Below are 62629 nucleotides of genomic sequence, written 5' to 3'. Positions count from 1 at the left end.
ATGCAAGAAATTGGGCCTTTTTACGGGCTGGACATTGAAACTAGCCCATTTACAGACCTAAAACTATTGTGTAGAAAGAGTTTTGGATGTGTATTGGGTCAGTGGGCCCAAGAGTACAATAACATTGGACACTGAATAGTTATAAGTAACAATGCAGAGACTTGCTACCATACAACAAGTAGTAATGTAATTTGATATTCCACTCTACTAATGCTTCCACCAAATAAGCCAAAACACATTTGGACAATGTGTTTTTTTAATTTTAAAAAGGGTATATATTGCTGTCTTTCACCATTGATGCACAGTTAAGTATGTTTAAAATAAGTATCAGTCGCATTAATTTACTATAACTAGAATTTCATCCATGGAAGGTGGTTGTTATCGTTTTATGGATCCATGAATATGAAATTCAATATATATATACTATTTTTTAATTTCTTAAATCTACGCAGAAATAATATTCTAGTTTATATAACTAATTAATAAAATAAAATGATTTTTTATTTTTATTTTGCTTCACAGCTAATTGGTTGGTCAATTAGCAAACTACCCAATTAAATTTTTTGTTAGATCTGATAACAATCTGATCATGTCTTGATTGGATCAAACTATCAAACCCATTGAAGCAGGACATAATTGATCAAGTATTGGATTCCATAATCCTCAATCTGTATCTAAAGTTATCAGGTTGGATTATATGGCTCGGATCATTTAGCCTACTATAGAGTATTTAGCCTCTAAAGTCTAATCAGCAAGTTAGACAACAATAAATATATATAACCCATATATGGGAAGCTTTCAGAGGTCCTACAGAAAGCAAAATATATTTTAAAATAGGGATTAGAAGTTTTGGAATGAGTTGAAAACATAAGCCCATTCCCAAACTTTTAACCCATACATTTAAAAAATGGTTGGCTCTCTTAAGGGCCTCCGAACTCCACCTATATACATATGAGGCGTTCAAGGATCATATACAAAATCAAATACTGTGCCAAACATTTTTCAATAAATGGGTTAGAAGTTTCGGAATAAGATGATATTTTGTGAGGATGATCACTATGACGAGGGGATCACCCTTACAAAAAACCAGTCCATTCTGAAACTTATAACCTCATCAAACATGATTTACAAAAATATGACGGTCCACGATTCTTCAATTTGTAAATTAGAGTTGGAAGTTTCAAAATGAGTTGATTTTTGGTGAGGATAATCTCTTCACCATAGAGATTATCCTCACAAAAAATCAGCTCATTACACTACGTGAAAATTAGAAAATTAAAACAGAAAAAATTGACGGCTGAGGCCCACGAATTTTAGAAATTGAATTTTGACGATCTAGGTCAGTCAAAATTCTAGATATTCCTAGATTTGATGGCTTAGAGCTGTCGACAGTTTTAGTTTATCAAATTTTTTTTTTTTTTGACAATGAAAAATTAAACGCCAATTCGACCTTTTTATCCGTTAAATTTGGACTTTTTTCACATTGTGTTATGAAACTTTTAACCCCTTCAAAAGTGGTTTACAAATAATTGATGATCCACAATCTTTAACTTGTAAACTAGGGTTAGAAATTTTAGAATTGACTGGATTTTTGTGAGGATGATTTACTCATCATAGTGATCATTTCATTCCAAAACTTCTAAATCATATATTGAAAAATGTTTGACTCCCTTTAGGGCCTCCAAAGGTCTCATATTGAAGTTTAAAATTTTGTTTTCTAGCAAAGATGCATGCATACTTAGTGCTTGGATGGGTTCGCATAATTTTTTTTTTGGAAAATTAAGACTTGGCCCAACTCTGATGTTTGACTTGCGAGTCAAGTGTATTAATAATCAATTTAAAATTTTCAAATCATATTTAGTCCCTATTTTTTGAAGGATAACATTAGATACATTATAGCTCAAAATTAAAATTGTGAGTAGAAATCTTACTCCTATACCTTGTGAGATACATGACTCAATTAGTAGAGTTTTTGAATCAATTTTTTATCGGTCAATTTGCTCAGGTAGAATGACTAAAATTCTACTTTGATGCTCAAGTCAATCTCTAATTTAAGATAATCATGACTTGTATAATAGAAGATTATATAATTTACTTTCTTTTCTTCTCTCTTTTATTGTACTCAAACCGTCTTCATTAAACCTTCGACACTTCAACCATTTTGTGTCATTCCCCTTATGATGAAAGTAAACAAGGTTGATTGGCCAATGCAATCATCATGCAATTCTGGATATCTGTTAAGTGGTCGATTGGCCACTTTGGGTCGTTCCCATGTCCAAGGGTCACCGATTTGGTGACTCTTGTATGCTTGGATGAATGTTTGAAATTTTGAATATTTACCCATTACAAAAACCATATTAGAAATAACTCAACTAAATTCGATTCATCAAAGTTCATAGTTAACACATTGAATCAATCCACACCAAGTCACTTCAAAATTCCATCAAGTAGAGATTGCCCGGTCCATATTTGAGATACTTGATTGTTTTTTATTTGATTCTAAATCCTATTAGGATCCAAATTTGATCGAATGACAATTGAATTAGTCGAAATGAGATAAAAAAGAAAAATCAAAATAATACAAAAAAATATAAATGAGATACATATATTTAAACAAAATATATAATATAATTTATCACAATTTATCGGATTGGGGGTCTATCATTATCAAACTAGGACATGGTTGACCCAGAACCAATCCTATGGGTTATCAAATCGAATCATAATCAAAACCCAAAACCCAAATCCTAGATCCAGATCCAAAAATATTGGACTGGATTTTAGATCTGATCCGATCCAGTGACAGCCTTTGCATCGAGTTCTGAATTTCTGCATGGATGGAAGGATACAATACGAAAAAAAAATTCGCTTAAAAAGTTATTGGAGAAATAATTATGAGAGAGAGAAGTTTAAAATTGTGAAAAGCTGACTGACTTTTCAAGAAAAGATTAATTAGAACATCCTTAGTAGGACCCAAACGACAAAATTGTTCCCAATCTATGATTCCAAAAGAAATTAAAATAGTAAAGTCTAACGTGCACCGTGAGGCAGAAGTGCATATTAGCCGAAATATAAGGGATAGAAAATAATATGGAATGTTTGGAAAGAAAATGTCAAACAAAGAGGTGTAGTATACATACGTGTTTTGTTGAAGAACAATATAGTAATTAAGGAAGCATTTTTTTTTTCCTACTCTCTTCTTCTGATTATCTTGGGAGATTAAAATTATTAAATTTTCTTGCAGACAAAATATAATATATTGTTACATATAAACAATAACAACATCATGATTCATGAGAGACAACAATGTTCAATGAAATTAATCTAAATTATTCCACAATAAATTCTCTCTCTCTCTCTCTCTCTCTCTCTCTCTCACACACACGCACACACACACACACACGCACAGACATAAAAAGACAATAAACACTCCATGGTAATGGGGGGTAAGAATTACCAACATAATACTCAGGTTGTGATAGAAATACTGAAAGTTTAATAACCCATGCATTAATCATGAATTCATAGAGAGTTACATTTTTTGCCAAGCAATTTATACAGAGAATTACATTAGTTTAAAAGTAGAAGAAAATCACAATCAGTCTAACTAATAAGAGAAAATTTTACTTCATACTGACCTTAAAAACAAACCTTTCTTATAAATCAACTTGCCATTATTCGATTGTGAGGAGATGTAGTAATAATCAATGTTTTGTTTTGATCAAGAAAGAAGTCAAGACAGTCTCGATCAAAATATTTTGAGATATTCCAAAACTTTTTTAGATATATTCTGAAATATTCAATGGTTTGAGATAAATATTTCATTTCTATCACGACCAAGATCAGGATTTATCAATTGAAATATTCTAAAATGATTTTGGTATTTTAATAATGTCATATAGTACTCTAGGTGTTGGGTTATCCAACCTCAAATCTCCTTTTTGCCACATGACAATCTTTCTGAATCACTCACCCTAGAATATTTGGCCCCTCGTTTTTGGTGGTTTAAGTCATTGGTTTAGCATTTTTCATCAAAAATCAGATTACTGATAATAATAATAAAAAAAAAGTGCAAAATCTTCTCTGAATAATAATAATAAAAAAAAGATAATAATTGAATCCTAAAAGTTGAAGGAAGTCTAATTTTTGATATGGAGGTCCACATCAAAGTGAGTGACGAACATTCTGATTCTGTGGATCTGAAAGTGGGCCTTTGTGGCACTAAAAAAAAGGGAGATTAATAGAGCATAGTTAAAAAATAAAAATTCAACTCGACTTGAATGTCCACCAAGTTGAATCAAATGGAGAACTTGCAAGTCGTCTCGTACGAGCCAAATAAAAATATATTTTTTTTCTCTCCTACAAAAATATTACATAGACGAATAATCCATCGAGCTTCTGACCCGACTTGGTGCATTTTTGAGCTGATTAGACCGAGTTGAAGGGTAATGATTTTCTAATGCAAGTTGATTCCATAGAGTTTTGGAGCCGACTCACCTTGAAAACAATCAAGTTGATTTGAGTCAGCCAACTTTCGAGTTGACTCAATGAATTCTAAAACTATAGTGGTTAAGTACGGGGTCTGAACATATTTTTGTAACCTATCATAGAAGCCAAAAAAGTGGTTTCCTTACTAGAAAGAAAATAGAAATGTACTGCAGATGCTGATGCACACTTCAGAAGCTTTGTTTACCAGATAATCTACAAAACTGCATTTTAAATAAAAAAAGAGAAGAGAATCTTTTTTTATTTCAACACTGCCTTCTAAAAACAGCGAAAACAAGAGAGCAAAAGAGAGGGAAATAAAGATAAAACAGAAGACTAAGTATCCTTAGTTCATCATCACTGTCTTATAAGCAAAACAGCTACTCACAAAAGAAAATTTAAGTAAAAACCCTCCATAGGAGATAAACCCTTAAGGCACAAATCCTACTATAATTAAAACAAACATTACTACTCTAGCAAACTCGCCAAGTTGGGAAGCGTTATGTTCAAATTCTCGTCTCTAGCAGTGTTTCAATCTGAAGAAAAACCTAGACTGTCTTCGGTGTCTCGATATTCTCCAAGAAATATTTTGAGATGGTATGAAACTTTGAACGATTACATACCTAAATGCGCTTGTTTTTTCTTTATTTTGAAAATTCAAACCTCATTGCAAATTCCCGCCTCCGAAGGATCGATGGGGAGTCGTCGACTTCATTTCCGAGTCCAATGAACTGATGTCGATGCCATGAAGTTGTTCTCTATGTGACATCCCACCACTTATACTTCTGACCATACCTCCAACACCTAAAAAGTCTCTTGTTAATCTGTCTGATCCTCCCATACTCACTGTGAGATTTTGATGCAACTTAGCTTCATCAATGTTATTCAAATTCGAGTTATTGTTGCGTTGATGAATCGTGTTATAACCACCGAAACCTGTCTCTCTCCCATGTCCACCACTACTGCTACTACCTCCAAATATAGCAGAACCACCTCCATAAATTGGAGAATTTCCATTTGCAAGAGAATTCATTATTAGGTCTTGGAGATGATTTTCATTTTCAATCTGTGATCTTAGGTTCTCTCCTCCTTCTCCACCAAAATTAGACCTGAAATTAGCAGAAATTTGTGGCCTATCTTGTCTTGTATTGCTTGAAGAAGAGCTACCAAAGCCTCTTAGTAAGGAAGTACTGTTTCCACTTGTAGTTGAACCCATTTGAGCAGCTTTTTGAAGTAAAGCAGTTGCAGACATTTGAGGGATAGAATTGTCATTTTGCATGGATGCATTGTAGAGAGAAGGCACATTTGAACCCATGTGATGATCGCCCATTATATTACCTGAAAATAAGTTCGCTTCACCTCCACAGGAATTCCCACTGTTGAATTGATCTTGAATTAACAAACTAGAAGATGAGATATGATTGTTGTTGTTATTATTAGCATTACTGCTATGGTTGATGCTACTAGTGGTGCTGCTATTGGGAAAGAAGCCAAGGTTGAAGAGATTGGCAGCGGCTGCAGCCGCGGGTGATGAAGAGTTGTTGCCATGGTTTTGGAGATCGGGAAGTTGCATCAATCCATGGAAGGGCTTTGTTTGTAATAATCCATGATGGGATTGAGATTCTTCATGGAAGTCTTGGTTCGAGCCCGGGAGGAAGAAGGGAGATGATGTCATGGCATGGGGAGGACGAAACGATGGAGCAGATTGAGGGATTAAATGATCGAATTGAGTCCCTCCAGCACCACCAAGTCGTAATAGATCACTTGATGGATGGTTCTGATCTTGTAGTGAGGAAATTTGAGAACCCACTTGAGATAGGTTTAATCCCATGTTGTTAGTTCCATATATATGACTTCCCATGGTGTTTAGGCCTGTTGGAATCCTTGCACTCTCTTGAGCCAATGCATCACAGAAAGCTCGATGAGTGATGAAGCTATCGCGCCTGTATGAATTGAAAAAGAAATTCATGAGACCACTTTTGTAGCTAGAATGTAAAATGGAACAATTTTTTTTAAAAAAAAATTAAGATTTACTACACTATTAACAAGGGAAGTAGTGGGAGAAACTTATGTTCATGTATAGTTTAGGCAATTAGTTCAATTAAGAATAAAATTGTCACACTAATTAGAAAATGTTGAAGTAAGAACGAATGAGTGAATTATATTATCATGGAGAAACCCAATTAGGGTTACAGTTCAACAGGAAAGGCAAGGGATCAGATGGAAAGAATGTGGGTACTAGAATTGAAAATCAATCAATTAAGCAAGGCTAAAAAAAAAAAAAAAACTTGAATTCAAGATACAAAAATGAATTAATCATGATTGTTGAGGAAGAAGGTTAGGGCTACAGTTCAATAAAAGGGGGGGGGGGGGGGGGGAAGAAGATGGAAAGATTCTGGGTCATTAGCATTGAAATCCATTTTTAGAAATGATTTAATCAAATTAAGCAATTCAAGAACTTCATTACAAAACCTTGAATTCAAGATACAGAAATAGAAAGAATGAAAATTAAAGGAACTCACTTGACTTTCCTAAGAAGAAGGAAGAGACCTAAAGAGGAGAGATGAAAGGATTTTTCTTAAACTTGAAAACTATCAATCATCAATAAATTACTTCCATTTTTTGATGACTGCATTTAGACTTAAAGAGGAGAGATGAAAGAATTTTTCCTAAACTTGAAAATGATCAATAAATTATTTCCCATTTTGAGGACTGAAACTTCAATAAATGCATGAAAAAACTTTCATTATTAATGAAAAAGCCATAAATCAAGAAGCCCAATTCTAGTACTACCATGTTCTTCAATTAATGCAAAACCCATGAAGTTTCTGTTTTCCAATCCAAGAATTTTGCCAAAATCATGAAAATCACCAACAAAAATACTCCACCTAATTAATGCACCAACCCAGTGGAATATTTTAGTTTCTTTCTAATGCAAGAACCAAGTCTGATCAACTTAAGAGTTTGACAATGAGACCATCTTTGGAACTTGTTATTCAATGTGTGTGTGAGAGAGAGAGAAGCATCTTTGTGTGTCTTCTCCACAGAGTACCTGCAAGAGCACAGGTCTGATCACATCTAGCCAACCCACAAGAGAACAAACCTGCTAACACCCACCACCTTTCGTTACATTGGCATGGCAACACGTGAGAGAGAGAGAGAGAGAGAGAGAGAGAGAGAAGGAGAAAAAAAGGGCGGTGGTTCCGAGGTGAAAGATGAAACAGTTTTTTTTGAAACTTCTATGTGGCCATCACAGTTTCACGGATTCTTCACGTGTGAGCAGTCCTTCTGCCACTTTCTTACACGTAGTGGTTAGTGTAATAGACTTGCAGTAACTAGTAGAACAACCTCCAAAGCAAAAAACAAAAACAAGAGATTGAGACATGGAGAGAAAAAAAGAAAACTTAGATTCCAAATGAATTTCATATCTTCTTAGATCACAGACTCTTCTTGCCACTCTAGGCCTCCAAACTTCATCACTTTAAAAAAAAAAAAAAAAATTAATTATAAAAAGTTACTAGGTAGTAGTATAAATTTCCATCAATTATGCCATAAATCAAAAGAAAGTCAATTGGGATGGCTTGGATGCCTTCAACGAGATTGATTATAGTTCCAATAAGAATGTCAAAGTTGAAAATTCTAAAAAAACAAAGAAAAAGATTTCCCTTGAAAAAACATGCATGGATTGAGGTAGTGAAAATGGATATAATTAAACACTTTCAATAGCCGAAGTGACTGGATGATGATGAATGATTAACTAATTTATGGATTAATTGATGGTTAATGGGTTTTATTTTTGAGGTTACCTTGAGAAGAGGGTTCCACAGTCACATCTGTACTCTCTCGTACCACAAGTCTTAGAATGGGCTTTCCAATCAGACTGAACTGCATATCTCTTGGAACACTTATCACACTTCCATTTCTTCTCCCCATGTTTTCTGCAAAAGTGTTTCTTAATGCCAGTGAGGTCTCCAAGAGCCCTTGAAGGTTCATGGTGGACGCATGTGGGCTCTGGACACAAATACACTCTCCTCTTCACCTCTTTTGTTGTCTTCTGCTTTAGCTTCCAAGGGAGGTTATGTCCTCTTCTGTGAAGCTGTAGGTTTTGCTCCCTTTGGAATCCTTTGTTGCACACCTCACATATGAACCTGTTTGTAGCCATTAGTGTCTTGGGAGATAGTGCAATTACCTCCGCGTCTGGATCTGTTTGTAAAAGAAGCCAAAAACAGGAACAAAAAAATAATGGAAAAAAAAAAAATAATTAGAAGAAAAATATTTAAGAAATACTCATTTCATCAATATTCCTATCAATGAAGTTAAAACATTAGGGTTTTTATTTAGGAGATTTTTATAGAGAGAACAAGAATATATGACCCCGAATTTCATTTTCAAAATTAAAGAACAGAAACAAAAATGAGAAAATTAGAAATAGTTCCCATTGAAAATCATTTAAATTTCAAAATTAGGGTTCTTTAATTAGGGAATCATAGAGAGAACTACAGAAATTTTATTTTACAAATTAAAGAGTAAGAACAAATATTTATTGATTAATTAATTTGGTTCCCATGAAAATATTTATGTAGATATAATTAATAGCTACTTGCATGGTGTTCCTGGGAGATTCCTCTTCTTCTTCTGAGGAGCTGTGGTTGGAGCTGTTGATGAAGTTGGTGTAGATGATGATTGCTGTTGTTTCATCTGGTTTTGATCTTCTTCTCTGATTCCAAAGAACGGAGATGACGATGAAGCGGCTGCCATTCTCAACAACTCCTTCACCTTCTTGTTCTTCTTCCTTCACTTTCTTCTCAACCACTACACTTAATCTAAAAACAAATTAAGCAAAACTTTCACAAAACCACATGAAATGATCTCAAGCTCCTCTCTAGTTCTATTCCTTCTCAATACTTTCTCTAGGGAGAAAAAAGTGCAATTTTAGTTTGTGGGTATTGATCTTCCTCAACTATAGTCTTCTAGAAAACCTCCAAAACAAAAACTACAAACCAAGAAGGAAAAAAAAATGAAAACAACAGTGGACTCAAAACATGAAGAGGAGAAGACAAACAATCCAAAGACCTCTTTCTCTTCTATCTCACTTGATATTGTTAAAGACAAGAAGATTGAAGAGCTCTTGTTATTATCTTTCTATGATTTGGTTGTCATACATGCATACATAGATAGATAGATACATAGAGAGACATAAATACACACTTTTCTTCTCCTCAGAGTTTTCCTGATTTTCCTCTCAAGTCTTTCTTATCTGAAATAAAAATACAAAAAAAGAATATTAATTAGAGGGAGAAGAAGGGGTGTGATGTTGGTGTTGATGCCCTTCTCACGAAGACTACTGTGTCGTTTTGTGGCCATGGATTGGGGCCACCGACCTGTAGGCCTTACCCTCTTCCCATCTCCTTCTCTAATATCGTATCTTCTTACTTCACTTCAAGACAAACCTCCCTTCATCACCATGCTACCCACACTGTTAAAAAAAACCTATATAAAGAATAACATTCTAGTTTTTTTTTTTTTTTTAAACAAAAAGTGAATACATTTTTTTGTTTGTTTATTTGTTTTTAATTTTACCATCTATGGACTAAGATTAAAAAAAATTGAGTGAATTTTGTATAGCCATTCTACTGCCACACCAACCTTTATTAAGTGCACCCAACATTTACACTAATTCTTTGTTAGTATAAAATGAATTGGGGGTGTGTGGGGGATTTTTCAGATCTCCCACTCCTCGAGATCTATATCATAATTAATGCGACTCTCCGATCTTCTTCTTTAATAATTATTTGATTTTCGATCGTCTTCTCTAGTGAATGTTTATTTTCTGAATAGTTTTCTTTGTTCACCTTTACTTGAAAAGACATCGATGTTGTGCTGGTAAAAAAGCCCCCGACGATCAAGTTAGTACTTCATAAAAATTACAGAGTAGAAAAAAATAAGAATACTAGAGTTAAGTGTGGCTTGTGTCATTGGTTTGAGTGAGAAGTTTCCCTATTTATAAAGTTAGTTCTTTAATGGGGTAGTAAATTCAGTTGTAACCACTCACCCATGTTGTCTAGAATTTATGGTAATGAAGACCCACTGTTCATTGTTCTTGTAACTTACATGAGGAGTAGACTTAAATATATAACTACTCCAACTTGATGACTATTTTGTTTCTCAAGTTGACTTAGTTGAGTTTTGTGTTTGCAACTCTTTTGGGCACCATGTGTATTTCTCCTTGGTGGTAGGACAAGTTGTAATGAACTTTTCTACTTGGATAGCTTTATGGTGACTAGTGAAAATACTTTGATATGTTGCTACTCGGGTAACTTTACAAAATTCCTTTAATACATCAATCTCTTTAAAGGAATTTCAAAAAGTAAGAGTAATAGTAGTAGTATCAGCTACTGAGTAACAATAAGAGAAGGAAAATAAACAATAGTATAATCTATTGAGGAGGGGGAGAAGAAGAAGCAATAACATAAGTTATTGAGCAGGAGCAGGAGGAGGAGGAGAAGAAGAAGTATCAGCAATAATAATTGATGTTGTTGACATAAATTGTTCATATCACTTAATGTTTGATAGAAAGCTTAGAAGATGTAAAATGGGATCAGCTTATTGGGGAGGCTGAACCTCATTCGAATGAAATAGCAAAGGGTCGACTCCTTAAGGAGGCCAAACCTTATTTGGATGAAACTAACAATGTGTCGACTCCTTGAGGAGATTGAGCCTCTTTTGGATGAAATAGAGGGGTCAGTTAAGGTGGTCGAACCATTTTGAGGAAGCAAGATAAGGGGTATTGGTTAAAGAAGCCGATCCACATACATCTTCGAATTAAGTTTACAGGTTGGATCGGATTAGAAGGGATCCGATTACCTTGATCTGGTAATTTTGCCAATCCCTAGTAAAAATATATTTTTAGCTCTTATAGGGTGCTCTTAGTAAAAGTTGGTGTGGTAGTAGAATATTTTTAAAGGACTGAAATCAAGTGACAATCCTTATTTGACAATTTAATTGACAACCTTTTGTCTTATATGGGTTAGAAATTTCGGAATGAACTGATTTTTTGTAAGGATAATCTCTATGGTAAGAATTGTCACTTGATTTTAAAAAAATCTCTAAAAGTCTAATCGCATCCAAACTTATTTACTAACCTTAGAATAATACCTAAATATAACTTTCTAAAACAAATAGGACTGTAAATATCCTAAAATTCGACCAAAAAATGTAAATATAGGAAGTGAGTTTTTTTTTATCACCAAAATGACTTTTTTTCATCTTGATCCCCGAGAAGTCATCCACTGTTTGAATTAATTTCATGTCTTTTCACCTTGATTCCAACTTATTTCAATCTTGAAAACTCAACATATATGCTCTGTGTATTGTTCTAGATCTAGTTTGTAGATGATAAAGGATGAGCAGGGGATGGTAACAACAAACAATTGAAGATGATGAAGAAGTTGTTTGTGATGTATTCCTTATTTTTTCTCTTTTTAATTTGTTTTCTCCTTTTTTCTGTATCTCACAATCTGATCCTTGCTCCTTTTTCTTCTATGCTTTTGGGGATAAAAGTGAAGAAATGGGGTGCGATAATTAAAAAAAGAAGAATTAAGATTCGATAAGGAAGCCCTATTCCTCTAGAATAGGAATAATGTCTACATGGCACACTATAACTAGAGTTTAAAACACATTGGACTCCTAAACAAGTTGTTCTCTATATTTCACGCAGCCGAATGTATTTTAAATTCCAATTACAATGTGTCACGTAGACACCTTATATTGCTATATGATGTAGGTATCATATATAGCATAAGGGTACACAAAGGCAGTGGAGAGGATTGATAGAAAGAAGACTAAAAGAAAAGGTAAACATATACCCTAACTTCTAAGGTCATAACTTTGCAATCATAGCTTGGAATCATTACTATTATATATCAATGTGTAGGTATCAATGAGCAATACATGTTACTAAAGTCTCAAAATTCAATCATTTAGGGGGTTAAATCGAGTATTTTCAGTATAAGGGTACACAAAGGCAGTGGACGAGATTGATCAAAAGAAGACTAAAGGAAAAGGTAAACATATACCCTAACTTCAGAGGATCATAACTTTGCGATCATAACTCAGAATCATTACTATTATATATCCATGCGTAGGTATCAATGAGGAATACATGTTACTAAAGTCTCAAAATTCAATCATTTAGGGGGTTAAATTGAGTATTTTTAGTAAAAGATTCCTTTTTAGGAAATTTCCATTTTAGTGTTTTTGGTGAGTTTTTGGATTTTTTTAGTGTCTTTATTAGTAATTTTAAGCATATATATTAGAAGTAATTTTACCACTTTGAAAAAAATTCTATTTCGGGTAGATATGAGATTTTGGGTCTCTATTTATAGACAAATGCTATGGTTTAGAAAACATTTTTTATTAGTAAAATTATTGTTCTTAGTTAATTTACTCTTTGTTTTCAAATTACTTGGTATTCCATGCGAATCAATAAGTTTTTGATATCCAATTATTCGATATTCTTTTGAGAATTAACAAATCAATTGGAATATTATTGTTCACCTTACTTCACTATAGGAACAAGATACCATTCTGGACTGTGATTAAAAAAGAATAGTTCTAGGTACTCCAAGGTCATTTATTTATTTATTGGATTAATTTGTCATAAATAAAAGTTTGTGTGACAATACAAGTTCTCATTTTTTATTTGACTCTTTTTTCCACATGGAGCTATGGACTCATCCACAACCATAGGGCCTACCAACTCATATTTGAACTCTTCTTGATATAACTACATGCCAAGACTATATTGATTAGTGATTTCTAACCATTTGATTTAAGCAATTTTCAGGGGCTGATTTAGAGTGGGCGCTGTGGGGTCACTTGCCCCCACAAGAGTTATTAAATTCTATGGACTAATGTGCTATTGAAACAGATTTTAGCGGTAGATAAAGAAATCTACCACTATTGCCCCCACAATTTTATTTTTCCACTCTTAGTTGCCCTCACAACTATTTTTTTCACTCTTAATTGTCGACACAAATTTTTTTCTTCTCTTGGTTGCCCCCACATGAGCAAAATCCTGACTTTGCCCCTAGTAATTTTCATGAGGATTTGTATGACTTAGCTTTTGGACTATTGTATTTTTGTATCATAAGTGATTTGTATGCCTCACCCGTTGAAAATGCTCCAATCCAATGTATACTACAACTTACTACTTAGGGTAATTCTTCGTGCAGGTCCCACCAAATAGAGGTTGAGACGCCATTTGTTTGTTGGGCCTTTGTTTGCTAGTGGTGCACTATGACTTTTAAGTTTCCGTTAATTTGCTTCATTTTCAATGGAAAATAAATTCAATCTTAATCTTCAAAAGCATTTTTCTTCCCTCGCCGCATCTCCCTCCCTTTGTTGAGTCTTTGCTCCAATAATTGGGCTAAGCAGTCCCTCATTTTACTTTGGCGCGGGCACTCTTTCACTAAAATGAACCCCCCCCCCCCCCGGGGTTTTGACAACCACTCCCCAAACTCTCTTGATGTGACTATGCATAGAATCATATATATTTTCTTCGGGATACACAAGTGTACAATCACGTCAGGAGAGTATTTCTTTTGAAAGGGGGGGGGGGGGGGGAGTTAGAAAATCACGACTCCTTTCACTATGGTGTGGGGTTCGATTCCATCGGCTCAAACATGATTTGAAGGGTACCTAGCTAACCAAGAATTAAGATAATTTCTAATTCTTGGTGTAGGCCCCCACCAACTAGATTATGATAAATCCGATACCCAACTCTCGGAGTACAGGATCACCATTTTGTTCTTGGGTTTGTGAGTAATGGATGATGCCTGTACATTATGAACAGTAGCTATCTGTATCGTCACTAGTCAGTCATTTTAATTTCTTGGAATCTTTTCTTTTTCTCTGTGAAATGGGGATCTTGATAGTGACCTCGGCATCTCAAATATTTTACAACAGGACTGCAAATCTTGTACTACAAGGAGTTGATTAGCTAAATACATCAGTTCCCCTTCGTGTACCACATAGCAAAATGTGGGGTCCAGTTAGAAATAAATATTATTATCTCACTCTTTTCACTAGGTGTGCACTTGATCCAACTTGTCGTGCAAAAGAAATTTGGAGTATGATAGCTATCCAACTCCCCAGAGTACAAGATCAAGGCTTTCTTAAAGCGGTCTACGTTTTTACAATGGAGGTGACTAGTGGCGTCCGTACGTCATTCGTTATCCTATATCTGTGTCTGGACATATATATATAGATATATATATTTACGACACGTGGGGTTGCCTATTACATGTCAAGGAAATAAGGCAAAACGGTTCAAATCGTTGCGCACGTACACAGACAATGTCAGCAACTTTTTCAACAATCACACTCATCCAACGGTTCTCATTGTGTCTCTCTCTATATAGGCCCTTTTGTTGTACAATGGTCCTCAAATATATAATAACTAAGGTTCATTACAGATTTATTTTCTAGACATTCAAATTTTTGGGGAATCTCTAGGAATATCTTCTCCCAATCAAACGGCTTCAAATATCATCAAGGCTGGTATTTTACCTTTGTTGTGGTGAAAAATAATTTTAAATAGGTTATTTGTTTTATTTTTAATGTTTTTAAGAGTCAGATTATATCCTTAAAAGAAAGTACAAACGGGTATCTGTGATTTTAGAATTACTAGTTGGGACACTTTTAAATATATTTATCAAGAAGGGGATATACATGTTTTGGTATTTACTTGATTTTACCAAAATGGTATTTATTATATGTTGTTTTAGTGAATTCAAATTAATACTTAAGTTTATTAATACAATTGTCTTGAGTGTCTTACAAATGGTCTTTTATTTAAGGATTGACTAGTTGCACATCACTCATTATCAATTGCACTTCATCACTTAAAAATTCCCTTTTGCATTCCATTTAGATGATTACACTCCAAAATTAATTAAAAAATGTTGCATTCTGTTTTTTTTTTTTTCAATTTGTTTTTCATCCTCAATCATATTTGTAGAAGTTTTTGTTGGTTCAGTAATTTTTGCAAGGAATGCTTAACCATTTCTAAATCACATTTACAAAGTTGCACGTTTCAAAATATTTTGTTAGAAACACTTTGATTCCAAAGAGAACATGAGAGAAATCAATCATATAAGGAAATAGAGCACGAGTAAAGAATACAAAACTGCAAGATTATGAATAAATTTTAAATCCTTAAAGATTACATATTAAAGTGCAATCAATAGGTTATAAAAATATATAAAAAAAATATGGACTCTTTTTTTAAATTGGTGTACAACCAGCAATTAGTGGTGTGCAACTAGTCGATCCCTTTATTTAAGGTTCATAAAAAAGGATGCAAAGTAAAATTACGATAGTGATTCTACAAGAAGTAAATTTTTTGGTAAAAATAAAAAAAACACTAAAATAGATATATGCCTTTTTTGGTAAATATTTTAAAATTATATCTCGATATGGTAATTAGGTTTACAAATTATGGTCATTATAAGGTACATCAATCAATGCTTCATGATTACCTTATCTCACACGAATCTTTTACTTGTAACTATTTGATATCCTTATAAAAAATTGATAGTATGCATCAAATTATTTCTATTGTCAAATTCGATTTAGATGTATGGATCCTCCAAATATTCCCAATTATGTAGAATTTTCTATTTTTGAAATGGAATGTTTATGAAATCCCCGTGAATAGATCAAACCTTATTCTATGGTATTTATGTACTCTCTTCCTTATTCTTAAACCACCTCTCGAGAGGGCTTAGTTGATTTATGATTTATGATTTATGTTTCTTTTATTTCATTTTGGTATTTCAACAAAATGCTAGCCACACTCTCATGCTTAAAGTCATCTCCTTACGTGCTCTACAAATCTACATACGCAATTGTGTGTATGTGTGTACATATCATGACTCCTAGTATTTCACCTTTGTACTATTTAATGAATCCTATATCAGTTTAATTACTTTCTTTCATATCTTTTGTTGCTATTTGAATCCGTGTTATTTTTTTTTCTTCTATATATATTTTAAAATTTTGGAGTCCTTGAGGTATGCAAAAGTACTTTTTCCCCCCTTAGGTGTTTTGTTATTAGTCATAGGTAAAGATAACAATAAAAAAATAAAATAAAATACAAATCAAGATCACACTAGAAAAAAAAAATAATCAAGATTTCCATGGTTTGGCAATAATGCCTACATCCATGAACAAATAAAATAAACCTTCTCGACTCTGAGATCAAAGAAGTCCAAGCTCTAAAATCCCTTTACACCACTCTCCCCCATCTCTCTCAAACCCTAGAAGAAAAATACCTAATTGATGTAAAACTATCCCAACATTATTATATTTATACCATTACAACATAGAAACTTATCCTAACTGTTAGATTAAGACCCTATTTAACAGTTGGAATAAAAGAAAAAACTACTTTAGCTATTTAATAAAAGTACTCAAATATACTTATTTATGTTATCTTCTTTCACTTTTTTACCACTCACTTTGTCAAAAAAAAGTAAATTTGACACCAAGGTCCATTGAATTTGCTTGGATTTAGCCAAATTTGATGGCTCGTCTATCTCAGCATCTTATCTTTGTTAATTACTCTCATTTTACAAACATTATTTCTTAACAACCCAACATTCACCTCCCTAGAGACAGATGGAGTATTACTTCTTATTATTATCTTCTAAAATTAATAAATTTTGTATGATTGGTAGACATCGATCATGTCAACACTCCAAAAGCAATTTTATACTTAATGTACTTTCTTTATATGTAATTAAACCTAAATAAAAGAAATGGTCTCTTAAATATGTTGCTTGTTCTTTAGTTTAACCAGCGTTTCTTTCTAGGTGTCTTGATTAGAATTGCATTGCTTATATTTTTTATTTTTTTGGCCGTACCATTATATCTTAAATCCCTTAAGTTTTAGGATTGGGATCTGATGACTCATGACAAAACATGAAATCCTGATCGACAAAACAAGAATTCCAATGGTCTAGTAAAATAAATTGGAATTCTCTGATAAACTATGATTATTGTTGTCTTGTTTTAGCTATAATTACTTTCGAAAGTAACATTTTTATGAAAATAAATGAAAGTAATTTAGAAAAAAAAAAAGGACAGAGAATTTTAAATTGAATAATGCTAAAGTGACTTCAAGATTGTACCTCATATCGCACATCCTGACCTGAAAATGCGTAGGAACCATAAATGATTTTCATCAAGATAGGACTCAAAAAGCATCTATGACTTTTACACACTTTCACGTTAGGGTGTGCAATATGAGGTACAATCTTGAGGTCACACCATCACGACTCTTCTAAATTTTATCAAGAGAGGTTAAGTTGGTTGAACAAAATTTTAACCTAAGTCATGAAATCAACACTCTTCAAGCCTGACCAACTTAACTAAGTTAACACCTTCCAAATTTCTCCTCTTAATCTACATGAACCTAAGGACCACCTATCTACTGGACCACACATCCACCTGGCTCCCAAAAACATCGTTGTGGCACGTGAATGCAAAGCACAAAATTCCAAATCTGAAAATGTTGAGAAAATGATATTTTTTATCGTTGATCAATGCATTTTAAATATGAAAGTTTCCATTTTAAGAACCTTTGATCAAGAAAAAAAAATTATATTTATTTTTTATTTTTTAAAATCTAATATAAACCTTTTAGCCAATGTGATAGTCTACATGACTCAAATGAGGACCTCCTTCTAGAATCTACATGGTCTTCGGAACTATGTAACATTTTATATATATATATATATATATATATATATGGGTCCCGTTCAGCACCCTAAGCTTTACCACACATTTTAACAAACGTGTTTTGTCTTACATGGGTTAGAAGTTTTGGAATGGGCTGATTTTTGGTGAGGATGATCTCTATGGTGAGGAGATCATCCTCACCAAAAATCAGCTCATTCCAAAACTTCTAACCCCATCAAAAATGGTTTACAAAAAATGGACGGTCCACGATTTTTCAACGTGTAAACATGGGGCTAAACATTTCAGAATGGGCTGATTTTTGGGGGGATGATCTTCTAATCATAGAGATCATCCTCACCAAAAATCAGCCCATTCCAAAACTTCTAACCCATGTAGGACAAAAAACGTTTGTTAAAGTGTGTGGTAAAACTTAGGGTGCTGAACATTTCCCTATATATATATATATATATATGGGTCCCGTTCGCCACCCTTAGTTTTACCACACACTTTAACAAATGCGTTTTGTCTTACATGGGTTAGAAGTTTCGGAATGAGCTGATTTTTGGTGAGGATGATCTCTATGGTGAGGAGATCATCCTCACCAAAAATCAGCTCATTCCAAAACTTCTAACCCCATCAAAATTGATTTACAAAAAATGGACGGTCCACGATTTTTCAACGTGTAAACATGGGGCTAAACATTTCGGAATGGGCTGATTTTTGGGGAGGATGATCTTCTAATCATAGAGATCATCCTCACCAAAAATCAACTCATTCCAAAACTTCTAACCCATGTAGGACAAAAAACGTTTGTTAAAGTGTGTGGTAAAACTTAGGGTGCTGAACATTTCCCTATATATATATATGGGTAGCGTTCAAGGGCAAACTTTTTGGCAAAACATTTTTCAAAACATGGGTTAGAGGTTTTGGAATGGGCTGATTTTTGGTGAGGATGATCTCTACGGTGAATAGATTATCCTCACCAAAAATCAGCCCATTCCAAAACTTCTAACCCATGTTTACCAGCTGAAAAATCGTGGACCGTCCATTTTTTGTAAACTGTTTTTGATGGGGTTAGAAGTTTTGGAATGGGCTGATTTTTGGTGATGATGATCTCCTCACCGTAGAGATCATCCTTGCCAAAAATCAGTCCATTACAAAACCTCTAACTCATGTTTTGAAAAATGTTTTGCCAAAAAGTTTGCTAAAAAGTTGGCCATTGAACGCCCCCCATATATATATATATATATATATATATATGAAAGAGATACTTAAATCAAACAATTAAAATTTACCAATAATAGTAATATTTTTTGTGCAGGTCCACCTAGAGAAAGGTTTACTTGGGTATACTTGGGTAATTTTAACTAACTCCCAGAGTACAGAATCAATACCAGTGCGCGTTGATTTGTTTTGGAATATTTCAGTTTCAGTTAGGCTTTTAATTGCTAGTCCACAGCTTGACGCTACCCGGCGTCCACAAACTGTCTCTAGAAACAACGAAGGCTACCAAAGTTTTCAACAACGACGGCACCTTTTTTGTTTCCCAAAACACCCTCCAATTTTATCTATATATTCCTTCTATATCCATATCAGAATAATTAGTTTTTCTTTAAAGTAGTCAAATTTTGGTCAAAATATTTCTCACCAACCGTATTACTTGAGGGCCATTTTGACGTACCCCTCCATGTAGAGCTGACAAAGGATCTGTTTGGTACCGATGAGTACCACTCCAATATAGTTTTATAATCATGTTGTCGATCCAATATGATTAATGAATATGCGAATAGAATCCGATCCATTTCATTTCATCCTTAATATAAAATCGATCAGAACACGTGCCTTATTTTCAAATTATCAATGTTCAATTATACATATAGGGTTGGGCTCCGTAGACAACATTCTAGACAACACGTTTTATCTTATATGAGCAAAAATTTTTGGAATGGATGATTTTTTGTGAGGATGATTTGTATGGTGAGGAGATCATCCTCACAATACATCAGCCCTTATGGAAATTACTAGTCCCAGCTTATAAGTTGAAGAATCGTGGACTGTTCATTTTTACGGTTAGTTTGTAACCATTTTTCATAAGGTTAGAAGTTTACAATTGACAGATTTTTTGTGAGGATGATCTTCTCACTCACAAAAAATTAGTTCCATTCCAAAACTTTTTTGCCATATAAGACAAAACGTTGTTTATATATATATATAATTTTTTTTTTAAAATCCACTTTCAAGTACAAATATAAAAGGAATCCTAAAAGACTAAAACATGTTATTTATATGTATTTATATAAAATTAAGAATAAAAAAATATTAAAATATGTTCGGATCAAATTTTTTTTCCAGAGCGGATTGGGGTAAATCCGAATTCGATCTGAAAATGCAATTTTCATACTTTTTCAAATTGGACTTATTCAGACATTAAATATATTTTGGATCATTTCCAACCCTATCTCCATGTATACGAATGATATATCATTTGCCCTTGGTCTTCACAAAGAGATTAACCAAAATGACCAAAAGACTCCTATTCCATTGACAAAGCGTTACCATGTATAGTCACTCCAATTTTTTTTTTTCAAAAAATTGCAAAATTCTCAGAAGAAGAGACTAACTGATTAAATTGACAAATCGATGAATTAATTGATGATTTTTCGATTAATCACAAAATATGGTACATTTTATCCCTCACCTTGAATTTTTTATTTTCTTGAGCATTCAAATCTTAGGACAATATTGGAATTTTAGGGACGTTGAAGAAGATGAGGTTTGATTGAGCCCAGAAAAAAAAACAATTTTACATCTTCCAAGATTTGCCAAATTTTTTTTGAAACTTTCTTGAACTAATCGAACTAAAGCCTTACGAATAATTATCGAATCCAAACTTTGTTACTATGACCATAAACAGCTCAACTAGAACTAACCCTAAGGTTCGAGAATGTATTTGATTTCACGAATTGCTCCCCCTCAAAAGAGACTCATATATAAAGATGCAGTCTCGAAAGTTAAAACATGAAATATCCGATGGATTTGTCATGCATCTCTAGGAATATCTTGTTCATTAGTCTTCTCTGGTAATAGGCTGGAACATCCCAAGGGAGCGAGAGATCCTTTTAGGTTCTAACCTATGGGTTATATGCTCCAAGTTTGTTTTCTTTTTTTAATTTTGATGGAGATTATTTAAGTACTTATATTTTAATTCCTAGAATAAACTAACTAAAGTTACTAAACCATAGTAATTAGTATTAAATTTTTGAGTTTAGGGGCTTGTGTAGCATTTATTGAAAATGGGGGGGCATCTTTCAATAATTGGCAAGTAGATAGAGACCTTCATGTGATTAATTATAAATTCTTTGGACACTCTTGAAAACAAAGTCATTATCCCCCAAATCTGGGGCCAATTTTGATCACCCATTTCTAGTTATTTTTAGCCACAAGTCTGGCAGTGGCCAAAGATATAAAATTCCACAAAAGAAAAAAAATGAAACAAAATGTCTTAATGGTAACAGTTCAAGACCTCTTAAGCACGTTAGGGTTCTTCTTATGGGACGTTGAGTGTTGGTTTCTTAGTTAAACAACAAAGAGAACTCTGCTCTATCAATTTCTTAAAATCACCTAAATGTCATAAATTCTAGATTTCTTTTAGAAATTTTTGCTGTAATTGTGAAACCAACCCTTTTGTCTATATTTCTTTTACTTGAAACATATATAGGGTTTTGGGTTTTTCTTTATAAAAAGAAAATCCAATTAATAAACCAAGAAAACAAAAAAAATTTACTCTTATAAGAACAAAATGTGGTTGTTCTATAATAACTTGCACTAATTGTCTTTTGATCCTTAATGAATAAATCATTGTGTTGTATAGCAAAGTACTTGAGGTCTAAGAATTAATACACCACACCAACCCTAATGGGCAAAGATTACATGCTGTAGGGGAAACTGATGGTGAGAGAAATATATAATCTAGGGCAAGTGTTTTGTTCGGATCGTTAGATTTTTAATTATTTCGGATTCTGATTTTGGATTGTCAAAATAAACTTATAGAAACCGGTTTCGATAATCCATATAATGTTGTTTGAATAAATTATTTTGGAAACTAAAATCAGAATCACCTTTTCATGACTATTTTTGCAGTTCTAATGTGAGCTATTACGTACATAAACACAATAACATCACTTTATCGCAAAAATCACAAGAAATGGATTCTAAAATATCAAGAAATGGGTCCTATTTTTATTTTTATTTTTTATTCTGATAATGGGAAAATCTTTTTCGAACCAAGTGTAAGGACATATTCTAGAACCAGGTTATGAGCAAGAATCAGATTCTATAATCCAACCTGAACACCCTTAGATTTATAGGGATGTTCGAGCCAATTTCAAACTTCCTAATCAAATGTAAATGGTAACACCTTACTATACTTTTAAATACTTAACCGCAAAATCGAATTTTCAAATACGAAAATGCTTAAGTAACATTGAAATTTACATCGTTTCACACATTGTTGACATGGATGTGTGTATGGAACCATAGATGCTTTTCATTGAGATAAGAGTGAAAAAGTATCAATGATTATGTGGGCACCTTCACATCCGCAATGTATGAAACGATGTAAATTTCAATATTACTCGAACACAACTCTTCAAAATATTAAATAAAGAGTCATGATAATCTAACACCAGCATGTGACCTACTCAAAATACTCTCTTGACGTGGCATGTGCTAGAGCCATAGACTTTATGCCTTGGGATACACTACTCCACATGCCCATAAATATGTGTAGTTATGTATCCCAATGATGATTCTGGCACTTCCCACATCTGGAGAGTATTCTTAGTATACCGCGTGGGGGTGTTAGATTATCATTACTCTTAAATAAATCCCATATGAAGCCCTCTCCAAGTCCTAGAGATGATATGGGATTCTCTGAGTCTAAAAGTAGAAGTTCATTGGGATCCTTAAAAAAACCTCTAGATACTACTACAATTCTAAGATTGCCTTTAACATACCACCAAGGAGTTGCATGGTAACGGGATCAATCCAAAATGTACTAATGGGAACGTAGAAACCAAAATTGTGCATGTAAACTGAAAAGGTCAATATATCTGTCAAAAAATTCCTAGAAGTCACAAATGGGCCCCATAGGTCAGTTTGGTTCCTTTTACTTTAAACAATAATTTCAAGTCTGATACCTCATAAGGTCTCTAAATTTTAAGGTCATTAATGGGATCTTAAATCATTTCTACACAAAAGATTTGATCCCTTAGACTCTAACATCTAAAGAAGATCAAGTTTAATTACAAGCCCTTCTCTAAAGTTAACGCATCATCAATACAAAAACAACCTCACAAGCGATCTATAGATTCTTGAATCATTTTTCCTCAGAATACTTAATTAGATTCTATCTCCAAAGAAGAAAAACTCTTTAAATTTAGATCGGCAATCTCAAGAAAAATTAGATTTCAGCATCTAGAGAAGACCAAGCTACAAGCCCTTTCTAAGAGAGAAAACATCATTTTCAATCTACCAAATATAAATTTTGGGAGAAATGAAAAACAAAAAGCATGACTACAAGTCTTTTTTTCTAGAGAAAGTAAAATCACTTTTCAACCCATAAAACACAAAGAAAAAGGCATACTGACCTCTAAAGAATAAGTGGTACCAAATTTTCTTGAAAAACAAAGTTACAAATCATTTTCAGCTGATCAAGTGTGAATCGAATGAGAGCGCTCTATATCACCATGTTCATCAATCAAATCATTTGATATTTTGTTTTGTGAATCCCATCAAAAAACTCAAATTTGTTGCCAACAATTGAACTAGACATCAGAGAAAAATAAATCTAATTATTTGATTTTCCTTTTATTTAAAATTTTAAAGTTACCATGGAGTTAAGATTCCCACAAAAAAATTACTTCTTTCTTAAAAATTAATCAGATAAAAAAAAAAAAAAAACAAAACAAAAAGGTTGGTTTCAAGATTAATTAACAAAGACAAAAAGCTAAACCACCAAATTATTTTGAAAGACACTTTTTGGCTAACGAGTCGACATGGAATCTCTAGGTATTATATTTCCATGTCAAATGGTGATGCCTAGACTTTTTCACTTTCAATATTATTGGTGCAAATAATGCTGTATTAGTCAACAATTAGTGCAAATCAAGCTACACTTGTTTTGACTTATGACATTGATAGAAAAATCAAATCAGAATTAAAGATTAAAAAAAATGTTTCTTAAAAATGATATGTGGCTGGACCAAAAATGTATTAAACTGGAACGATGGACCGCATTTAGACCCAGGTTCAATTTGGTTCGACCCATCATTTATTTAAAAAATTAAAAATGTCTAATTTTTTATTAAATTACCTTAATTTATTTTTATAAAAGGATATCATTAAAATAATAATAATAATAATTTGAAGGTTCACTAATGGGACCAATTGGACCGCCAGTTCCGCCGATTTTTAGAAATTAAACTGGTTCTAAATTACAAATTCATTTTTTTTTTTTTTTTCTAATTCAATAATTTTGTGAAGGCATCTGGGTCAATGAAATTTGGACCCACAAATTACCATCAATCGAAATCCGAATTCTATGGGCCCACAATCGAATCTCTCTTTCAAAAGCAACTCCCAAATATTAAAAAACACACTTAAGAAAGACCAATTTCAATAATTGATTCAATCAATAGGTTTTATTCAAGTATTTGATAGATAGCGACTTTGTTCCAACCTTTAGGTTAATGACTCTGACATAAGTCCTAACCAACTTGATATTAATTACATTTAATCCTACACATATATCTACGCAACCATCGCTGTAAATGTCGGTTGTCTGATCATATTCTCATCAAATTTAGGATTTATTTTTTTAGAAAATTAATTTTTTCAGAAAAAAATAGTTGTAAGAAAGTGGATTTTCGAAGAAAATATTAATGTTGGTTGGTTGTAACTAGGAAAATGTTAAAAAGAGAATTGGCTTTTAGATTTTGGTACAAGGGGTAGGGCTATCAATGGATTGGATCAGACCCGATATCCAATCTGATAATTTCTTGTTTGGATTCCGATAAGGATCTCTAATCCGATATCTTATCAGACTGGATCTGGATCAACTATATTCCAATGTCATAAAATGTTAGAAAATACATAAATTATATTATATGTTTGTGTAAATGTATGAAGTTTTGTTAGATTTTTATGTCAAATCAAGTTGGCCCGATCAGGATCCTATTCAATTGTTATTGCATCAGGTTTGGATCCTAATATTAAGATCCGATAAAAATCTGATACAAATGCTTATCGGATCAATTCCAGGTTCGATCCAATCCTTATTGGATTGGTACGAAATAATACCCAATCCGGATTTTTTTCCACCAAAATGGAGAAAGTTATTATTGTTTTAAAATGCTCATTTTTACTTCTGCAAATTGCAATATTCTTGGAAAATCCTTTTCTTTTTTAAGAAAAAAAAAACATTAGAGAAACAGTAGAAAAAAATTATTATCGGATAAGTCATCATATGGGAAAAGTGGTGCAATAGAAGTTTCAGATTGTTTATTTGAGATAACCACGAAAAGTCAAACTGACAAGAAGCTCTTTTTCTTCCTGTCTTGTTTGAGGGACCATCCATAAAACATGAAACTTTGATAAAAAGGATTGAAATGACTTCATTTTCAATATCTTCTCTTATTATTATTATTATTTAAAAATTAATAATTTACCTTTTTCAATAATTCACTAATCCAGCAGAGTTTAATGAAAATCTTGTCTCTTCCTCTTTTCTTCATGCACAATTTATAGATTTCAACCAACATAATTGAGAATTTCATCTTTGGACAAAAAAAAACACGAGCTAAGAGTGGACTATGATCCAACAAGGATACGATTTGACTAATGGGGGTGAGGCAATGGTCTCTTAGAGCACCATATCTCTCTCGCTCAAATCCCCCAAGTACATGCAATACACCACAAATAACACATACAAAATAAGTCGATACAAATCCCTATGGGTGATGATGAGGGGGTTTGAACTCAAGACCTCTCCTTTCTTGGAGGGAGGTCCTGACCACTACACCCAACGAGTTTTCCTTTTGGTATTTTTTGAAAAAAAATAACAATTCCTTACCATGTATTGGGTTGATAAGATAAAATTCTACCCAGATAATATTTACATATTCTCTCTAAATTATATATATCAAAACCTTACGTTCTTCTTTGATAATACAATTTATTATTAAATGATAGAAATATTTCTTATTGTAGATAAAATATAAGAAAGTTATTAAATTTTCAATAGAGGTCGAGAAGAGTAAAATTTTACACTTGCAACATGTAACATGGAAATAATGTAATAACAAACATTGGATTTTGAATATATTATAAAAAATGTTTAGGCCGATTTTTTTTGTCTAGTTCCCATTAGAGAGTGAACCAGAACATTCATGGGGTCAGTGGGCCATTAGATTTATTATGTGAGATTTTGGATGTGGGGTCATTAATATTCTATATCATTGAGGTCATTGTATTATTTCTCAAATTTATTTATAGAGAGGATACCTCTAATTGTAATTTTAGTATTTCTATCAGAAAATAAGGTGTTTTGGTCAAATGAAAGTCATCTGTTGCTATCGTAGGGCCTATTTTGTTACAGTTTTATAGGGGGATAAATATCCCAGTTTGCTACTATTTTGTGGTGGGATAGACGTCTCACTTAACTTTTATAGGTTCCACCCTACTTACTTTATTGTCTTTCCTATTATTTTTGTAGGGGGTAGACATCTCACTCAGGTTTTTTAAGTTTCACCCTACTCACCTTATTGTCTTTCCTCTTCACCCTTTCAATTATATTGTCTTTCATCTCCTCCCCACTCTTTTTTTATTTTAATGATATCCTTCTAATTTGACTACCTTTCCTCATTTATCTTATTTTTAATAATACACTTTTAACTTTATTATCTTTTTTTTTTTTAACTTCATAAATCCACTTTATTATCTTTTCTCATCTCCTCCTTAATAATACGTCAATTTTATTATTTTTCTTTTTTTTTACTCTCTTAACCTGAATTTTTTTAATAATACCCGTTCAACTTTATTATTTTTTCATTTTTAATCAGTTAAACTTAAAGATGATACCCATGTTGTAGGCACATGCGAACTCTAATATATACAAATAAATAAATATATAGACTTGTTGTAATTTATTTGTGTATTTTTATTTTTTAAATAAAATAATATTGTAATTAGTTGGAGATATTGCATTCTATTTTTAATAAATGAAGGGGGTATTTGTCATTAAAAAATATTTGGTAAATTATCAAGGGAGATTTTTGTAAGGAAGTTGAAAAAAATAAGGTTTTGCAAGAGTTTTGTGAAATTTAGGGGCGAGATTATGTGTCTATTGCTGGACTTACATAATGAGAGAGAGAGAGAGAGAGAGAGAGAGGGGAAGGAGACAAGGGGAGGACATGGTCCCCTTCTGGAGCACCCTTTCTCTCGACAAGTAGCAGAAACAACAAGTACGACCCTTACACGAAACTCGAGGTAATAAATTACCAAGTGATTGGATCAGGTGGAGCTGACAACTTAACAAACAGTTGCAACTTACATCATACAGGCAGTGATATTAGTTTCACAATTATAAAATTTGACCGAGTCGACTCGACTCTCAGCCAGACTTACCCAGAGTCACCACCAATTTGACTCGGAAACTTCGATGAATCAATGACTCAGACCCGTGATTTTGAATATTTTGAAAAGAGTCTTATCGGAGTGACCTCCTATCACACATCTTGACATGAAAGTGAATAGGAACCATAAATGCTTTTCATTCATATCTCGAGGAAAAGTATCTATGATTCTCATACACTTTCACGTCAAGGTATATGTTGTAAGATCTGATCTTCAGGTCACTTCAATATTATTCTTTTAAAAATTAATGAAGAAATTTTCAAGAGAAAAAAAAAAAAAAAAACCTTTTTTTTATTATCTTATAATAGAAAAAATCATTGTCCAAGAGAAAATTCACATCTATCATCTTGAGTTGGGAAAGTGAAATCCCAAATTTTTCGAAAATTCAACATGATGGTAGCGGGTGCTTCATTTGCTGAGCAAACGATAACATAAGCAAATATGTATCAAGGAAATTAAATAAAATAGAAAGCACCACAATCAAATACGAACAAATGCATGCCTATCATACTCAAAGAACCTAAACACAAATTCTAAAATAACATGATTATAATTTGAGTCTTGATTTTCTGACGCCCCTCTGACATACATCCCCCTACGCTCTCTGATGTTGCATGGGCTAGAATCATAGATTTTTTTTCTCAATATACACAATTGTACATCCCCATAAATATATGATTCTAACACATACCACGTCAAGGAGCGTATGTTAGAGGGAGGACGTCAAAAATCTTTACTCTAATAATTTTTTATAAAAATGACGTACATAGATTTAAATATGATACAACCAAAGATTTTCAAAAATTATATAATGAACATAAGTAAGAAAAAAAAAAAGTATAAAATTTTATTTTAGGATATTTTATTATTTGATTAATGTTGGAGTGACCTCAGTGGGGGACACACAAGGGACATCTTAACGTGGTGACGCGTGCATGCCATAGATACATTTTCTCGAATTATATATAAAATACATCAACGGATATATGTGCGCCACCACATCAAAATGTCCCTACTAAGGTCACTCTAACACGACTCTTATTTTATTGCTAAACTTTCTACTTGTTTTATCACCAAATCAAAAATATCTTATTAACCGATCAGAAGAGAAAAAGTTCACCATCAAGCCAAGGAAAAGGAGATGAAGAATAATTGTAACCACAGTTCCCACAAATATCCCAATTGAAAAGGAGAGAGAGAGAGAGAGAGAGAGTTAGCTTGGAAAACAGCTTCTGCCCGACATGGATTACAAAGTCAAGGCTTTTGTTACAACTTTTAAAGCCTTTTTTCAACAAAATCTTGACTAAAAGTCTAGAAGGATCTAAGAGAGATATAGTGTGTACCGGCATAAAGGTAGACAAGATTGCTTCAATATGATGTTTGTGTTTAATTATTTTTCTAAAATGTTCTTCCAAATATATAACAAATATGTGAATATTGATTTTAAAATTTAAATTGTGTTATTTCAACTTGTTTACTCAAATAAGGTAAGTAAACTTCATGAACCCACTCCTTTAGCTAAGTGTCATTTTCGGCCCTTTTTTTTTTTTCCAAATATGTCCTTGCAACATTTAAACTCTTTAAAAAAAAACTAATAAAGTACATTGGCTATAATGTCCTTTAGTATTATTAAGAATGACAAGTACTATCAGAGAAAATGCAATATTTATCCCATATTTTATCTTTTACTGAAAATTAAATTAACATTTATTTATTTATTATTATTTTTTTATGAGTAAATTGGATTTGAACCCATAACCTCAAAGTTACTTTACTATATGTGAAACCAACTGAGTTATATATGTGTCAAAGCCCAATTAGCATCTTAATTATTTATAATTTTTTTTTATAAATAATAAATTTGTAAATATCTTTATTTATACAAAGATAATTAAAAAAAAAAAAAAAATCAACAGTTCATTAGCCAAACTATTTTATTACAAATTTGGTCGAATCTGGGCCAACCATTGTTCTAATCAGATTTTTTAAACATTTTTATAAATAAAAATTATCAGGTTGGGCTGGGCTGTGCCTAACTTCCAAGTTTGAATCGGACCTATCCGACCCAACCCAATCGTTGTATGTATCAATTTACTAAGTTGGTTAAAGCCACTTGGATTCCAAACCTAGTCCTGAATGGACCAGGCCACAACCCGGCCCATTGAGATACCTAATTGCATTATTTCTTTAATTAAATTTTATACTTAAAAAAAAATTAAAATATTTATTATGTGTGCTGGGAAAAGGGGAGAAGGGTGTCGTCTTGCAGTTTGTAAAGATTCCTCTCTCCCTATTTCTCTATCGATGATGACGTGGCTGTGGGCCCAAATATGTGATATGTGGGTCCCACCGGACAATGAGGAATCCTTCCCGTTTGCATGAGAACGACATCACAAACGACACCCACTTCTTGCCCGTCCTTTCAAAAATTCTACACAATTATTCCTTCTCTCTATTTTATTATTTTATTATTTTATTATTTTATTCATTTTCAATTACCAAATTTTCATTCTTTATTAAAATAATATTAAAAACATCATATATTACCTAACCCAATATCTATTTTTTTAATATATTATTTACATTCAGTAGGGTATAGGTTAATATTTTTTTTTTTGTCAAATAGGTAAAATTTCATTCAAATTATTCCTATATAATTTTTTTAATATGGATATGGGGACCTCAAATAACGATCGATAAATCATAGCCACTCATCACTTAATCAAAATATTGGATAGTTAATTTTGATCTCGTATCCCCGACATCATGAATTATTTCTCGTCAATCAACTTTATCTCGAGCCATATCTTTAGACAATGCACATGTCTCAAAAATATCAAGAGATAAGAATAATAGTGGATTTTTAAAATTCAAAAATATTTTTGACTTATATAATAGATATTTTTTTAATTATTAATCTCCCTCTTAATAATCGAAAAGAAATGGTTGTCATCAAATTCACCACTTATTTTATTAAGTTAAGATTAGGATTATATATAATTTCTTAAAGATCGAACATTGTTTCTTTCCATAATCTTTGAAGAAAAGGAGCTTGAAATGCTATGTAATTGATATTAAAATATTATAAGATTATATAAAACAACATGTATCGTGATATACTAAATCATCTTCTCTGAAGATTAGAATAGAATATGATAAGATAATTAGCTTTCCTTATATTAGAATTATATTTCTATTTAAGATTATTCTTTATTTTGACTATAAACCCTAATATACGGGTCGTTGTAATTTAATTAAGAGAATAAATCCAATCGCATTCTCCAACAATAGGAGTAATACTTCACTGTAAACACAGTAGAATGGAGGAATAAAATTCATTTAATTGATTCAAAAAATCTTTAAGATGAGTCTTTGTTATCATTGTACTTTCATGAGTTCACCAACCTCAATGGCCCATTTCTTGGACTTATCTCTTTTGATAATTAATGTACATGCCTCCTTAGATTCAAAGAATTTCAAGTTTTCTCCCTTAAATCCTAGACTTTCGTAAAGTTGTGACAAAATTTTACTTTTACTTCTGTATTTTAGTGTATTTTTCCCTATCGACGTACCTCTCAGGTTTTAATGGGATAATTTTATTTTTTAAGTAAAAAATATAAGTGAGACTAACTTCTTTATGACCATCGAAAATAATAATAATGCAACACTAATAAGGAAGCAAAGTGAAAAATTCAACCAATAAAGAGTTCTTTTATAAAAAATAAAATAAAAATTCTCTACTGGGTATTGAACGAGCTTATTTAAAAAAGAGTCGTGATAATATGAGTCTCCCACATCTGTACATCCTCATAAATATGTGCAATTGTGTATCTCAAGAAATAAATATTATGATTCTAGCACATACCACGTCAAGAGAGTACTTTGTGTATGCCATGTGAGTAGTAAGAAAATCATTACTCATTTAACGAATGTTGCAAATTTAACGAAGTGAGTTTTCAGATGTCGAGTTATAAAATTATTTGTTTGTTTTTTTTTTTTTGGGTTGAGATAGCTAGTAAAATTATTTAATTTTAAAATTAAAATTACTTGATTATATATATATTACAAACATGCATGAATCACATTTTCCGAAAAAAAAGGAAAAAAAATATCTTTGGAGAAGATTACAGATCAGGAGCATGTGATTGGCCTGAACGATGCATGTGATAGATGGTGACTGGGGTGGGCATCAGTGGGCCCCACTGGATTCTTCTTAGATGGAAGGATAAAGTGCAGACACCACACCACACCCAATGTATATTACCCACACTTAAGTTGCCATCCACTGATGATCAAATAATAAAAAGACAAATAGAAGAAGGTTTGTTCATAAAATTATAAATTTAAAAAAAAAAAAAAAAGTTAGTAATTTTGGTGAAAGTTTGAGAAACCCTAGGTTATTAATTTTTCAAACAAATGACCAAATTGGCCCCACATCCTTATGTGCTAGTGACACTTATGTTTCCATGCCATCCACTGATGAAATAAAATGACAAATGGAAGGTTTGTTGAGAGAATGAAAATGACCCAATTGCCTTCATCTTCAGCATTTTGGTTTTAACCTAAACATTCTATATCTCCTTTGACCTTTACACCTCATGAGAAATATAGTGTTTTTGGGGAGGTTAAAAAAATTGGATTTTTTAAAGAAGAAAAATCAAGGGTTTTGGTAAGTAAGGTTTAATATATTGTATCGATTGAATGTTTCGGTAACTGAAATACCTGAAACACTATCAACTAAGACATTCGATACAAACCAATACATATCGATACATTCTCGAAACATTCAATGTTTTGTATCGATCTTGGCCAATACCGATACTTATCGATCTATACTTTCTAATATTTTAAACCATGTTGGTAAGAATTATATACCCTAGAAATTTAAAAAGGATTTTGGCAAGAGGTTGAAGAGGAGGGCATTTTGGATATATTCTGTGTTGTATATCTAATTTTTGACAAAATTAAGAGGGTTACCTTAAAATTATCCCAATTTTTTTTTTTTAAATTCTTCTGTTACATGGGTTGCAAAAGGGATGTAATTTTCAAATTATTGTTGGCAATGAGAAAGAGAGAGAATAAAAAGCAGACAAATGAGAAGGGGTCACTGGCTAACTCCCCAATGCAGAACACCACAAAGAAGAGGGAGAGAGAGAGAGATGGCTCCCAACATGGCTGATGTAACAAATATTTTGGTATGGAAGCAAATCATCACCAACATGACATACCAACTAACAGCTTTCTTTGTCTATGAACAACACTTCTATTCCCACACTCATGCATGAAGTTACAGCTCTATAGCTAAATTATAAAATTTGCCAAGGGTGGTAAGGGTTAGAGTGAGGAGGATCCCATCTTATTTAAATAAAATGAGCAGAACAAATGATCGTCCAAGTAGTGATGATCTCTTGACTTCTAAACCTATGTTAATTATTTCATTCAGTTTTATCATCTACAAGTTTATTATTGTACATCTTAATACAATGTATAATAATTTAATACACTAATACCTTAAGTAGATAAAACTTAAATTCATGTAACCCTACCTAATGCCACATTCTTTTGTGTCATCCTACATTTAATGGATCCACACACCACAAATCAGCCTATTTGATAAACTCTAGGCATTCTACTCCAAGTCAATCCCGTTGTGTTGTATGACATGTTGTGTGTACGCATATGCTATCGCATACAAATAATAGCCTAATGATCACAAATGGCATATGCCAAACTTTGGCTCATAGGGAAAAAAATACAGAAAAGTAAGCTTAGCTTATGTTCATAAATCCTGCTAAGTAAAATATATTGGATTCTGCAACATAATTCATTGGGACATTCAACTCTACTCAAGAGTCATCTTCAGTCTAGGCATTTGTTTTCACAGCTTTTGACATTAGGACCTGCCTCTCTCACTCATGATTTGCACTGAAGCATTTATTCTCATTCGTAAGGCTTATTAATCTTTTATTTTTATTTGGATGGGAGAGTGGGGTAATAATATTCCAAGCAACCCAAAACGAATTCCTTCATTTTGTCTCCTATTAGTTTTACTCCTATGAACGATTTCAAAAATAATTATTTATGACATTGCCTTTTTCTAGTCTCACTCCACCTCAACATCTCTGCTTCATTCTATGGGCTTGTTTTTTTAACTTCCCATCATCTAGTTCCACAAAGTATGGTCGACCTAATATTTTCCTTAGCTTACTAGGTACACTTCAATCACATTAACTTGGAATATGTTACTCCTTATCCACATGACACTAATTATAAGAGAAATTTCCTCACAGATCGCAATTTATATATAGAGCCATACATCTTTTTCTTCGGGATACAAAGGAAAAAAAGATCAGCAGTTTGGTTCCCTAACCGCATATGATTTACCATTAGTTTTATATATGATAATTAGAAGGTGGCATGTGTAGACGCACATATAGAATAATGATAAACTAACTTTTAAAAAAAAAAAAAAGAATACTCAACTGATGTAGAATGTGCACAAAATCATAGATTTTTTTTCCCCTTGTGTATCTCAAGGAAAAATATCAATGATCTGTGCACATGCCATGTCATGTCAGTTGAGTAAGTTTTTGAGCCAGTCTATCACAACTCATATAAAAAAGGACTTATTTTTAATTTAAAATATTGATTAAAGGATTTTAATAGATTAGATAATAAAAAATAAAAATAAAAATATATTCTTATAATTATGAAAACTAAGCAACGTCATTTTAAGGTTATGAGTTGCAATATTTGGATATCTAATTAAAATAACCCAAATTATATTAAATCTAAATATAAAAGTGCGGGCACATATGACTCACTCAAATTCATATTTTGGAGTCGGAACTACTTTTATTACACCTCTCATTAGTATAGTAAAACATAGATACGCACCCTCTTTGAGGCATTCCCTTCCAATGCCCATCGATCTTAAATAGTATTTCATCCTTCAAAAGATTCTTCATCAATTTCATTGACAAACTGTACATCTACTCTCCCCCACACCCCCAAAAAAAAAAAAAATTTGGGGCACCAGAGACCTCATTGAATCCATCCCCAAATAATACAAAGGTACGCATTTAAGACCCAACTGCTAGTGCAGACCAATTGTTACTTAAGTTGATGAATCTCACTATTAAACTATTCTCAAACTCATTACAACGAAAACATACATGTTCTTAATAATATTAATTCCATTTTTGTGTTGAGATACGCTATCTAAAATATGTTCAATGCTTAGATAAGTTAAAAATAGGATGTTCAATGCAACATCCTACATTTACAACACATTTTCGTATAATTTCATACATTGTCCTTTACATATATCTTACCCCAAAGGGAAGATAATCTGCAAAGCTTTCTTCGCTTCCGGAAAATCTATCGTAAAACTTTTGGTTCCTTTCTGCAAGAAATAAGTCGTCCTCTTTTTGTTATAGGCTCAAGATCTCACAGATCATTGCATTGATTTTATTGTTTGTAGAATGTCGAACTCGAAGGCCCAAGGATCAGACACCCTTATCAACCTTCTGCCATCAAATATTTTGTAACGACCATCTACGCCAACAAAAGGGCGGATAGTATCTCCCCCATAGTTTTCTCGGACATATTACTTTCATCGTCGACTTCCATGTCAGACTCGAGCACTGCAGCATCCAAAACAAGTTTCCTTTTCGCAATCTCGTAAATATTCTCATCAACTGTGCCCCTTGTCACAAGCCTGAAGAGAAATTACCCTTATCAATGATTGGTTAATTTTGCAACACCGAAGAAAATTTTAAATGAGATTATAATGGATTGCTTTTAAATGAGATTATAATGGATTGAAATTACCCTTATCAATGATTGGTTAATTTTAAAAGATGATTTACCTGTATATGGTGACGGGTTTTGTTTGGCCAATACGATGGCAGCGGTCTTCTGCCTGACGGTCAATCTGTGGATTGAAATCCATGTCATGTATGATTACGGTGTCTGCTCCAGTTAAATTCAAGCCTTGCCCCCCAGCTCTTGTTGATAGTAAGCATGCAAAGATAGAATTGTCATTGTTGAACATGTCCACTATTGTTTGCCTGTCTGTTACCTGAGTACTGGCATTTAGAAAGAGAGATGTTTAGAACCTGAGTATCAGAATTTATAGGAAAAAAAATTGAAAATAGAATATGGTACTCCAAGGAAAGAACTAGATTTGCAAAATTATTAGAATTAGAGAAAAATGCACAACAAACTGTGAGCTTCAAAGTACAAGCACCATGTCCATCGCAACCTCACACCGCTCTTAAAGTTTAATAAGATAATTCTAATGAAAGTCTAGGGAGAAAAAAATCAGGCAACCAAGAAATGCTTCCATGACTTGTGTTGGCACCAACTAATGCAGAGTGCTCCCTTTCTTTTTCTCTTTTCCTGCTCTCTTTGGCCTCTTGTTCTCCTTCAGAACCTTCATCTTCTCTTTCCGTTTGTTATCAACTCGACAAAGTTTTTACTTTTTCGGATAAATAGTCAGCTTTGTAGGGGGTTTGAAGTCTACTGGGAGCTTTAAATTTGCTCCCTATCATCCCCTCCACCATAAGACATACCAGGATAGAGCCAACACATTCTTGATTTTCTCCAATACTAGGCACCACTGTATTGTGGGAACAAGCAGGGCATTGAAGCCTACTTGGCATCAGGGGCTTTGTTCCACAATGGAGTGATCCAATATTTGGTTCCACATGTTTCATCACTTCTCCTTTCATTTCCAAAACTGGTCGTGGAACATCACCTTCTGATTTTCAGAACTCCAAAAAAATGAATCTTGGGCAGCCCACTTCATTAAATTTGGGCTTTTCACAAGCAAAACTAAACCAATGCTTTTCCTTTAGTATTTGCGCTTATCTTTAGTAAAAATCCATTAAGAAGTGATTGAGGAGACCTATCAAAAACAGGTATACAGGGGAAAATACCATGCAAACACCCCCCAAAAACCAAAAACACTTATGAGCAGAGATGCTACATAATTTAGATGATATAACCTCGAAAATGCAAGTATTATTTTCCTTCCATAAGCCGCAACAAATTGCAAAAGAAGTTAACGACCACAAAACTCTCTTGGCACCCAAAAAATAGCAACCCAACATGAACCCTCTCAAACATGCATCTAATAGAGTAAGGAAGCATCCCTCAATACCGACAGAGCAAAAAATACTACAACCACCTTGCTGGCCACCTTACAATGCAAAAGAAGATGATGCACTGACTCACCACTGCAATTACACAGCACATATGATCACAAATGAGGTGCCCTGCTTCATGAGATTTTTAGCTGAGAGGATTTTACGCCAACCACATGAAAAAGGAGACGTTTGATGGAATTTGTGCAAAATTATCAGAATAATGGTGAAAGTCGAAGCCAAAGACAAAAAAAAGAGGCTGAACTAGAACTGAAGACCAAGGACCGTTAGTAGTTGCCTTACACTGGTGAAAGAAGACTCTCACTTGCCTTCTCTATGAATCACAAAACATAACTTTCTATACACTTCAGAATCCTCTCTCTTGGATTCAGAGGTACAGAATTGATGTACCTTCACCACCACAGTGCCCTCTATTTAAGGCCTACAGACCAAGCCAACAACAATAAATTGCTTAAATTGAGAATTGGTACTCTCAACTTTTTTTTTTTTGGCATTTTCTTTTTCATAGGTTCAGGATTTGATAATACCAGTAAGGTTCACGGGGCGAGGAAGACCAAGAAATGCAACTTGCCTTAAACTCTCTACTTTCTCACCACTTCTATAGAAATTTCGTACAACTCCACCCCTGCTCGATTTCCATTTATTTAAGGCATTGATAACAGACCAATGACAAGTGCTACCACTGAGAATGGTATACAAATCTATCACCACTCTATTTCCCTTTATTTAAGACCTGGACATCATACCAACACTAAGGAAGTGCTATCAATAATAAGGGTAAGCTCACTTGATTTTATGTTTTGTCGATCACTTTCCAGAAGTTCATGGAGATGATCTGACCAATAAGGTTCGAGGAGATGTGGAATATATTGAGTGCATTATTGGATATTGTAGATATTCGAACTGACAAATGAGAATAACAACAAAAATTTAGTAGTAGCTGACAACAAAGTTGTCCTCCTTGCACCTAAGAAGACAGTCATGAAGCCCAAATAGACAAAGTAGACCAAATATATATATATATATATACGGATGAAGGGACATATGAAAAAACATATGTAAAACAATGTAACATTAATAAATTTTCAAAATATGATTGAGCTGATTTTTTGTGAGGATGATCTATATGATGGGAAGATCATCCGAAAAAAATAAAAAAATATGTCCAATCTGAAACTTCTAACCCCATTAAAAGTGATTTAGAATGTGGACCGCCGTTTTTCGCCAAGTTTTGCCAATAATTTGTAAATCACTTTTGACGGATTTAGAAGTTTCAGATTGAGCTGATTTTTTGTGAGGATGATCTTCTCATCATAGTGACCATCCTCGCAAAAAATCAGCTCAATCCAAAAACCTCTAACCCATATTTTGAAAAACCATTGTTTTTACATATGTCCCATGAACCACCCCCTATATATATATATATATATATATATATATTGGTGCACCATTGGTCTTACCATTCTACATATTGAACATAAGAATGTTGGTGGCATTTCTCCAATATGACATATTGAGAGGTAGCTCACTAAGAGTGATATCAGCCTCTTCATACCCAAGAATCAAAAAAAGTAGTTGAGTTGGTGACAGATGAGGAGAGGGATAAGAAGATAACAGTGAAGATCAAGGTAGCAAAAGAGAAGAAAATGTAAAAGAGCGTAGACGAAATTCAAAGATGATGGTGGTGGACCCAATAGTTCGAGCAGTGACATTGAAACAAGTGTTTGTTCATATAGATGACCATGGTATAACTTTTTTTCCGAGGTTTTAGGAATTAAAAGAGACCTCTGGATTTATAATAATATTAGTTTAATTAACTACAGTTCGCAGTTGAAAATACAATATCTGTTTTATCCTTTCGCAACTAAAATTGATGTAAACTAGTAAGCAGGAGAAAATAACAAAAATACCTTCCATCGAGGCGCCTGTATGTGAGTCCTATGACATCTAAAGTCCATTCCAGAATATCCAGCATTGAGGTCCACTGGCTAAAAATCAGAACTCGGTGCCCACCTCTCTTTAGCAAAGGAAGAAGTTCAGCCAATGCCTGTAGCATAAGAACAAATTCAAAGTTTTTTTCTCTTCCTCTGATCAATAATTTTTAGAAAATGTTATGAACCATAACAGATATTTTGCACTTATATTTTTTTCCCCTTCGAATTAGTAAAATTTTGTAGTTATGAGTAGACATACCAGACATTTTGCTGAAAGGAAAACATGTTCATCTCGAAGAGTTCCTTTCGCTTCGGTGCCAAGATACATTACCAAAAGCTGCAAACAATAAGGTGGAAATACAATCATACTTACCAATGCTAAATGAGTTTGTTATCACTAAATCGTCTCCAAGTAGTAACTATGGAGGTCTGAAAAGTAGTGAACTCCATCAGCGAGATTGAAGCAATGAATTAGGAGGTAAAAAAATGTTGTGTCAAGCCCTTAGATCCAACCCTTCAATGACCACGTACTTGAAGTATGATTGATTTTAATTCCCATATAAAAGAACATATGCTAATATATACCAAAAGGGGAAAAAAGAATAGAATTAGAATAATTCATTTGGCTCACCTACAAGAGAGACGGGAGCTAAGGTTTCATAACAGTAGAATGAACTTCTTAACTAACAAATATACCATCTTCTATCTAATTATAAAAGTAGGGCTTCTGTCCACACATCTTATTTTAATCAATACATAAGAAATATTTAAATTTATGCCAAAAAAAAAATTCCTAAACATGCAGTTGTTCTCCTTCTTTAAGTCCATTGAGGGATCCTTTTCTCTGTGTCCATTAAAATGGAGACATGGGGTATTGCTTTCTTTCTCTTCGGGACCATCTAGGCAACAAATCGAGGGACAAATAAGAGGGAGACAGTGACTGAGTTCTTTTCCCCTTGTTCCTATTACAAAGATAATGGATCAAGGATCCAACGTCACAAGTAATAGGGTAATTTCTTTGGTTTTCTTACCAAAAGTTCAAGATGAATTGTGAGTTAAATCTTTATTTCCAATGGCTTTAATCCCATTAACTTGCTGAAATAAATTAAAACAGTAAATTAATGGAGGACCTATCAAGCTTAGAAGGATTAGAAGGAAGAAAGAGAGATCCGAAAAAATTCTTCAAGAGGTTAGAGTCAATTTCAATAGAGTTTTCACTTACAAAGTTGTCATCTCCTTTTTTTTTCTCTGATCTCCCCTATTTATAAGCTCACAGGGGGATTACTTATACAGAAAATTACAAGAAAAGGCTCCAAAATGAACCAATTGATTGCTCTATGATCAGATTGGTTGCTCTGGTCAGAGCGATCGCTCCTTGATCAAAGCGACCGCTCTATCCTTAGAGCAATTGGAAAATGTTGTGACCTTGATTTTTCTTCTGATTTCTTCACATCTCCTTGTTTTCTTGCTTGGGCATCCATTGATGACTAAAGGTGTCTTAGGTTAGACACAAACAAGAAAACAATGGATGCACAAGCAAGAAAACAAGGAGATGTGAAGAAATTAGAAGAAAAATCAAGGTCACAACATTTCCCAATTGCTCTAAGGATAAAGTGATCACTCTCTTAGGGCAATTGGAAAATGTTGTGAGCTTGATTTTTCTTCTAATTTCTTCACATCTCCTTGTTTTCTTGCTTGTGCATCCATTGGTGACCAAAGGTGTCTTAGTTTATACACAAACCTAGGTAGGCCAAATGTGTTGTACAACAGCAGGCCTTCTACCATAGTTTTATGATAGTGCACAAGTCTACCATTTGGACAATAACAAGTGTGTGTGTGTGTTGATAACAGCAGGTATCACACATCCCTCATGGAGGGATGTGGGCTAACCCCTATCGTTGCACATCCCGACCCCATGGAAGCTTCCCAACATGCAATGGTAAATCAGGAGGCTGCCCAATTTCGAACTGTGAGCATTTGTATATATATATATAAGAGAAATAAACAAAACGGTGGGTCTCACTCTCTCTGTCTCAAGATTTATTACCCCATAAACAATGTATCTTGAGGATATATTTTACATTTTTCTCTTCTTTCTCTTTCCAAAATACCCCTAACTTTATTCTTTTTTTCTTATACCCTTTTCCAATAGTACCCTTCTAACTTTATGATGTAGGACATCTAAAATCCTAGTTAGAGTTTTAATAGGATTTCTATTTCATAGTTTTATTATGATTTATATTTTTTAGTTAGCAATATTATTCCTCGTTAGTTTCTAAGTTGTTTTAAATTCATTTTTATTATTTAGGCTATAATTTAAAACGCTTAGAAGTATCTAATTTGAATTTTAATAAGATTATAAAGTTAGTATTATGTTATAGATAGGTTAGAAAGGGATGTAGAGGACAAAATTCTATGAACTTACCAAAAAAAAAAAAAATTTTAATTAAATTAAATGGTTTTTTTTACCATTAAATTTTAATTTTAAATTTGGGAGTTCGATAGCTATCAATTTTCAAAACCTTGGATCAAGTCCAAAAATTTTATATTTTTTATTTTAATTTTGAATCTGAGTTTTGCCATGAAATCTATAAATATCAGTTTCTCATTTTGATCTAAAATTATTTTAGATTGTTTTTTGTAATTTTTAAAATTTTGGTGTTTTTTTATAATTAATTAAAATATTAACCCTCTTTTAGTGAAGCAGCGGTCCTGTCGTATTGATCAAGCATTTTGAATACAATCTGAACATTGGGAATGTCGAGCTAAGAAAAGGGGAGGTCATTATTAACAAACAAACCAAAAAAAAAAACAGGACCTTAACAAGAATTACCCGGTGAATAGAGAAATCATTGTAACTCTTAAGTTCTTCAATTACTCTTTCCAAGGTACATTCAAAGCCAAATGCACCTTTTGGATACAAAATTCTAGCAAAACGAACGACATCCTCATCACTGTAAATACGCCTCACCAGTAAAGGATGATTTGCAATCTGACATAAACATAACACATGGAATTAGATCAGAAGATTCCAAGTAAATGACAGATATATTCCATAAAAATCTATCCTCACCTTGCGAAATTGAACGAAATAGTTGGAAATCTGACGCCGTGGAAGAACTCCAACAACACTATTAGAAGTAACCTCTGAAAATTTTGTCATACGAGCTCGAGAAGCTGCACGATACTCCTCAATGGCTTCTTTATAAGCCTCTTCTTGTTGCTTCTCCATGACTACATATTCAACCTGAAGTAACCTTTTCTTAGATCTTCCTGAATACAGTAAAAAAAAATGGCAGAAAGCAATCTCAACTGAAGATTTCAGGAGAATGGTTAGGTCTTTTAAGAAACTTCAATTACTCCAACATTTGAATCCAAATCAGGCAAAATAGCCCATCCAACATACCCGTTGTATCTTCGGGACAAGTTGCTGCATCACATCAGATTTTAAGCGTCTTAAAATAAATGGTCCCAAAATCGACTTTATACGGGCAATCAACTCTCTATCTTCTGAATTCAATAGCTTTTTCAGGTCCACATCTCCAGTTTCAAAGAGATCAGGCATCATGAACTCCAACAATGACCACAACTCCTGCAAAATATTGACAATAAGTATGCATAATAATACAGAGCTTGTAAGTAGAAGACTCATAAAAAATGTTCCGGTAATCCAAAGTTCGATTCATGCTTTCGGGAAAGTCACTTGAGAAACATGAAGGGGCAGGTTTATAAACAGCTTACTTATTTTATTTCATTTCATTTCTTTTACAAGTATAAATTTTAAACAGCTTACTTTAATGAAAAGTTGTGCCAACCAGGGTGACATAAAATTTCTGATAGTAGGAAATTATTACCTCGAACGTAAATGAACAAAGACGTCAATAGTCACATAGCTAAGCACCCTAACTTGATTGTCAGCATCCTTTCTCCACTCTAGCTCTAATTTTTAGTGCAGTGTGACTTTGATGTTGTTCAAGTAGTACTTCATGCAAATAAAAAATATAATGACAGCTCAATGTCACAAGAGAAGTTCATTGTCATGTTTCCATAGTGTTTAATAGAATTTCAGCTTCAGTATCACTATATCCATTACCCATATAGCCTATTACCAAAAGCTTTAGAAGTCCTGCAACATGGATCTGAACTCTCATAGAGCACAGCTGCCACATCATTGCAGCATGGAGAAGTTGTGTGGAAGGTAATTGAGGCAAACCAGTGGAATAAATTGAAGAAACCAAGTTTAGAGTCTAAAGAAACATGAGGAAATGCCCTAGGAGCACAGAAGCAACAAAACAATAGCTATCTTGCTTCCGTGCATTTTGGTAAATAGTATAAAACCTTGGCGAGGCAAATACATGTCACCAAGACCAGAGGCAGAATAACATGTTCAGCAGGACCATTATGGTTTCAACGGTGACCAAAAAGAAACATCGATCAGAAAGCATTGAATGTTACAAAATTGTTTCAGAATGTTTCAAAATGACTCGGAATATTTCATTCGAGACCATCTTGGTTTTTCTCCTAACCGAAAGATTGCCTCAAGCAAGATTTTAAACCTTGATATAGACCACAAGTTTGGTCCACTAATTTTATATCTTCCAACAACATAAGGACTGCATGCAAACTTGTATTCCATGAAAAATCCAAAGTTAGCCTTGGAATTTCTCATTTCCAAATTTGTGTTGTGTCGACATGCTATCAGTCCATCACAGCACAATATTTCTATGCACTTTCCATTTATATGCAAGAATCAGTTTTTCCTAATTTTTTCTAAGAAGAATTAACATCAGCGGTGCAGACCATCTACTCTAGTAATTTGGTTATCTAACGAAACTCTAAGTTTCCTTCATAACCCACAAATTACAAGATAACCACCTGGAAGATTTGTTGTACCAAAATTAATATTAGCAAAGCCATGTCGCATATTGAAATTTTCGGAGATTGAACACCTTGACACTCAGCACCTACGTCATATGTCAAGGTAACACTGGAGATTTCTATGGATGGTGCCAAAAGACATCTCTAGATGATGGATACTGTAGATTTTCCACACAAGCCTTATCATTGCCATGTTGGCTTGGTAAGTAATCATGATGGAGAGCCTGGTGCCATCATACCCCATACATTCAACATATTACTCCTGAACCATAGTGTTGGTGAGAATACTATTTTGCTAATAGGGGAGGGGAGAGGTGAATGAGAGTCAAAGAGTCGGAGGTCACGGGGAAGAGAAATCATTCGCTCAGCATCTTCCAACAAAATGCCTTCATGGACAAGGAGATGCTGCAACAAGAAGGTGCCTGGTGGAGGGTATAGCAATTAACTGATTGTGGCAAGTGCCAGGGCACTTTCTGACTTTTTAGATTACCCGCGTCCTAACACTAACAAATTTCGATTGTAAAGGCACTATTAGATGCAGGACGATGAGGAAAGAAGATGAAATATGGGGATAGGAGAATCTAATTTGGAATTGGGCTAAGGATTTGGACTACAAAAGGGTTACCTTAAAAGTTTGGGGTAAACCCTCGGGGTTTTGTTGCAAGGTTTATTTACAACAATCTGCAATTACGAATTGGGATTTAGGCTTATATGGTAAAGGAATGGGTTAAAGTCTAAGGTTTGTAGGTTAAGGATTAAGAGTTGTGGAAAAAGGGTTTCAACAATTCAAGAAAAAGACACTAAACAAAAATCAAGAAAAAAAAATAAGATTAGAAAAAAGAAAAAGAAAAAGGAAGGGATGGAAGGGTAGAACCTTCAAATCATACCGAAAGGTTTCTTGGAATCACACTAAGAATAATAGAGAACTCACATCAAGAAACTCTATTGAAAGAAACAATTATTTATTCATCAACTTTTTTCATTAAAAAATCCTAATACAATCTATAAATAAAGAAAATCAATCTAAGAATCCTAATAAAACTAAAGTACCACATAAATAACCTAATTTTCGTAACTTTATTTCTCTTAAATTTAATCCCCTTATAAACTTACATAAAAGACATACTAAAGTTACCAAACTACCATCAAATATTATATTAAGATCATGAGCTGATAAAATATGAAAATAAATCCTAAAAACATACATATAAGTCCAAAATAAAAGCCTAAAAAATTTCTACTCTTCAAACTTTGATGTTCCCATCACTATGTCTTCTCACATTGAGTCTGACTATAAATAAATGGCTCAGAGCATGATGAAAGAGATCGATGGATGATGATCTACAAGACCTAAAATGAACTAAAGTGAAAATATAGAGAAATTGTACCAAGCCCTCCTGTATAGAACATCGAATGCTTTGACTCCATCCTCCCTTTCAATTGTAAATTAGGTTAAAAGATGAGATGAGATGAGAGAAAATAGATGGAGAGGAGAGAAGAGAAGAAGAGATTGGGGAAAGGAAAATGTGAGATTAGGGTTAATCAAACCCCTCTCATTATTTATATCAAAACTTGTCATAATTACAAGATACTCGCCATACTACTAAATATTATGTTAGAACTCCTCCAACATAACGTAATACATAATTTAGTTATTTCTACCCTCCCCCTCAAGTGGGTCATAGATATTAATCATGTACTTGCCAAGAGCTGCATCCAGTTTTTTCTTCGGAACCCCTTTAATCAACACATCTGTCAGTTGATCCTCTGACTTCACATATAAAAAGCACATAATTTTATACGCCACTTTCTTTCTAATAAAGTGCTTGTCAATCATAATATACATTGTATGGTCGAGTTGGATAGGGTTAAGGGCTATATTAATGACTGCTTTGCTATCACAGTAAAGTCTCATAGGTTCTGCCTCCTTAACACCAAGTTCACTTAACAGGATTTGAAACTAAAGAATCTTTGTTGTATCCCGAGCCATTGCCTGATATTCTACCTCAGCACTGAATAAAGCAACCACAGTTTGTTTCTTGCCCCTCCAAGTAACTAGATTACCTCCAACAAATGTGCAATTCCCTAAAGTAGGTTGACAATCATCTTTAGCCCCAACCCAATTTGTACCTATGAATGCTTCTATTTTGAAATGACCATGATTACCATATAAAATTCTCTTTCCAAGGACAACCTTCAAGTACCCAAGAACTCTTTCTGCTGCTTCAAAGTGAAAAGTCTTTGGGGTATGCATATACTAACTAATAGCATTGACCACATATTTTATATCTAGTCCAGTCAATTTCACAAACAGGAGACGGCCTACTCGTCTCTGAAACTTCCCAACATCTGTTAACAGTTCACAATCTATGTTATCAAACCTCAAACAAGGATCCATTAGAGTATCTAGGTCTGACACCAAGTTTCTCAATATCATGAAGTAAGTCCAACACATACTTACGTTGGAAAATAATATGCCTTTCTAGAACCGAGCCACTTTAATGCCAAGGAAATATTTTAGATCTCCTACGTCTTTAATCTCAAATTGAGTGGCCAAGAACTTCTTCAACCTTTGTATCTCATAAGGGCAATTTCCAATCACCACAATATCATCAACATATACAATAAGAACTGCAATGAGGTCATTCTCCTTTTCTCACAAAGAGAGTGTGATTTGTCTGAGTATACCCTACTTGCTTCACCACTTTACTGAACCTATTGAACCAAGTCCGAGGAGACTATTTCGACCCATAAATTGATTTTTTCAATCTACATACTCTTCCTTCACTTTCTAGAGTCTGAAATCCTGGAAGAGAATGCATGTGTACTTCTTCTAATTTTCCATTTAAAAAGACATTTTTTACTTACATCTAATTGATGTAAAGGCCAAAATAAATTTATAGCTAGGGATAACAACACGCTAATAATGTTCATCTTGACTACAGGAACGAATGTTTCTGTGTAATCAATCCCCTAAGTTTGAGTATACCCTTTTGCTATAAGTCTTACCTTGCACATTTCCATTGTGCTATCAGCTCTATGCTTTACAGTAAACACTCACTTGTAGCTCACTGGCTCTTTTCCATTTGGCAAAGCTACCATCTCCTATGTATTATTCTTTAATAGAGCATTCATGTCTTCTTGGATTACCTTCTTCCATTCAGGATTTTTAAATACTTCTGCAATACTTAGGAATGAGAACAAAATAAATGGATAAAACAAATACACGATATGCAAGAAATAGTAAATAAGAGATGTGGTTAAAAATTGGGTGCAAAATGCAGGAGCGTGTTCCCTTCCATAAGGCAATAGGTATATCAAGATTAGAAGGATTAATAGGAACAATAGAAGAATTATTACTTGACGCCGAAGAACCCAATTGATTGGTGTGATCGAGAGTCTCTTGTTGGATTGTCTTATGACAACGGAAATAAACTTGCAACTCTTTTTCTTTATCTATTGACTCCCCTCACATAGGTTATTTTCCCTTATCTACCAACTTCTCTGACACAAACTCTAACAACAAAGGATTACATATATTAGTCGGTAGAAGAGCTACATATGGCAACGAAAGAAATGAAGCTGAATTATGATGTTGCCACTCTTCAATACTCATCTCCCCTTGGAGAGCGGCATTCAAAGGAAAAATAATGGAGTAGATTCAAAAAATGAGACATCCCTGAAGACGTATCGTTTTTCAGTGGATGGATCCAAGCACACCTATATCCCTTATGAGTAAACAAGTATCCCAAAAAGACACCTCGAATAGCTTTAGCATCTAACTTAGTACAGTTGGGACCTATAATATGAATGAAACAAAGCAACCAAAGACCTGTAGAGGCAAATGGAACGAAGGATGACCTGAAATTAATAATTGAAGAGGAGACTGAAAGTTGGTGACCCGCGATGACATACGATTTTAACATAGATAGCCATAAGCAATGCATCACCCCAGAACTTCTTAGAGACAGACATAGACAAACCGCAAACCTCGAATAACTTCTATAAGATAGCGATTCTTCCTTTCAGCTACACCATTTTGTTGAAAGGTATAAACACAGGAGCTCTAGGGAACAGTCTCATGCTCTACAAGCTATTGCTTCAATTCTCCTTCAAAGTATTATTAAGCATTGTCCGATCTGAGTTTTTTATAAACTTTTCAAACTGAATTTGAATCATCTTGTAAAATTGTTTTATTTGTCGAGGAACTTCATCTCTGGTACAGATCAAATAAGTCAAAATGTATCTATTGTGCTATAAAGGAAATAAAATATCTATATCCCCCGTCAATTGTAGTAGGAGTTGGTCCTCATACATCAGTGTACACAATAGTAAAAGTAGAAATAGATCTTTTATTACTTGGATAAAAAGAAATTCTACAATGCTTTGCCACCTGACAGACTTCACACTAAAGACTCGAGACAAGCATTAACTTGAATAACAAAGGAAACAGAACTTTTAAAGACTGAAAATATAAATGACCCAGGCGAGCATGCCACAAGAAAATGGACTGATAAAACCGACTAAGATAACTACTCTAACTAACTGACTGAAGAGTTGTGAATGGTGCTGAAGGCGAATCCAAAAAATAAAGACCATTCGCTTCTCAACCCCTACCAATTGTCCTCCCCGAAGACAAGTCCTAAAACTTGCTAGAAATGATTCAGATCTAACAAAGATCAAAAAAAGACAAAAACGACACAAAATAGGTTGGGCAACAAAACTATTGGAGTGTTTTCTTCACCGAATCTTCAAATCTTCACAAAACCAAGTGAGACCTCTTCCAATGTGTAGAGAATTTTCAGATTGACCAGATCCATCAGGCAAACCCTTGTGAAAAACCTTCACGAAATCAAACAAACAGAACTTCGAGAATCTGAAATTTTTCGATTTTTTTTTTTAAACTTTCACAAACTAAAAAGAACTATCTAAAATTCTGCCAAAAATTACCACAAATCATGGCGATTCAAGCCATGTTTTTTCGACCAAAACCTATTGATGTCAGCAGGTGATGCCAGTCGATGACGTCAACAATTGCATTCTTCGATAGAGATGTGAAAAAAAAAAAAAGGGAAATTCCTTCGATGATCAAATGCTTTGATACCAAGTTGTAAATTAAAGATGAGAAGAGAAGAAAGCAAAGAGAAAATAGATGGAGAGGAGATTAGGCAAAGGAAAATGTGAGAATAGGGTTAATCAAACCCTCTCATTATTTATATCAAAACTTGTCATAATTATAAGATACTCTCCATACTACTAAATATTATGTTAGAACTCCTCTAACATAACATAATACATAACTCTCTTTAGTGCATTTGCTCTCCTTATCTCCCCTCCACAACAACATCCAAAATTCCATTGTCCTGGTCTAGAACAAAGGACAAGATCACCTCACCCAAGCTATAGCTGACTCAGCTCACCACCTCACAAAGCCTTCTATGTTTCTCACCATCTCTTCCCTTATTCTTGTTCAATTCCACACTCTATTATAGCTGATAATTTCTTTTGTTTGTAAAATGTGCGTCCACTGCGTAACCGTGACTATGTCTACGACCACACATCTTAGGTCATGTTCATACCAATGCTCAAAATTTTGCAAAAAGCCTTTCCATTGTCAAGCAATTTACAATATGAACGTTTTTTAATCATGGATCAAACATTGTTTCATTAGAAAACAAAAACAAATAATTTTTTGGATTAAAAGTTGAAGTAGTTTACATGTAAATCATTTTGGAGTGGTGTCCCTGTCAGCATAAGACGCTGGTTCGCATTTTGTGCAACAGACTTCAGGTTTTTCCACCTATAACTGTTTTTATCTTTCAAAGCATGAGCTTCATCCATCAACACACAGCTCCAACGCCAGCGCTTCAGCACCTTACGGTCATCTTTCTGCTGCACACTGCAAGAAGAGTATAGCACATTGATAACTAACAAGAAATCAGAACGAAAAATGTTTTAGAGAAACCACGATAATAGAGCAGACCTGTGCCGTTCAAAAAGTGAGTAACAAACTAAAAGCACATTAAATGGAGGTGGAAGGCCAGCTTTGGCTAAAGAGCTCAACTCCTTCGAATAGGCTGCTCGTCCAGCCCCATGATACTGGAGTACAGAAAATGATGGGCACCACTTTCTTAGCTCTCTTTCCCAGTTCTCCAAAAGAGAAGCGGGGCAGACAATTAAATGGGGACCCGGATCATTGTCCAAGTGCTTCAGCAGAGTTAAATATGTGATAGCCTGCGAGACAAGAATCTTGTCACAATCTTAGCCAGAATTCGTGAAATGCTATTTACAATATTCAGACGAGCCAGGGTATGAAGCCCAACATACTTGAATGGTTTTACCAAGACCCATCTCATCTGCCAAGATCGCTGCATGGAATAAAAGGTGAATAAGGAAAAAAAATCGAAGTCATAACTATACTAGAAAGATATAATCAAGGAAGCCATACTTGGCTTTTTAAAGGAATTTTCTTCAGAGTAAACAACCAACTTTTTCAAGATAATGTAACAGAGACCATATATTTGTCAACTGCAGCCAATATTACTAACACCATGTGTCAAGTTTTGCACCCACATCAAACACCATAACAGAATAGAAAATGCAAAAGAATGGAATAAAAAATCCTATTACTTTGGATTATATGCATAAGCAAGAAAATTGTCTACTTGACCACCATTATGATTAAATGTGCATAATAATCTCTTCTTGAAAGCTTTATACTTGCCTGAGGAAACCTGTTAGTCTGCAATGTCTAATAACAGACCACACATCATAACCTGGTTATGAATAGCCAAAAAAGTGTGCTTACATGTAGGGGCGGACCCAAAGAATCTCACCGGGTGGGGGTGGGGCCGTGGGGGAAGGGTTGCACTAGTAGTATGAAAATGAAATTAGAAAAAGTATAAATAATAATATATATTTCTTTATGATAGAAGTCTTAATAATATATTCTCACCATGAAAGATCTAAAGTAAGATTATTTATACACCAAAAGTATTGATGCCAAAGCTCTCAAAGCCCTACATTTTGGATTGAACGCATATATATAATATTAAGTTATAGGTCAATATTTCATTGAATTTCAAACTTTTAGAATGAAAAAAAAAAATCTTGTTATGCCTTTGATTCAATTCTTATTATTCAAGAAAGAGCAAATGAATCAAAACTTGAAAGTCAATAGAGAACTAAAGATTCAAGATTTCCATCATTTGATGATTGAAATTAAGAAAACTATTTTCAAGAAGTAAAATAATGCTACAACTAGCATTTCATAATCAGTATGATATCCACTTTTCAATAACAAAACTTTGAATTTACAATCAGAGCTACAACACAGTCAAAACCACATTGAAATTTCACTAAAGAAAATAATATAAATGGGTGGCGTTCGGAGGCCCTAAAGAGAGCCAAACATTTTTTCAATGTATAGGTTAGAAGTTTCAGAATGAGCTGATTTTTTGTGAGGATGGTCTCTATGATGAGGGGATCATCCTCAACAAAAATCAGCCCATTCCGAAACTTTTAACCCCATCAAAACTGGTTTACAAAAATAGGATGGTCCACGATTCTTCAACTTGTAAACTAGGCTTAGAAGTTTCGGAATGAGCTGATTTTTGGTGAGGATGATCTCTATGGTATCCTCACCAAAAATCAGCTCATTCCAAAACTTCTAACCCCTATTTTGAAAATTGTTTGGCTCTCTTTAAGGCCTCCAAATGCTTATATATATAAAGAAAAAAAAATTAGATTGAAATAAAAGAAATTTGAAATTAAGAGTCAATTCGAATTAAAAAACATTTGTAACAAATCATAAAAAGATGGTTCAAAACAAGCAATCAAGAAGTTAAAAAAACTTGTATGAAGAAGATCTAGAGGGCATGGCTTCCTCTATCTCTCTTTGTAGATTCATCTCCTATTTAGGAAATGAGAAGAAACATATACCATTTTTTTATTTCATGAGAATCAAAACATATTGATCGACAATAATCTCCAACACCACCAAACCCTGACCATTTCACAAATGCAATTAAGAGATAAAGAGTCAAGAGATCGATTTATTTGCCTTGGATTCCTACATCAATCGAATGCAAAGAAAAAAAAGAAGGAAAAGATGAAAATAACTACTTGTAGCGACTGATAGATTTATCTGCCGCTATTTCCTTCTTATATATATATATATATATAGATATATAATATTTTTGAAAAAAATTGTAGGGGTCATGCCCCCCCGTCTACATGTACTTCCGCCTCTGCTTAGATGCCAAAATATGAAATACATAAATTACTATTTTTCTTGGGTCATAGAACATATGTTACTTGGTGGGATGTTTTTATAGTAGGAATTATGGTTGAACTCATTATCAGACACTTGATGAAAATTCATCATCAAAACCTTATCCCAAGAATTTGGTATTAGCTAAAGGAATCGTGTTCTTTCATTCCACTCTGTCCAGAGGTATGTTTCTTGTTATTGAAATTGAAATCATATCTGCTTTTATTATCTCAATTCACATACTTTCGGTACTTCCTCTCGTCATTTTTAGAACCTTCAACTTGAAGGCTTCTTCTAATGGGGTTGTAATCGATCTTTGATGAACATGCCTAAATCATCCTAGTCAACTTTCTCTTAATTAATCGCCAATAGGAGCTATGTTGGAACTATCATATAGATCTGAATTAGAAACATGCTATGTAAATGAGACAATAAAAATAATTGGAATGAACTTATCGATTTGATTGATTGTCTGAGGCACGGAGAAGTTGATATCTTTAAAATCAATTTCACCCCTTGGAATGATATCCACAGTGTAATCAGTCTCAGACGGGTAGTTTACAAGATTCAACAGTCACAAAATCTGTTAATCACGTATTCGGAAATAACAGATCTTCTATGAACCCTATCAAATCAATGAGTGCACGAGTAACAAGAAAATTTGTATAAGAGCAATAATTGAAAAGAAGAGAAAAAAGATCGGAATACAATGTTTTTGTATGTAAAACTTTAGGGCACACCTTTTTTTATTTAGGGAAAAACCTAACGGTAAAAAGAGTAAATAAAATAATCGTTTGTGCCTTAATTGACCCATTTCTGTACGTTGGAGGACCCCAACGGTCCAGTGATCTTTGAGTAAAAATAACCTCAATAAGACCCAACCCAACCTGGCCCAGCACGTGTGTGACATGCACACATGCACGCATTAAGGTTTTTTAATGGGTTGGCCCAGACGCAATGGGCTACAGTCCCATGGTGCCTTGGGCCCCTATGTGCACACGAGGCTTACTCTCTTTCTCACTCACATTCAAGCAAGTAGGAGAGTATGAACTTTTATTAGTTGAGCACAAGTCTTATTTCTATTCGATGTGGGACTAAAGATTTAGAGAGTTGTCTCTACAACTCTCAAGAAAAGCAAATAAAAAAATCTATAACTTTTTCAAAAAACACAAAAAAGGAAAATTGTTTTTTAACTTAGGTTTCACCAAAAATGGAAAAATCCTATACCACCAATACTCAAGAATAAAAGATCTTGAGTTCAAGTCCTGTGCCTCACAAACCCAATAAATAAATAAAAACTTTGAATCCTACCAACATGCGGGGAGAAGATATTTTAATTACTTGTCATATTACTAACAGGATTCCTCATAGGAAATTAGGAAAAACTCCTTATAAGCTATGAAAGGGTTATGCACCTAATCTAGGTTATCGCAAAGTGTGGGGGTGTCTATGTAAGGTAGGACGCCTAGAAACCAAAAAGATGAAAATAGGTCCGAAGACCGTTGATTGTGCATTCTTAGGATATTTAGAAAACAATACTTCATATAGATTCTTAACTTTGAGGTCAAGTGAAAATGATTATGAAGCTAATGTTTTCATTGAAACTAGGGATGCAAAATTTTTTAAAAACATTATTCCAATGAAAGATAAAACATCATTGGATACTAAAGGGAAAAAAATTCTTGTTGAAGACATTAGTGAAAGATTAATAGTTGAATCTTCTTCACAGGATCCCGTTATAGTAGAAGAAATAAAACCTAGAAGAAGAGGGTTAGAAAAGAAACTAACCTAGGAGATGGGTTTTATACTTACTTAGTGGATGATGATCCTTTGACTTGCCAAGGGGCTGTAACTTCTCCTAACGTAGTCTTTTGGAAAAAAGCCATCACTAGTGAACTATTATCAATTATGTTGAACCATACTTGGGAATTGGTAGATTTACCAAAAGGCATCAAACCTAATGGATGCAATTAGGTATTTCGAAAGAAATTGAAAAAAGATGGATTCATAAACAAATTTAAAGCAAGGTTAATAGCTAAAGGCTTTAAACAAAAAGAGTGAGTAGATTTCCTTTATACATATTCTCCAGTCTCTAGAATTGCTACAGTTAGAGTCTTGATTACCCTAGCCTCGATATATAATTTAGTTATCCACCATATGGATGTCAAAACAACATTCTTAAACGGTGATTTAGAGGAACAAATTTTATGGACCAACCAGAAGGGTGTGTGGTTCATGGTCAAGAGAACAAAGTTTGTAGACTTACAAAGTCCTTATATGTACTAAAGCAATCACCAAAGTAATGTCATTAGAAATTTGATTATGTGTTAAAGTCTAGTGGGTATTCTTCAAATACAGTGATAGGTGTATTTATAACAAGTTTAGAGATAAGACTGGTATGATCATTTGTTTATATGTAGACGATATGTTGATCATGGGAACTAGTCTTAAAGTTGTTGAAGATGCTAAAAGGAGTATGCAAGAATCATAGGAAGTTTATTGTATCTGATGAACTATACTCGCCTAGACATAGCTTTTGTTGCGGGGTTTTAAGTGGGTACACAAGTAATCCTAATAGAGATCATTGGACAGCCTTAGTAAGGGTTCTCAGACTTTTGAGTGGAATCATTGATTTGAGCTTACATTTTTATGGAAGTCCAAATGTACAGTGATGCTAATTGGATCTCTGGATCCAATGAAGCAAACTCCACTAGTGGTTATATCTTTACACTAGGTGGAGGAGTTGCCTCTCAGAAATCTTCTAAGCAGACATGAATGACCAAATTAACAATGGAATCAAAATTCATTGTTTTAGAGTTGGCAAGAACTGAAGAAGAGTGGTTAAGAAATTTTTACTAAACATTCATTTATGGGAAAAACCAATACGTTCAGTACATATTCATTGTGATAGCCAGGTAGCTATAGCCAAAGCTAAAAACCATATTTATAATGGTAAGAGTAGACACATTTGTCTATGACACAATATAGTAAAACAACTAATGATGGATGGTGCGATTGTTGTTGACTTTGTGAGGTCAGAAAGCAACCTAACAGATCCTTTAACAAACCCACTAACTAGAGGGTTAATGAGTAATACATCGAGGGGAATGGGACTTAAGCCTATGTAAATAGTTAGTTTGTGATGAAAACCCAGTCTATGTGAATGAAAATCCCAGGAAGTAGATTTAATGGGTAATAACAAGTCACTGAACTAATGGGATGGGCACTAATGAAAAAGAGTTCCAACTCTTTGTCCCTTTCCTATGGTGTTGAGTAGTGATATTCTACGACAATGTATAGATGAGTGAAAACTTTTAATAAATTCCATAACTTATATTTGGGTGGTGTGTAATAATCATAAAACACACTTGATGGAATTACCTATGTGAATGTGGGAATAGAGTTGCTCCCTATGAGTACAATAGGCAAGTACTCTAGCACATTCACGAAAGGAACCAAGATTCGACACATGGCCAAAAAGTGTCAAACCATAAGAACTCGATCAGTTTAAGAAAGGAAGATATGTATGAAATGGTAGTTAACTTACACAAAAAGGAACCTAATTACAACAATTCCCTTTAAATTCTATCTATCTATATTAAGTGTCGATTAAGTCCAAAAGACATCGACATTAGATATCCAGTATTTCACTTTGTACAAGCAACTTTTCTTATTCCGTCTAACTATGAATCTGTAGGGAATTGTTGTAGGATTCATAATTTTCTTTTATTTATTAGGTTTTGAGGGAGGCAAGAGTCGAACTCAAGACCTCATTTTCTTTTATTTATTAGGTTTTGTGAAGGGCAAGACTTGAATTCAAGACCTCCTATTCTTAAGTATGATTCTTGTAAGATTTTTCCATTTTTTGTGAAATCTAAACTAGAAAAGCAATTTTCCTTTCTTGTGTTTGTTGAAAAAGTCAAAGATTCTTTAATTTGCTTCTTTTGAAACTTTGAGATAATTCTCTAAACCTTTAGTCCCACATCAAATAAAAATAAGACTTGTGCTCAACTAATAAAGGTTCCTACTCTCCTACTTACTTGAATGTAAGTGAGAAAAGGAGTGGGTCACGTGCGCGCATGGGGACACAATGCACCATGGGATTGCAGTCCATTGTGTCTGAGGCTAACCTATCAAAAAACCTTAATGCAGACATGTACGCACGCAATAACACACATACTCGTCAGGGCCAAGCTGAGCTAAGTTAGGTCTTATTGAGGTTCTTTTTACTCAAAGACCCATTAGTTCTTATAATATCAACCGTTGATCTATCTAACCGTTAGATTAAGCAGTTTTAAGAGCTAATGGGTTCTGAACCGTTGGGATCCTCCAACAAATAGAAACGGACCAATTAAGATCCAAAAAACTTTTTTATTTACTTTCCTTATCGCTAGGCTTTTCTCTATATAAGTAAGGTATGCCTTAGAGTTTTGCATACACAAGTATTGTATTGTGATCTCCCGTCTCTTCTTTTCAATTTCTACTCTTACACGAATTTTCTTATTACTGATACACCGACTGATTCGATCGAATTCATAAAAGATCTGTTATTTCTGAATACACAGTTAACAGATTTGTGACAATTGAATCTTGTAAACCAACCACCTGAGACCAATTGCATTGTGGATATCATCCCAAGGGGGGCAAAATTAATTTTAAGGACAACGGCTTCTCTATGCCTCAATCACTCAATCAAACTAATAAGTTCATTCCAACTATTTTTATTGTCTCATTTACATAGCATGTTTCTGATTTAGATATATACATTAGTTTCAACAAACTACTCCTACATTTTCTTCATATTTTATTTTATCTTTTATATTCTTCACTTTATCATTTTTTTCGAAGTGATAGTCCGCATATATTTTATTTTGAAATACTCTTCATTTCACACTACTTAAGTGAAAAGACAAAAATGTGCTCATTAAATAAAAGGACAAAATATATGAAATCGAACCAAGAATGAAGCATGTTCAATATTCTCAACCCTGCAAAGGACCAAATCTTGTACACAATACAACCAAATGAATGTTTCATATCTGAACTAACCCTACTCTAATTGTTAGTCTCACACATACTTGGAAACAATGATCCTACATAAATGGTTCAATAGCTTATCTCCAAATCTATGCACCATTTCCAAGCAAACCTTGATTAATAATTATACTATTTTTTTAGTTCTAAACCTCTCAAATTATTTCTGTTACAAAGTCTCCTAATCAACTAAATGATATTTAAAAACTCCATCCTAGTTGAGCCAAAAGAACTTAATACTCCCCACCTATCTTTTTCACACTTTCTGAAATTTAATTAAGACCAAGTTTGCCACCGTTAGGCAAGTACCTGGATGTCTAACATGTTAGCTTCCACTAAAACTCTAGATCACAAGGTCCAAAGATATTTCAATTACTACATTAGTACCCAAGATCTAACCAAGTCTTTCACAGTCACTTTCTTATAGGCCTGAAATTCACTGGATAGTAGAGACATTCCTTTCCTCTTCTTCTAAGATAACGCATAAGCCCTTGAAAATCTTTGGCCAACTTGGATCATCTTTTACTCCCTCTTGAACTCAAGAAATGAACTCTATCCACATCCCTCGTTCACCTCTCAAAATCTTTTACCCCACTATATTCAATTTTTTCTCTCTTTATCCTGAAGCATCTCAGAAAGTACGAGTAGCATGGTCCTCAAATACAGTTTCTATCCCTATCCCTTTCCCTTTCATGACCACACCCCTTGTCGTTTCATTATCACACCCTCCAATTGATGGTGTATTCTTCATTCACAACAATCATTGACACTTTTGTTATTTGATTTTCCAAAGGTGAATTTTTCGTTGAGAATGATCTCTTTTCCATGTAGACCATCCTAACAAAAGTCAACCCATTATGACTTTTATATGCTTATCAAAACAGGATTACAAGTTGAAAAACCTTTGGTCATTGATTTATTGTTTATTTGAACTCAACATTTGATACAATTTCAAAGCTCCAGATGATCTTCATGGTGAGGAGATTGTCATCGCCAAAACTCAGCCCTTGACTCATCTCTATGTAGGCCCAATGAGCATGTCCCTTTTATACCCTTTATGGAAACTTCTAAAAAAAATTCCCAAAAATGAATCCTTAAAAAGAGAACAGTTTTTTAGGAATTTTCAACAAGTATTTAAACAGTAGAATATTATTTAAGACGGAAAATTTTTCTAAGCTTCCATGAAGGACCTTAAAAATGTGTCAACCCATCATCATCCATATATGTATATACATTAATTCCTACATTTTTAGTGGTTTAGTTCAACTTATTAAAAGAAAACTCTCACACATTATGCATCTTAAAGAAATTTCTAATGTTAGCTTGAATAAGTGAAGCATCCTAGGACTTAATTTCACTTCAAAAGTGGGAAAAAATGAAATAGTGGACAGCCAAAAATGGAACCCTTGATGACCAAAAATGAAATACCTCCAGCAATATTCTTCCTATACAAAAGAAGAAGAAAGTTGACACCAACAAGCTGGTAAGGCTTAAGAATCGGCTGAAAATCTGATTCTTCTGTCGCACAAGCGGCATCAATATCATCCTGAAGAAACAGAATTGAACCCCAATGAACAAATCAAAACCAAACAGAACTTAATAAAAACTAATTCAAATCAAAATCACAAATACCTGTGTTACAATCCTCACAGAAGAAGATTCAATTTCAGCGTATCGGTCACAAGAGGGTATCGAAGAACCATAAAGCTCTTGCCGCAACTCTGCCGATATCTTCGCACATTTTTGCAAGGCCTTACCAACCACATCATCTTCTTCTAAGAAAACCGATTCACTCTCATCTTCTTCTGTAGATCGAATTTCGTAAACTTCCTTGAAATCTTCGTCGCTCTCTTCATCAATGATGAATCTTCGAGTTCGATTCCCTGGAGGAACAACTTCTGCTAAATCCACATCATCGTCCTCTAAACTTTCAGCAATTTCAACAAAATCTTCTTGAAGTTGTTTGGAATTCTCACTGTTCTTTGATCGATACGAGAAGGATTCGATTGGAAGAGGAGAAGAAGATCCCTTCTTGAGGATCCTCGATGGTTTAAATGTGTGATTCTCCCACTCATCGTCAGAGATTTCTTCGATTACGCGCTTCATCTCATCTTCCACTTCAGTCTCTACAGATCGATCGTACAAATCGTGTAAAGTTTCTGGAGGACGATTAAACCCTAGAAATTTCTAGGGTTTGGTTGAAGAGAGAAAATCAAAAATAGGGAATTTGGGAATCGCGTTTCAGAAGTCAGACCGCCACTTCTAGAATTGCTTTTCCAAGTGGTGGAGAATTGAGAAATGGCGCTAAAGAAACTGTGGTGAGCGCGGGGATATTTTGGTTAACGTACGCCGATGGCGTAGAACGCAACAAACGAATCGTTCATTGGACCAGTGGGGTTGTGCGGAGAATGTTCAACCAGCTAACCCGAAGCCGGGCCAAAACCAAAAACCGGGTAGTTGAACTGAACTGATATGATCAATTCCGGATTCAACCCGGGCCGGTCATCTAATCCTCAGATCGAACACCACCCAAAACCCTTTTTGCGGGTTCAAGCCGGTCCGATTCCGCTCCCGGTTTTGGCCTGATTTCAATAAAATATTATAAAATTGCCCTTTTGCAAAAACTAAAATCAACTAAAAATGATAAAAATCCAATCAATCTAAAATTATAAAAATTGAAAACTAAATAACTTATAAATTGGTTGGGTACTACAAATTACAAATTACAATTCTTCTTTATGTTCAAAATAATTTAAATTTTAAAATAAAATAAAAATAAATAAAAAAATAAAAAATCTATAAATTAGATAGGTGGGATTTGCAGGTTGAGTGCATCCCAACTAGGTTGGCACACACTCACATATTTATCATTTGCATTCTACTTTGAATTCCTTTTTTTTTTTTCACTCTCAACGAGAAACCAATTTTTCTAACAAATCAAGGCTTGCAAAACTACTACTATACATAGAAAGAGTTCTTCCTCATGTACTAAAATAAAATTAAATATCTAATCAAATTTCAATTTCTCTAATCTCATCTTTCAATCTTTGAATTCCTTTCTTCTTCTTTTTTTTCACTCTCAGCGAGAAACCAACCCTTCTAACAAATCAAGGCTTGCGAAATTATTCCTATACGTAAAAAGAGTTCTTCCTCTTGTATTAAAAGTATACTTGGATGCAATTGTAGAAATGAGAATTGTTAGTAGATCACGTGCCATTACAAAAAATACTCAATATTGCATATAATATATTTTTCACCATTTTACTAAAATAAATTCTTCATTATCAGTTAAAGGCGATAGCTTGTAGAGAAGGTGGTACTCTTTCCAAAATCCACACTAAGAAAATACTAGGATTCATCAAGAATTTGATGATATTTTTAACAAATTTGTTTATTTTATGATATTTATTGTTTGAGTCATTTTTGTCAAGAAACGCACACTTCATATAAAAGTAAAAAAAAAAAAAAAAATCTTGCTTGTTCTAACTAAACTAATTACAATATCAAATTTTGTAAAAGAAGACATTAGTTCATTAATTTATGGTGTCTTCTTTTTCGTTAATTTCTTGAATCTCAGTCTAACAATTAATGTGTTACTATCAAACTAAATTTGTCTAATGAGATGCAACAAATTTACTCGTCTTACAAGTAGTTATAATTTTTTTGTGTTATTTTCTTTTGAAATTTGTTATAATTTTTTTTTACTTATGTTCCATGATTTAGTTTGTTGCAATTAAGTATTAGCACGAGAAGTATCATGTCACATATTTAGTCGTTTGTAAGTTCAATTTATATATGGTGATCTGCAAAAATTGGATTTATTCATGTTGTATATGTTATTATTTGTTTTTCATTTATTGATTCAGTAGGATTATATTCTATTTCTGTTATCAATTTTGAAAAGAAATGTTTAGAGCATCTTCACAAAAAATAAATAAAAGACCTAAAAAACTCAATAAGTTTAAAAGAACTTCAACAAATGATCCTTCAAGATTTAAAAAAAAATTCAAAACGAAAAAGAGATTTAAATACTAAAGTTAAAATAGAAAAATAATCTAAACCAATAATCTGCTACAAAAGTGGAAAACCTGGACATACGGCAAACAAATGTCATTTAAATTTTTTTAAGAAAAAGGTAAATAAATACAAATATCTTCTGATGAAACCTGTACTTCTTTAGAAAATGATTGTGGATGCCCATGGTATTTAGACTCGATCTCTTACACCTCATCTTCTATAAATATGATCCAATTAAATATGTTATCGGAAAATGAAAAATTAATGTTAAAAATACTCGATGAAATACCAGACAAAGATTAACGTAATCAACACCTAATTCAAATCATGAAAAACATAAAAAAAGAAGACCAAAGCAATAAACCTAAAAAGGAAAAAATTTTAAAAATTTCAACATCAACTCAGTTATATTCCTTAAAAGATGTTTATTCAAGAATAAATAAAATTTCCTCAAAAGAATCTACTTCCTCAATAACTATTTCAAGTTTGCAACAACAAATTAACCAATTAAAAGAAAAATTAAAGACTTGAAAGAACAAGTATCTGAGTTACAAATGTCTTCAAATCTTCCACAAGAATCAGAAAAATTCTCTGACATGAAAGAATAAACTAATCAATTCCTTAATACAATTATTCACCATAAGTATCAAAAGTGGTATACTATAATAACTATAAAAAAGTAAAAAATTCTCTAAAAAATTTATCGCCTTAATAGATTCAGGCACGGGTCTAAATTGTATACAAGAGGGATTGATTCCTATATCATGTTATGAACCAACTCAAACTTCTCTAATGACAACAAATGGAAAAAATATGTACATTAAATACAAATTAATACTCTTTTGTTTGTAAACAAAAAATCTATATTCATGTTCCCTTCGTTGTTGTACTTAATTTTCAACAAGAAACAATCTTAGAAAATCATTTCCTAAATCAAATACAATCATTCATAATGACTCTAAAATGAATCTTCTGTAAAATAGGACATACTAAAGTACTCTTTAACTTCATATCACCTCCCACTTTTGGACAAATCAAATTACTAATAAATTTGATTCATTTTAAAGAATAATAATTTGATTTTGTAAATTAAGAAAAATAATTTCAAAAGATGAAATAAAATATTGATAACCTGAAACTACAAACCAAAATAAAAAATTTTGAAGAAGTATTGGTAAAAAATTGTTGTTCTGATATTCTTAATGCCTTTCGAACATAGGAAATCTCATCAAGTTGTTCTTCTATATATTCTACAATTTAGTAAGAAAGATATTCCAACAAAAACTATACCCATTCAAATGAATTCTAGGTATCTAGAATTAAGCAAAAAGAAATTCAAGACCTCCTAAATAAAAAATTAATAAGAAAATCAAAATCACCTTGGAATTGTGTCGCTTTATATG

The 62629-nt window shown here is 33.4% G+C and overlaps 2 protein-coding genes across 4 annotated transcripts; both read right to left on the bottom strand.

Moving 5' to 3' along the window:
* Nucleotides 1–4803: 4803 nt before the first annotated feature.
* LOC147397978 (protein indeterminate-domain 4, chloroplastic-like) lies at nt 4804–9938 on the bottom strand. Of its 2 annotated transcripts, none has more exons than XM_086447072.1 (3): nt 9090–9938; nt 8292–8688; nt 4804–6428 (listed from the first exon to the last, which is right to left on the bottom strand). In XM_086447072.1, the coding sequence occupies exons 1-3, from the start codon at nt 9241–9243 to the stop codon at nt 5150–5152; spliced, it is 1830 nt and encodes a 609-aa protein (XP_086303198.1). In that variant the 5' UTR covers nt 9244–9938; the 3' UTR covers nt 4804–5149. The 2 variants fall into 2 exon arrangements, with proteins under 2 accessions (XP_086303198.1, XP_086303199.1); XM_086447073.1 differs by having other exon boundaries at nt 9086–9215.
* A 25093-nt stretch (nt 9939–35031) lies between these two features.
* ETL1 (SNF2 domain-containing protein / helicase domain-containing protein) lies at nt 35032–59540 on the bottom strand. Of its 2 annotated transcripts, none has more exons than XM_086447070.1 (12): nt 58842–59540; nt 58638–58755; nt 50231–50271; nt 49887–50137; nt 49622–49802; nt 42432–42617; nt 42099–42272; nt 41844–42017; nt 39285–39362; nt 39002–39138; nt 35793–36011; nt 35032–35641 (listed from the first exon to the last, which is right to left on the bottom strand). In XM_086447070.1, exons 1-12 carry the CDS (start codon nt 59313–59315, stop codon nt 35479–35481), a joined length of 2196 nt encoding a protein of 731 aa, XP_086303196.1. In that variant the 5' UTR covers nt 59316–59540; the 3' UTR covers nt 35032–35478. The 2 variants fall into 2 exon arrangements, with proteins under 2 accessions (XP_086303196.1, XP_086303197.1); XM_086447071.1 differs by having other exon boundaries at nt 41859–42017; nt 58842–59537.
* Between the last annotated feature and the right edge of the window lie 3089 nt (nt 59541–62629).

This window comes from Akebia trifoliata, chromosome 7 (assembly GCF_017979445.1).
Source record: "Akebia trifoliata isolate Shusen 1 chromosome 7, ASM1797944v1, whole genome shotgun sequence".
In the NCBI taxonomy this organism is placed as follows: domain Eukaryota; kingdom Viridiplantae; phylum Streptophyta; class Magnoliopsida; order Ranunculales; family Lardizabalaceae; genus Akebia; species Akebia trifoliata.
This window is presented reverse-complemented; position numbering and strand designations above follow the sequence as displayed.

Coding starts and splice junctions, on each gene's coding strand:
- ETL1 (XM_086447070.1), bottom strand. CDS start 59,315: ATGAAGCGCGTAATCGAAGAAATCTCTGACGATGAGTGGGAGAATCAC. Junction 49,803..49,886: donor TCACTTTTTGAACGGCACAG/GTCTGCTCTATT, acceptor CTCTTCTTGCAG/TGTGCAGCAGAAAGATGACC. Junction 42,273..42,431: donor TTGTCCCGAAGATACAACGG/GTATGTTGGATG, acceptor AGGTTACTTCAG/GTTGAATATGTAGTCATGGA.
- LOC147397978 (XM_086447072.1), bottom strand. CDS start 9,243: ATGGCAGCCGCTTCATCGTCATCTCCGTTCTTTGGAATCAGAGAAGAA. Junction 8,689..9,089: donor GAATCTCCCAGGAACACCAT/GCAAGTAGCTAT, acceptor TTTTACAAACAG/ATCCAGACGCGGAGGTAATT. Junction 6,429..8,291: donor TGTGGAACCCTCTTCTCAAG/GTAACCTCAAAA, acceptor CAATTCATACAG/GCGCGATAGCTTCATCACTC.